The 72,089-nt window shown below is 41.1% G+C and overlaps 2 protein-coding genes across 2 annotated transcripts in view; both read right to left on the reverse strand.

Moving 5' to 3' along the window:
• Positions 1–13,552: 13,552 nt before the first annotated feature.
• On the reverse strand, positions 13,553–52,386 carry LOC117505292 (cytochrome P450 26B1). Its single transcript, XM_034164923.1, has 7 exons — positions 51,355–52,386; positions 31,549–31,773; positions 20,329–20,447; positions 19,940–20,096; positions 18,640–18,795; positions 16,987–17,271; positions 13,553–16,904 (listed from the first exon to the last, which is right to left on the reverse strand). The coding sequence occupies exons 1-7, from the start codon at positions 51,556–51,558 to the stop codon at positions 16,512–16,514; spliced, it is 1,539 nt and encodes a 512-aa protein (XP_034020814.1). The 5' UTR covers positions 51,559–52,386; the 3' UTR covers positions 13,553–16,511.
• A 15,753-nt stretch (positions 52,387–68,139) lies between these two features.
• The window catches only part of LOC117505440 (exocyst complex component 6B-like), a 91,031-nt gene continuing 87,081 nt past the window's right edge, over positions 68,140–72,089 (reverse strand). The window contains exons 17-18 of the mRNA XM_034165083.1: positions 69,059–69,070; positions 68,140–68,446 (exon numbers count right to left, since the gene is read on the reverse strand). Of these exons, the coding sequence (XP_034020974.1) occupies positions 68,299–68,446; positions 69,059–69,070 (160 nt within the window). The 3' untranslated portion in view covers positions 68,140–68,298. The remainder of the gene's footprint in view (positions 68,447–69,058; positions 69,071–72,089) is intronic.

Raw genomic sequence — 72,089 nt, forward strand, 5'->3', positions numbered from 1 at the left:
GGCAAATGGCTCAGGCAAATCCTGTTGATATCCTGTGAAAGCGGAGACATTCAGATTGGACAGGAACACGGCGATACAAGCTGGGGTACAATGGCAAATCTTACAGCCCTCCTTAATCATTTAAAGTCATCTCTGTCTCTCTCTCACACACACACACACACACACACACACATCTTGTAATAATTAGTGTAAATTAGAAACGCACCTCATCAGTGGACATTTGAAGCATAGATTCCAACATGCAAGTCATCCCCTTGTCGATGCTTCATTTTCCCTGTCTGTGTAATTGTTGTCTTCTGGTCTAATCTAGTTTTGTTTCCAGTGTGCTTTTTTGAGATACAATAGCAGTTGAGAACTTTGCTTCCTCTGTCTGCTGTCTGCATTGGACATTGCGACCTATTTGGGGACTCATGTTCATGCTTTTACATGGGCCTACAGACATTCCAGCCTCATCCCAAAGTGAAACTTTTAGAGACTTGCAGCTGTCTGTCTGAGTAGAACAAAAGTACAGCACTTCAGTCATGTACAAAATGGGAAAACAAATAAAAATTCTGCAAAGCTGAAATTGAGTGACTCTACATCAAGTACTCTATTTTCCGGACTACACGCTGCACTTTTTTAAAGTTGTTTGGCTGGCCATGCAACCTGTATTGGAAGCGATTTACGTGTCAGAAAATACTGCCTTATCATCGATGGCCACAAGATGGCACTGTCTGCATGTCTGATCCACACTCCAGAGCAGAAGGTGGTGGTGCTGCACTTTTAATCTGGATATCAATCACCGTAAAACAAACACAAGAAGGTCTAAACAAGGCGTATGTGCTTGTTCTTAGCGAATGAATGAAATGTTTAAAATTCATGCTGTCACACTGAAAGATGACTCTTAGATGCAGAGAGGGAATAACCTTCATATGCTCTTGAATAAAAAGTGAGTGTAACCTTTATACTACTCAGCACCCTACTTGTTTGCGCTTTTTGACACAGTTGGAGGACAATGAAGAGGACTGCAGGACTAAGGTAAGATTATGTATAATGCTTAAAAATGTATAATCAATTAAAACATTTTATTCCATTTAGTGAGGTAAATGTGCAAACATTTGCACTTGCTAGATATTTTTGTCTGTTTAGTGAGGACAAGAACCAGTTTATCTTTGCGTTCTTTGTGTTTTGTGTAATAACAATAATTAGGCCTTTAGCTTCTGCTTGCGAATGTGGTGTTTGGATTATAAATAAAGCACCGATTAAATTACTTCACCTTCTTGGTGCATGAAGCAGTAGCAGCATGCTTCAAAAATTAATGCCTTATAGATCGATGCACCTTATGTTTTTTCCTCTTCTTGACATATTTTTGGACAGATGTAACTATTAGTCCGATTTTATAGAGAGAGAGAGAGAGAGAGAGAGAGAGAGAGAGAGAGAGAGAGAGAGAGAGAGAGAGAGAGAGAGAGAGAGAGAGAGAGAGAGAGAGAGAGAGAGAGAGAGAGAGAGAGAGAGAGAGAGAGAGAGAGAGAGAGAGAGAGAGAGAGAGAGAGAGAGAGAGAGTTGGAACATATGGAACACTAGCACACAGAGAAAATTACAGTTAAAAGTTACAATTAAAGAATGAACATAGACGATTACAATTAGAAGAAACTTTCCTAAACCAAATGGCCATTGTATTATCCCACAACATTTCTAAAAACATTCCAAAAATAAGACTTTGTGGCAAGTGGGTTGCAGACAGAGCAAAACCTCACTATGGAGATAAAAGCCCAACAATGAATGGAAACTTGGAAATAGAATAAAAATTAACAACAAAATTTTTTAACATTTTTACCCAAAGCAATTGTGTATTGCAACGACTTTGCGTCCATCCATCTGTGTGTCTGTCTGTCCTCAGCATAACTCCATTGCTCTTACTGCCAGGGTCTTCAAATTCACAGGGAGCATTCTTGGCACACAGACCTTGGACAAGTTCAAAGATGGCTAATGACTTATTTTAAGTGGTCAAAAGGTCACATTCTTTCTACACACACTTTCATTGATTACATGCTCATACGGCTGAGGGCACTTTAGCATTGCATTCTATATTTTAAATTGCAAACCTTTTTGCTTTAGATTTTTGAAGGGTGGACAGCAAATTAAAAACTTCTATGTTTTCGTTCCACATACTCCTTATTTCATATTTGTTTTTCTGACATACAAAGTACAATATAGCTATACGTATATTAGCTAGCATGCTAACCAGACAGATACCTAAATATTACACATTAGAGGGTATTCACTTAACAATTCAGACTTTATTATGGATCCAGCTGTTTTTGATTTATTAAAATAATTTATTTTCTGAAGTGAGTGCATAAATATCATTTAGTAGCACAAACATCAGGATGGTAGATTCGAACAGTGATGCATGTTGTGTACTTTAAAAAATGCTTTCCTTTTTATTTAGGCTAAAACTGTGTTCATTTCAAGGATTCCAAATGGAAGTGGTTGGAGAAACATAACTTTTTCCAAAGGTAGCGGGGCTCATATTTTTGATCTTTATTGACTTTGATAAAATGATGTGACTGCAGTGGGCAGTGGATAAGAAACCGGAAACACGTTTCCAATAAAATTTTCATTGATTTCTGTGTCTGAACAGACTGTTTTCCTGCTCTGGACCTGTAGGTGCACCAAGGTTATCTTTTTTTAGATAAATGTGTAACTCTGTGTAAATCTGAGTGTCATACGCCACAGTCAAAACTGGAAACAACCAAAACCCCTACCTACAACCCGGCTGTTGTTAACGGCTACTTCTAACGAGAAAAATCAACCCCAGTGTTGACCAGTCACATATTAAACCAATTTAAACAAGTCTTTTATTTTTGCTTCAGATGGTTAGTTTCTTTACTCTGAATGATCTGTGTTCGTGTGAAACTTAATGGTTGCAATTTCAGCTTTTCTCCGTTTCTCTGCCTCTGCTCCTTGTTCTGTCTTTAATTGAATCTTTGATTATTGTGGGAAAACTTTTAGAAGACGTTTACTGGCTCGTCTCAGGGGAAGGGACCGCACTCTTGTTTGTCTCTAGAACGTACATCTCAGGCTGGAACATACATTGTTTTCTAACCAGGCATTCCCCACAAATATCTCACCCTCGGCGCTCGGTGGGAGAGAAAGGAGGAGAAAAAAAAAGCAGAAACCAAAGCTGAGTCTGAATCCCTTTTTAGGCTCATTATCATCTTTTTCTTTTTGGCATTTTCTTTCTTGGTCACCACTGCTCCTTGTTTAAGGCGTCATTTCTTCTTTTTTTTATTTTTAATCTTTTGCTTACTCTCTGTAGACCAGGGTTTGGTTCCAGGTGTGTGCTCCAGGCTACCTGTCTGCATCCTTGGACAAGATGCTTCATCTGCATTGTTTCAGCCCGTCCAGGTGTAAATGGGAACCGGCCTTGGCTTGGGATGAAATCTGCAATGGACTGGTATCCCGTCCAAGGAGAGTCATAGAACCTTATCCGCTTCACACTGTAGTATCCAGGGAAAATCACTTGACAGATGAGACTTACTTACTGTTTCCAGGAGTGCAAGATATGATAAAATTTTAATTTGCATGTAGCCGGTCAGTAATCAGAACAGCTTAAGAATAGAACAACTCAAGACACAGCAAAACAATACAGGCCTCATGATGCAATATACAACTGTGCAGTAGGAGGCCTAGCCATCTATCATGATTGAAAGCTATGATGTGGCATTTCCGGATACTCTTTGAAGATTACCGTTTTTCATTTTAAGATAAATGGTCTATTCATATGGAGTAACCTAATCATACTCATAGAACTACAGTCACTTTAAATTGACTTCCATTTACACATCATTTTTATACCATTCACAAACAAAAGCTCGGGGTAACATGTAGGAACAATCCCGTCAGTCTGTCCATAAGTCTTGTAAGCACAACTCTTGGACTTGCTTATAGTTGACAAGATGTTCAACAATAATTTTCACTCTTCTTCTACCATCAGAAAACTAAATTTTCTCTTGAAGCTAACAAGTCCTCCTGAGACATAAGCATACCAACTTGAGAACCACTTTTTTTCCATTGGGCTGAATAAAACTTCTGCTTTAGATACGCATTGTTTAAAAAAAAAACCTTTGACCTTGAAGAAGCCACTTGTTACCTTTACGTAAGTATTTTTTTGTTGCTGTTCTTCTTCCATTACAGGACAGCGCTGTCCAACTTCTTGTCTCCATTCCTTCCAGTTCTTCTCTACATCTGACTCTATCTCCTTTTCTCTTACTCCCTTCGTCAGCCGTGTTCTCTTTTCCATAATAATTAACTCCCCTCCAGCCCGACTTTAAACCCTGTGGTTGGAAATCTGCATTCCAAGGATGGAGAGAAGCTGAGAGGATGAAGGGGAAAGAAAGGGAGAGTTGGAGAGCAGACAACTGAAAGAAGCCATTGTTCTTTTTTAAAAGCAGATAAGAGCTGGTGGGCAAGTGTAGTCAAAATACTCTGTGTGCGTGACGGCATTGATAAACAAAGTTGTTTTCAACAATTTAGATGCTAATGGCTTGATAAGGCGAGGTTAGCTGCCAGCATGAAAACAGATAAATGCATGCTCTGAATATATTTAATTTTAGCATGTTGTCTGCTGTATCTTTATCGTTGTTGTTGTTGTTCAGTCTTTTTCCCCTTCTGTTCATTCCGTATCTTGTTTTTGATTTTTTTTTTCCTATTTTTGCGGGTTCTTCTGTCTTTTTCAAGTGACTTCTCCTTTCAGCCCTCGATTCAACCGTCCCAACATGTTCTCATTCCAAGACATCAACAAACTGTGTCATAACTTTGCCGCAAGTGCTACATAGTACCCCCTCAACTTGGAAAGCGGGTATTGCAACTGAATTTTGCAGTCTGTATGCAAAATTATAGTGGATGTACATGAGAGAAAGCCAAGTCTTACGTGGAGGATTCCATACTTTATCTCCTCTTTCCCACATTTTCTGCATAATTTTAATGTAATTCAAGTATTATTTTAATTAAAAAAAAAATGTCAACTTATAACCACATTTTTGTATAACAATTAGTCATATACAATGAACAGTGCAGAGCCTTTCTTTACTAATCAATCGGCTGTATTGATTAGGCTGAAATTTGATTCCTCTCTGGTGGTTTCGGGTAGATTAAGATGACAAGATCATTTTTCCTCAGTGGTAAGTCGAGCTAACGCAATCAGCTTTTAGATGGCAGTGTAGGATAACAGATCCCATTATCGTTAATCAATCCTTCCATCAGTTTGTTTTATTTCTCTCTGACAGCTGCCATATAATAAATTGCACAAGGGCACGATACTCTGTTCTATTTTAGAAAATTTGTTTACCAAGGGTTTTTGTTAAGGTACATTTAACAATCCAAAATCCTGACGTGGATGAAAACAAAACTTCCTTGTAGTAGGCTCCGTGTACGTCAGCCAAAGTTCAAATATATATATATATATATATATATATATATATATATATATATATATATATATAAAAAACACAATATTAAATAAGTTCCTTGAGTGAGTTGATGATTCTCAATCATCTGTCCAAGTCTTTAACTGTACGTTGACTAGTCAGAATAATAAGACCATGGCCATGACACTACACGCACTCTGATTGGCTGATTTCCAATCTATATTTTCCTGTATCGAACTGTTACCATGACAATCTGTCTGGATTGCGTATCAGATTCATTACAAACCGGAAAGCTAAAAACATAATTAGAAAAACATGAACATACTCCATAAATATCTAATCAGCATCGGAAAAAACACACAAATTGAAAGCTTACCAGCTAACGACCGGACCATCTGTTAGCAAGTTCTTCATTTTGTTGAAGAAAGCGAACGGGTCTGACTATGAGCCCAACACCTTCACCAGCTTTCATATTTGGGCAATACCGGAGGTTTACATGTTTATATATATATATATATATATATATATATATATATATATATATATATATATATATAAATAGCCATATAATAAACAAATTATTAACCTCGCTAGCTTGGTCTGTATGAGAATATGTGAATCTGTGTTTTCGCTAACACTCGGACTGTACTGTTAACACCTCTGTCTGATATTTTCCTGTACAGACCTCACACTCCATTAATAATCCTTTAATATCTGTAAAAAATGTTTTTGGCTTGTCAGAATAATAATTTAAGGTATCCTTTAAGTAAGTATGTAGCTAGCGTAAGATAATACACTATGCCGCTGGTGAAATACCACTACTCCTATCATGCCGGTATGCTGACGGCATACTAGTAGCAAATAAAATTCATGTGATATCATTGAAGTTTTGAGTGGTCTACAGGTTACATTTAGACTAGTAAAATGTTGTTGCTTCTCACCCTAATCAAAGTCGTTCTGTTTATTGTGTGTAAAGTGACCTTGAGTACCTTGAACGGTACTACACAAGTCTAGGTTAATAATAATAATAATAACGATTGTTTCACATGTTTAAAAGTACTTGAAGTATTATGAGAATAATGTGATTTTGAGTTGTTAGATCAACATATCTAACATCTAATAGCTTGAATTTGAATTTGCAGTCGTCGTGACTTAATAGTGGAGAGTTTGAGAATTCACATTTGTCAAAGCATGATTTTAGAGATCACTAGTTAGATGCTCTATGTCAATCAATGGGCTTTTATTCATAGTCATAATGTGATTAGATGTATCTTAAATGAGAATTTAGTCCTCAATGAATATTGGGTGTCTAAACAAGTGTAGTTTTTTAAAGACTCCTTATATCCACGATCAATAAAAGTGATGTCATAGAAATCCTGATATCATCTTCACTAACATCTTCATCAATAATTCACAAGCAGCCTGTCTGCTTTAAAACTCTGAGCATGTGTTCTTCAGCCCCAGTGTTCCAATTACATCAACTCATGACGTTTTTCTTTCTTCTTGCTTTTCTTTGTGTTTTTGGTGTTATAGTATTATTACTGTTGTTACTAATTTCAGCGTGAGCTAAGAGGGCATTGGTGGCCACTCTGACAAAATAATGGAGTGACTGTGACATTGTAAAGGTCAGTCAATTGTTCTTTTATATCAGGTTGTGGGATTCACATCATATTCCAAACACGTGTTGGACGCACTTCACACGTACTCAGTGCCTTTTAGTGCATTGTTCAAGCTACTGTGCTGCATATGTGTCTTTTGGTTTGGACGTTTATGTCAGTCTGTGTGTGTGTGAATCATTATTGGACTTCTTTGTCTTTTCAGCGTGATGGCATTTTTTAAGGAAATGAATATTGGGGAGTGTAATAAGCAAGACATCTTTATAAAATAGTAATCTTACATCTTTGGAAAGAGGGACACTTGTAATTTAAGACGTTTTTAGAAGGTGCTGACACTTATCTGAAATGCAAACATTTTGGGAAGTGAGGACAATTTTGTCTTCAGAAAGGGAAGACATTTGTGAAAATGATTACCCCCTTCCACCCCTGAAATTAGGGTATTTTAGAGGACAGCTATGAAAGTAAGAACATTTTGGAAAGTGGGCAGTTGTACAGATAATATGTTTTGGGAGAGTCCAAGTACTGAGGACATGTTAGAGCGTGAGAATGCTGAGACACAGAGGACTTTCTGGAGAGTCAAGGACTTTTTTTTTTAAGTAAGTAAGTAAAGTAGAGACAGTTTGGTCGGGCATACTTCCTGGACCTTACTTCTTGAAAGGGTCGATAGAAGGTTAAGGCTCATAAGGTTAAAGTTCAGTTTAGTTCAGAGTCAGGTTTAGGGAATTTAGCGTGTCAGTGAAAGTCCTCACAAGCATAGAAGACAAGAGTAAATATGTGCTTGTTCTTTGAACTCAGTTTGACTCCTGCACCTGCTGAGCTTTAGACGCATCAGGAGTTCACCTGAAGTTCACGACCCCGCACACACCTGTGATAAATCCACATACCTTATCTTTAAGTTTATCTCCTTATCGTTCCCTTTCCTTTGTCACTTCTTTCATTTGTACTTGTCTCGACATGTCATTAGCTTCAGCTGCCATTTGAAGTATCTTTCTGCTCCATGCGTTTTGTTTATTAACTCAGAACTTTTACCTTTGTTTTTTGTTTTTTTATTTCATTCCTGCCTGAGATTGGAAACATGATTTCAGTGGTTGAGCGCAGGCAGGCCTGGAAGCTTGGTTAGTGTATTTATACTATATCTGTCCATCTAGCTGTGTATCCGACCATCTGTCTCTCAGAAATGTATTGCATCACATATGTATGTTCAGGTTTCATCTCTTGCGTGCTGCCGTCAGGCAAGGCCATTTGGAACCCACTTGTGCCTTGAGAGATGTCTGAGCAGGTCAGTGCGGGTATGTTATGGTTCAACCTTGACCTCGGATGATCTTTCACAGTGGTCAAAGGTCAAATTTGGTTAAAGGTCACCTTAAGCTAAACGTACACTGGGACCCGCCTCCTCCCTGGGAGATATCCTCTTGAGCCAGTGAGTGTGTTTACGGTTAACTCTTGACCTTGGTTTACCCCCATGACTGGGATCAGAGGTCAGAGCATCATTTAGTGTCTGTAAAAGTTGGAGAAATATGTTTAAATTTTGACAAAACCAACACCAGAGAGGCAGATAGAAGGTGTGACATCTCATGTGTGATCATTTTAAGAGTCCTTGACAAGGAACACCTCAGAATTTCATGCACAAGCCTGAGAAAGTAAACTCAGAAATACGTTCCAAAGAATCAGAAATGTTTGCGTTGTTAAAACGTGTTTGTTATCTTGGGAAGCCAATGGATCCACAGTGAGATGTACAGATGTGCATTGCCAAACTCTACCTTTCCTGCATTTGGCTCGCAGCTGACACCGGGACCAGTTTAAACGTGTTTGACAGGTCGTCATGTCAAGAAAATCCCCACGTTAATGCAATGAGGAAATCACATACTTCACACTTATTGAAACAACGTCATTTCTCAACCGATGGTTCAGTAAGCCGGGGTGATTAATAAAAGGAACAAATGCAACATTTCTGGGGTATAGTTTCATGAACAAAAAAATAATCTAAATGCACAAAACCAAACCATCTAACTCTCTGACCTACTTCAGAAGTAGACATTGTTCATTGCTGCTTTACGAAAAGCCAACTAGGTTTGTCACATCAGTTACTATCATGACTTATTGTACGATATACAGAAATGACCTTTAATTTTTGCTGAGCTTGATATTACGCTTTGTGTTGACACATGTTTGTTTACATGAGATTATCGCCAACATTTTAGCTACATGATGCCAGCATAAATAGCAGAGTTTTCACCATCATCGTAAGACCTGCCTCTACCAGGGGTCACCAAATCTGCTCCTGGAGATCCTGCAGATACCTACAGCCACCACAGCTGATTAGTAAAGTGTGACATTTCCAAGCTCTTGATTGGCTGAGCACACCTGATTTAGCTAATTACCAGGAAGTGGATTACGGAGAGTTGAAAAACAAGCAGATTTCTTCCACAAGCAGAGTTGATGATCCCCAGTCTAATCTGAACAGAAAAAAGTATGTTGAAACATGTTTTGTTATTTTCTTGTCTGGTCTCTCTCTGTGCCAGAATTTCACCAAGGGTGGGGCTCAGACAGTGTCAAACAGGTCTGCTGCCAACCGCTACCGATTTGCAGATTCACTTTCATTCTTTTGAAGAAGTTACAGTTACTGTTTATCTTACAGGAAACAGATATCAATACATGAGAGCTAACCAGAAAAAAATGGAACTGGACCAAATGCAAAAGCAAATTCTTCTCAGCTGTTCTTTAAGTTCAATGTTTAAAAGGTTTCTCTTCGAAACAGTTAGCAGCAGATAACCTGAATTCATGGTGTAACCTGAATCATGGACTTCATGAAATTATTGTCAGACATTGTAATTCTCCATAAATCTGTTGTAATTGTTGTAATTGCGCTTGCTGCAATTACAACAATTGGGGGGATCACAGTAGGATTTTCTGTTGCTGGATGATGCACACAGTTTTAATGGTCAACCAAGTTTGGCCAATCAACTAAACTGTAACAATTGTTTATTCTGAAGTATCTATGTTCAGCCATTGGAGAGGATGCAGTAGTAGATGAATGTTGCATTTGTGCTGATGGGCTTAAATCCAACTAAGTCGACCAATAAAATTGCATCTCTTACCCAACATCAGATAATGGTTCCCTGTAACAGTCATCACAATCACATCAAGACATCATTCTTAGCACAAACTGTAATAGCCCCAGATCCACAGAGAATTCGTATGCCTGATTTAATGCCATACCCTGTGTACAAATTGCATTATCATCTGCATATGTGTGAATATTTCAGGGCACGTAAACGGTAAATCATTAATACACAATGCAAAGACATGTTGTCCAGTACAGATCCTTGTGGGACCCCTGTAGCGAAGCAGAGGGCAGCTGATTGATGACTATACATCAATAATCTGAGATCAGTTTAACATATAGGGTTCTATGTTTTTAATAGTAGTAGGAATACCCAATGTGCAATGATTTAAGATAACTTATTCTTTAATTAGCAAAATCAAATGTTTTATTTCACTCAAAAAAGACTTGATTCAAGACCCAAGAGCACACACTTCAGCCAATACAAATTGCTCCCCCCTTCAAAAAAAAAATTCTCTCTGCATTTAAGAACATTTTCTCTTCACTGACCTGAACTGAACTGCTCAGAAACACAGGATTTGGATTGCAACATAGTGTGGGATAGCAATTTTGTCATTCTCTCTAAATTCCCTCCTTTCTCTAAATTATCCCGTCCCGAGTTGAACCGTCACACTTGTGCTCCTGCAGCAAAACGATGCTGTTGACTCACTCTGTGCGGAGACTGATTATCATCTGGTCTTAATATGCGTGATGATCCTGCAGATGAGGGTTTGTCTTTGTCTTTGCATTCGACCCACTGGATAATAACCGATGTTTAATCCTTCAAAAGTGAAGAAAGTCACATCCATGACAACGCTTTCATCTTCAGTTCAACTCTTTCATCTTAAGTTTCAACTCAGTCCATTTCTCTAACCCTCCCTAAAATTTGTCATTTTCTTTTTCGCTTTAGAGCTCAAACAAGGGATTTGCTCAAAACCAATTGAGTAGATCTCTGAAGGATCCATTACCTTTGAAATTTTCTGAATTTTTAAATAACTGCAGGTGTGTTCAAACTCACAGCTCACTTGTGAGCTTCAAGTGGATTTGCTGCAATTTTCCACCACATTTGCATAGAATTAAATCACGAAAGTTGATTGCCCTCCTTATGGAGCAGAAAATTTGAGTTGAAGTCTCTTAAACAATCGTGTAGTCGTGCAAGTAATTGCTTTCAGTGACACTGGTTGCTAGAGGCTATGCAATTATGATGCAGTACATTGGAAATTGTTCATCTTTTTGAGGGGTCATTCAAAGGATCTAAGCAGTGATGTGGGTTTTTCTGAGAACCTCTGTCTCCCTGGGTGACAGAGAGAGAGCTTACCAAACTGGTGAATTACTGTGGGACAAATATAAGCCATTAAAAAAAATATTGAATTAATTTGATTTGCCTGGTAACAATAATCAAGACGGCTCTGATGTTGCAAGGGTGCTGAAAGTTTGATTAGCTGTTATTTTCACTACATCGGCCATCTGGTTTCAATTTAAGCATCCTCAAATTAATGCTTAAAGAAGCACACTTTGCTGTATTTTCACAAGTCTATGTCACACCTGTCAGAAAAATGCACTGGGAAGGTTTTGTAAGACAGCGTTTACCGGGCAGCGAGTTTAGCAACAGACAAGAACTCTGTCTAGCACATGTGCACACCACAGCCTGTGCTGTTACTTAATGTAAGGACTTTTAAATTCCAAAAATAAGCCAGATGGATAAGTAAAAGTGAGATCTCCAACATATTGGATGTTATTTGATGTGGTTTGAACAAAAGAAATTGGGCACAGATAATGAGCCCATACTGACAAGGAGAAGTGAAGAATGGATTTATGCAGGAAGCCCTCAGCTTGTAGTGTGTAAAATAAGGATGGTTAAATTCTTAAAAATAAGCAAGATGGACAAATAACATGCGATGGACAATATATTGATGTTATTTGACGCAGTTTGGACACTTGTTCATCATAGACTTTGACTCCATTTACAAATGAATAAAAATAATAAGGCTAAGACGTGTTCATGCTCATCATAACAAGTACAACATGCGCAACACAGCATGCCCTAAAGGTGGATTGTGGTGTTCAGCAGCTTGTTGGCAGCAAACCTTCAAACAGACGCTAAAGTTCCTCTTCATCTTTGAACTATTCACAACATGAACCTTTGTACATCTGTGTGCCATCGAAGATCCTTCCTCCATTTTTTGTTTCTTCCTTGTCACCTCATCTGCCCTTCCTCCTTCATGCCCCCCCCCCCCCCCCCCCATGTCTCTGTCTTCGATCAAGCTGAAGGAACACTCCCAGCGAACATCACAGCCTGTATGTTCTTGATGTTCACAAACCATAGTGGTATTCTGGCTGTGAAATAAAAACAGAAAAAAAAAAAAAAAAAAACGGCACAGTTTCTCTATGTTCTCCACATGTTGAGCCCCACAATGGTAAGAAACATGCTTTGAAGACTTCTTTACCAAACTGGTGAACGTTCCCAACAGAAAACATGATGGGACAAGATGTTTACTCTGATACTTACAGGATCGCTCTTTCACAACCTGATTTTCAGCTGCGTGCCTTGTTTTGGGGTGATGTACACAATATTTTTGTGATGGAGACCAAGCCTTCATGACAAAACAAGCAGGTCTTCTGTCCATGAGTCTTGAAAGTGCAACTTCTCCGAAACGTTGAGGAGAATTTAAGTAAAAGCTTGACACTAAGGTAGCTCATTATGTGCAAGAAGGAACATTTTTCAAGTTTGATATCTTCAAAGTTAGATCAGTGGAATTTTGCGTTTTATTAATTATCATATGATATTGACTTTGTGCAGTTTTTCCGAAGCAGCTTCATAGGTTTCGTTGAAATGTCACATGATGGTACCACACCAGCTGAAGATGTCCAACCTCTTTTGATGGAGATAATTGGACGCTTTTGTTAATACATTTTGACAAGCTCATGCCTTGCATTCCTGTTGTTTCTGCCATCCATCTCCATGCTTATAGTAATGGTCAGATGTTGTTCCCTCCACTGATCAATCAAAAACTAATTTCGTAATGTTAAAAAAGATGAAGAAATGGATGAAATGATTCACCATATTTTGCTAAAACCTCTTCATTGCCTCGTGACCATCCCCACACTGCTTTATCTTGTACTCCATTATCCACTTTTTGAGTTATACCATTAGCAAACCAGGACAACCATATAACCTCCACCTACCTCTGTCAGTTAGCGACAGTAACAGTTGTTTTTCGGTGTATACGGGAACTCTTTCCACTGCCGTAAAATCTTACTGTACTTGACTTCAACATCCCCCAGTTCCACAAAATATAATTCTTAACAACTACTATGATCTTCAGAAATGCCTGATTACTGTATTCAAAGTGTTTTCTTACTACGTCTTCCTTTTTAGCTTCCTACAAGTACAAGTAAAACATTGCACTGATCAGATATCTTTTTCACTGTATAGTTTATTACAGGAATACATTTAACACTCACGGTAACAAAAGATAAGACGTATGGAGCAAGAGATTCATATTTAAACTAAGATACCATACTTTTCTGTGAAAAGAAATAGAAATATTATATACAAAAAAACAGCATAAGACAGATTCAGAAAAACCATGTGATGAAAAACAAGGGAAATGTGTAGTCGCATGGCACTTAAAAATAGATATTAGACCTCACAAGTGCTTTCTGTTTTACATAATTATAATTAATATCAAATAAAATGCTGTGATAATAAGTCCAAATAACAAAACAAATAATTATTACAGTAATCAAATATTAACAATTAAAAAAAACTGTTTACATTATAACTGAAATACATAACATTCTAAATACATCCAACATTTACCAAAGACTTTATTATTCAGGCTAAAACTCTAAATCTGTAATACAATAAAAAATAGTATTTCAAATATCTTATGACAACAATATTAATTGTAAATAGCTGATTTTTCCCCCACAGTTTGCTAAAGATAAGAATATTGTACATATTAATATACATTATAACCTGTTCATGTTCTTTTGCTTTAACAAAATGCAAATATTTTAAATCAGCTACAATTTATAATAAAACTGAAATAAATGGCAAATCTCACTAGATACAATTTGTTGTTGTAATCTATAACTCTCAATCATAAAATGTACACAGAGCAGCAAAAAAACAACAACAAAAAAACAATTAAACCTTTTTTCATATATATATTTTTTTCATATGAAGAAATCAGTGGTGTAGTTGGAATAAAGAGTGAGCAGGCAAAATTGACTTGCCTGATAAAAGTCCTCTGAGCTTGACCACGTCTTCTCAGTAACCTCAATGGTCCATCAGGATTCAGAATAAAACTTGGAATCCTGTACAGGGATTCTGCAATGTCCCAGAGTTCTGCCATTGAGTGAATAAGTCCAAGTCCTGCTGCAGATGCTTTCCATACCTGGGAATATTTAGCTTTCTTTCTCCCAGATTATGGGACACAGAAGGTTTCAAGAGTTCTGATTGTGCAATCATCTCAAACAAAAAATGTCTTGTAGCCAAAAGAAATGCTTATACCATAAACACATTTGTTTTACCCTCTTGGTGTTGATCAGAGGGGCAGCAACACTGATCTCAAAGTGGCTACACCAACGAGAAGGAAAGGGAAATAAACACAGAATGACAAAGCAACATTCAAGCAGCATATATGGATTTCTTCTCCTCACATCTGCAATTCATCCCTCTCTCTTTTCTGCGCCATCTTAGGAAGTTGCGCCAACATGAGCACAAGACCTCCAACTCTTCTTCATCGTAGGACCAAGGCTCTAGCTGACGGTATGTACAACTTCATCACACATTACAAGTGAAGGTTTTTATAACACAGGTTCATTGTTGGACTCTGTTACATTTGTCATTTAATTGCTGTTGGTTGATCCAACTTTTCTCTGTCAAATGGGAATGAAGGGGTAACATTGGCTCAGCTCTGTCGTAACTGTGCAACCGAGAGATTGGTAGAGTAGATTTTATTTGTGTGTTGTTGTGGTGAGCCATAGCTATTGTGTCTTTTTATACAGAATCATCATATTCTAATAGCTAAGAAGGCAGCAGCCTAAACGTTACCCACAGAGGGCATGTTAGAAATGCGATATTAGCTCACAAACATCAAAGGTATACCATGTCATTCTCAAGGCAGCTACATGCAAACCACCAAAGCTAGCTGGCTTTGCAAGCAATTATTGTGACTTGGTCAAACTTGGTAGTTTGCTCACTAACTTGGAATTTTTTTTTCTTTTTCCCCCACCCAGATTTTTTTAAAAACAATTTGAAAACAGCAAAACCAAAAGGCTCCACCAAATACAGGTTTCTGTGTGGTTACACTAACTTTGAATCGCTGCTTAACTCAATATTTTTAAAGGAAGATGTGTTCAGATAGAGTTTTGTTCATGAAAAAAATTGTATGAAAAATTAAAAATACTTTTAGAAGTTGCCAGTTTGCATCTGTTTTAAATTGTGTTCTGCCCCATAAACCCTCCTGACTGTGTAGTTTCCTTATTGTTGCAACATGGCTCAGTTCTAATAGTAAATTTTTACTTTACTGCACAGATTTAGTGTTCGCTTTCATGAAATTTGTTGTTTTAAACTAATCAAAGCATTAACTGCAACACGGTACAGTTTGTGCAATGACATTTAGTAGAGATGGTCTAACACGTTGAGCAACCAGAAGCCTACTGTGACGTGACTAACTTACCTACACCCGTAACGTAGTAAACAGTGTGGACATTTTTGAAACGCATCTCATTTCTGTAATTTTTTCAGGTGTTTTTCGAGAAAAAACAGGGGTGGTGAGGATAAATGCGAGTGGAATATGGGTGACATTTTTGAACATCCCGGCTCGAAATATTCCAGAAGAGCTTAAGTTTTTCTAATCTTTCTTACTTACCCTGCTACATAGAAATTGTACGCTGATTTAAGCACAAGCAAAAATGCCATTATATTGTCTTTCACCCTATATACCCTGATTCATCCATCTTTCCTTTCATCCATCACTCTTTACTTTTTCTTTTTGACACTTTATTTTACCAAAAGAACCGCCATACCTCTCTTTTTCATGTTGTGCACTACTCACTTTCTCTAATTATATTACATAGCATTTTGTGGTACATAAATTTTGTTTGTATGTCCTTTAAAAAATACACAGAATAGAGCGTTATTAAGAACTTTTTGGCAGCTTGTTCCTTTGTCTGACAGAAGTCCTGATCGTCACCATTGTAGCAAGAGATGAAGAGTTCAGCTTTTCATTTAGTCTGAAAAAGGAACCTCAAACTCAGCAGAACAAAGGAGGAAACGAAAAGTAGCTGAAAGTCTTCTGTCTTTCCTTCAGTCTTCGCCATTGGGACTTGTTTGATCAGTTGCCACCCCAACTCTTCAACTCTTCGCCTTCAAACTGTTGCTCCCAGCAGCTCGTCTGACTTGGTCATGATTTCGTTCTGATTGGAGTCCAAACCATAGAACTTGACCTTCAGCCCATCGACCGGGTGGACAACGGGGACCATGACGACACGTGGGAATTGCCGGGTGGCCAGCTCGAAGCGGCTGTTGCTGGCCAGCTCGATAGCCAAGATGCGTAAGAAGAGGGTGGCGAGTTGCTTTCCCAGGCAGGATCGGACACCGCCGCCAAAAGGTAAGTAGTGAAAGCGTCCCTCTTTATCTTCACTCCGTTCCTGGCTGAAGCGGTCAGGGTCGAAGGCCTCTACATCCTTGAAGACAGCTGAGGTGTCATGGGTGTCCCGAATGCTGTACATCACGCTCCAACCCTTTGGAATCTGGACTCCCTGGAGACATAAAAGTACAGCTCAAAATATAGGAATCACAGCAAGCAAATGAGAAAGGTGTGCACTGTATGTAGCTACTCACGTCAAGTTCAAAGGTCTGCATGGCGGTCCGGTAGCCCCCGGAGACAGGTGTGAAGAGTCTGAGCACCTCTTTTATAACACAGTCCAGGTACTTGAGGCTGACGATGATGTCTAATCTCATCTCACCTTCAGGGCAGAGGCAGCCATTGTGGAGGAGGCCTCTGGCTCTCAGCTCTTCCCTGAGTCTCTCTAAGACTTTTGGGTGGCGCAGGAGCTGCATGATGAGGGAGGTACTGGCACTGGCTGTGGTAGCGAAGGAGGCAAAGATCAGCTCAATGGTCGACTCCTGTTGGGTTACAGAGAGGCATCAAGAGACGTATTCATTCGCAGTTGTATACTTAAGACGAGTAATAACATTTTTAATCCTGTCTTATTGGAAATTTTAATTTTTGTGAGACCATTCTCCACAAAGACCTGAGAAAGCAAGGAGCCACTCACTATTTGACAACAACTTGGAAAATAAAGCAACCAAAATGGAAAGTAAAGCAGGAGTACATTATGAGAACAAGCAAACCATGAGTGCAGGATTGTACCGAGGGCGTACGAGTTGATTTGTCTTTACTTTGTGGGAACGCCAACTGGATTCTCTCTTAGCTTCTGATGGGCTAATTGCTTGTCACTTGTTTAAAAGGTTCACAAAGTGGAAATCTAAATGTTAAAATTCATAAGATGAAAGTTACGGTCAGGGTTATTTGCCAAATACCAAACTATAGTTAGAAATGGCTATTTTTAAGTTGGTGGATTTTGTTACTATGCATGCCAGATATTTTTAGATGGCATCATCACTTTTTAATTTTTTAATTTTTTTTTTTATTATTTTTTAATGGAGAATACATAACAAATGTGAAGCTTATTTTTTGCCTAAAGCTAATCTGAGATCCTTCTGGCACTAGTCCATAGCCCCAGACGCCATGCTTTCTGTTTGTTTTGTAATAGTGCCCCCTCACCCCCCAAAAAAACAAGTGTTTTTTGCAAATACTCAATCCATATTTTTAAATGCTTTGTTTTTAATTCTTAAAAAGTAGTGTGTTTGGAGTATGAAATTTGTATCCAATAATAACATTTAGCTTGTCTTGTTGTGCCCATTATGAAGGTAGTGGAAGAAATAACAGGGAATAAGCCACTAAGGTCTGAGCAGCACAACTCCAATAAACTTCTCATCTGCCATCATCTGAGTCGAACCCCGTCTCTGCTTGACCCTTCACTTATGAATGTGCATGTGTACACTATACGGGCGCGTCATAAAACTGAGAACGCCTCAACTGGGGCCTCTGTGACAGCGGCTCTCCAGTTGATGTTGTGTGTATTTATATATAACGTGTATGTGTGTACAGGAGGCCTCTTTCAGACCCCTAGCAGGGGACTGTTGACTTATTTTTGGCCCTGGTCGTAACCCAGAAACCACAGAGGGGGACAAAAACACAGGAGCAGAGAGAGTTTCCACAGAATTCCTGTGAATGACTTTAATGGGGTAAATGGAGGGCGTGCCTCTCGTTACTGTATCTGCGGGAGCTTTTATCCGCCATGTTGTGGGTTCAAAAATATCTTCATAGTTTGGTGGCAATTAATTGATCTCCAAAGGTGTTAATGTTCAGGGTTAGGACTTTTATCATCGGTCTTGTCGTCGTTTCTTATTGGTCTTTAGCTGTAATACCTTCAGTTCCTGCATGGTTAGCTCGGTCCTGTTCTCTTTGGCGCTCTCCATCAGGACGTCCAGTGCGTCACTGTAATCTTTCCCCTGAGAGCACAGAGGCTTCTCCCTGATGGCCTTCTCTATGCCTTTCTGTAGGGTGTCCCGTGCCCGGATACCCTGAAAACATACACAAAACAAAAGTTAATCATTGATATTTTGCACCAAAAAAAGTTAGTTTTGATAAATCAACAAGATTATTTAATGAATTGTCACTTGCATGTTTCTGCAAACCAACAACGTTGTCTGATAACGTTGTCTGCAGTTAATAAAGGCTCAAAGGCACAAAACAGCTACTGCTTACGGAATTTATCGAACTTATTGTTGCATTCGCTTGATTAGTGACACCTATGGGATGTTTCTGTCCACGAGACTCTGTGGAATCATTTGTTCAAGATTACTGTGTGTACTTTGGTAGATAGTGGTGGGTGTTTTCCTCATTTTAAAATTCTAGGCATATTGGCTCGATCATTTGGTAGTTAAAACACTGTAAACAGCTTTATCTTATCTGAGTCCAATTAAAACAAAATAAATTTATAAGTCTGCAATCTGGGACCTTCTTCGGCTTGATTTTACCTTGGAAAGGAAAGAACTTACTTATCACTGCAAAAACTGCTCCTCTCAAAATAAGCCAAATAATCCTAAATCTAGCCAAATTGCTTTGTATTAAGCAAAAACATCTGCCAATAGGCTAAGAAAAAATTGCTTGGTTAGAATTCTCAAAACTAGCAAACATTTTCCCAAAATAGGACATTTTTTTCTTATGTAGAAAATGCTCGACCAGATTATTTTTCTATTTTAACAAAAAATAAGTCAAATTTTCTTTAAACAAGTCTTTTTTTACTTTCTTAGATATAAATTTTGCAGTGATCAAGAAAGTGACCTTGCACAAAATGTTCAAACCAGCCAGAGATGTGCTGTCATATCGGAGGCCAATATGTCGTACGTGGCCTGTTGCTAATGATAATGAATTTGTGAATATTTTCTGGAATGTGGTCCAGACTTCAATGAGCCTGATTTTTGAAGAAGGCTAAGTCAGAGTGACCAAACTGAAGTCGTTCGTAGGCAGTTCACCTAAGATAGTAGCCCGTATGTTGGGCGTGAGCTAAGCTGTTAAAGGTAGTGAATTCTTTAAGATCTTAGTCCAGCACCAAATCCAACTGATCTTTGAAGGAGACGAAGCTACAGTGTCACCCTTATCAGTGGACATCATTAAGCCTTTGTGACAGGTGAAATACAGTATGTATGAAGTGAAGCGACAAACCTTCCTGTAGCCGCTAAAAGGCAAGTCTATTGGCAGACTGAAGACGTTGTCAACAAAGTCCTGGAAGGTCGAGAACAGATGCCTCATCTCTTCATCTGACACTCTGAAGCCCAGCAGTACCCTCACCGCCATGGTGAAGGACAACCTCTGGGTCTCCCTGGCGAAAGAAAACCAATCAGGACCTTACATGGAGTCCACCCGTAACAGCCATGTTGCATAAATTGTCTAGCCCATGATTTTATAGCGTGACCCTCAACTATGTGCCAAGTTTTACAGCTGTGATTCCTGATTTCAATGCAGTGTTCTCGCATTGTTTCTACTGTCAGAAGGACTTTCCTTCTCACAGTGTAACTTCTGCATGTAATACCTGCATGATGACTATACTGTACCTGTAGACATTGATGGGTTCAGGGTTCGAGCTCCAGAGTCGGAGGTTCTCCTGAATAACCTGCTGGATTTTAGGGAGGTACGACTCCAGGGCCTCATGGCTGAACACCTTAGCAAACACCTGTAGAGACACAGGGAGAGGAAAAAGTCATTTAAAATGTAGAAAAGAATAGATCTGTAGCTAAAGATCAGCTATGATTTCCATTACGTCCCTCGACTTGGCACAAAGCTTAGATGCCTTCATTTGAAGAGTGCAAGGGGACACTTGTGCACAAATATGCTCCAATTTCCTGTTTCTTCTTGGGAAGTACAAGCACACAAAAGCATTACATAGTCCTGAGGAAGACTGTGTGTGGCAAGTCCTTATGTGACAGGTTTATTTGAAGAAGACATTGACATTTATTACCTCTGCCATGTATTCAGTCCCCTGTGTCTGATACTTAGTGGGATGACACAAAAACTCTTGAACAGATGTCAGTGAAATTTGGTGGAATAATCAGTCAAGCCAGGCTGAAAAAGAAACAGGATTGTTTTTTGGTGCAGATACCGCCACCCCATGGTCAACTTGGCGGTGAGTCACAGCAGCAAGATGGACCAAGTCCAATATACTTAGTATTATTCTTGTTGTAAATTATATCCAGTCTTGTCAAGAAGTAATTAATTGGATGTAAGTGGAATTCTTCTTTTTATAGACCTTTCCTGGCTGAATTTTATGTAATATTTGCTGTGAATCAACCAAAAACACATACAGGCAAGACTAGAAATATGTTTCCAAGTCATCCACGTGGTGGTGTAGGTACACATCTGTCCTGAAGGATCAGCAGCCTGCAGATGTTTTTTTTTGTTTGTTTGTTTTTTCAACAATCGAACAAATGTGGTCCGTTGGTATAAAATCATGCTAACTTGACTTGTTCACATGCTTAACTGCATTTGCACTACATGTGACCACTTTTGGAGAGGTTGTCTATGGTGGGGCCACACACAATTTTGGCGTAGCTAGCGGCGATACAGATACATAAATATAACGGGAACTCCTTTGATTCTTAAAAATATTCCAATATTTCAGTTCCAATCCTGTTTAGACGCCATGTATCAACTCCCAGAGATGCTGTAACCTTTATTGGGATGTCACGTCCGTTTACAGCTGCACATGTCCCGAAAATACTTGAAGGTTTTTACAGTTAACTCTCAGCGTGTTTCTCAGATGGTGTAACTTGATGCAGATCGAGATTAAACATGTCTGCTTTTATGAAAGTGATTTGAGGACGTGAGTAGTTGTTTTGTTTTGGACACGCCGTCATTTCTATTATTCGTCAGAAAGCGTCGCTGCTCTCTTTCACCAACACCTCTCGTATTTTGCCAGTATGTCTCTCTGCGTTATTAGAGGGGTAGAATTGTGCGTAGGCAGGACATTTCCATCATGAGTCCACTCCTGTTTTTGCGTGATGCTCATTCCTTATTCTTTCTCAAAATCCTCAGCCACTTTCTGTCTTTACTTTTAAACAGCAGACTTATACATTGTACAGGTTTTTCCCTGTAGTCAGCAGAACTGGAATGACGGGCCAAAAGAAGTGAGAGGCAGGAAGGGGAGGGTTAAATCTTTCCTGGCTGCTCATAGTATTTCTTGGTGTGAATCAGTCATCAGTCGTCAGTGTTCTTTGGACAAATAACATTCCCTCTGATTTAACCTCCTGAAATGTACTTTATAACAGTCTTGGAAATTATTTAGAATATTGGAGAATTGAGATGAAAACGGAGCAGACGAGAGCTTTTATATAACAGTTGATATCACAAAGATTTTATTACTTTATAATCTAGATTGCAGGAGTCTGCATCACATATTCTGCATCTGTTTGGTACATCAGTTTTGCACGTCCTCAGACATGAACGCAACGCATCTGCACGCTGCATTATACACATCAACTCGATCAGCGGCAAATTTTTAAGAGACATTATGTGACCAAGTCAAAAGTACCAATCAAAAAGCTTAGACCGACTTTCCCAAATGAGACAGTGGGTCCAAATGTACATTGGTGTGTCCTCTGGTGGAATCCTTCAGTAATGCACATAATCCATAAACAAGTCTGTTTAGAATTACGTTCATGAGGCAGCTGGTTGTCCACGTGAATGTGTGGTTAAAAAGCAGGAATATTTCCGCCTGGGTTGCCTGTTTTTGCACTCTGGGATAGTGTGAGAGGCTTGAATATCTGGGAGGGATTCAGAGTAGAGCCACTGCTGTTTCGCATAGAAATGAGCCAGCTGAGGAGTTTAAGGTTTCTGGTGAAAATTCCTCCTGGTCATCTCTCTAATGAAGCCTGATGCCTGGGGCTTGGGAACACTTCATGATCCCCCCCAGGAAGTGTTAGAGAACTTGGCCGAGGACAGCGAAATGTTGGATGAGCTGCTTGGTCTGCTACCACCATGACCTGGACCCGAATAAGTGTCATAAAATGAATGAATGAATATTTCCACCCTAAAGTGACCAGAGAACGAGTAAGTCCGTCAATATGGGTCAGCCCAGAAACGGACTGGCAAATGGTACACAGTGTGCCGCCTTCCATCCCATGACTCCCGGGATAGGCTCCAGTCCCCTGTGACCCTTTGTTGGAATGACAGGATTGGAAAATAAAGGGATGAATGTTAGAAAGTTACCTTGAGTGTGCTTCTCCGAACGGGTTGACAAGAACAAAAATGCTGTAAATTGCCATCTGACATTCCCAGTCATCAGTTAGTTAACACTCTGTACCGCCGCCATCAAAACACTAAGTATATCCTTAGGACAGGTTGTTTCCACCCATCTATTAGGGTTACAAAACTTGTAAATTACGTGTCAAGGAGCAGTGAAACTGTTCTGGCAGCGTGCAGCGTGTTGGTTTTTCCTTCTGTATTTTCCATAGGTTAACATAACTTAAGCTATACAGCCTCAGAGAGGAGGCTTCCTGAGTCTCTGTTTTCGGCCTGAATGGAGGCTTAAAGTAACAAGTTTCTTGTGGGATTTGAGCTCAGACCAGTAAGGGTACATGTGGTTCCTGAGGTTGACGTTTCAGCCACCAAACCATCAGTTGGGCACTTTTGGTCTTATTTTGTTCCGTACCTCATTTTCCTTTTCTTTCTTCTCTCTTCTTGTTGCTCAGAGCTCTGCTTCCCTCCCTCCATCGCCCTCCGAATGAATGAACAATAGTCCCCTAAGCTGGCGCTCCATGTGTGTGTGTGTGTGTGTGTGCTTTCCACACACTGTATAGGTACATATGTACTGTGTGTGTGTATTCTAGGGAGTGCTTCGTGCAGATCACAGAACACTTAAGACGTTAGCTGTACTACATTTCCGTTACGCCCTGAGGCTGCTGGTCACAGATCTAGGTAAGTTGCTGGTCACAGATCAGCTTATGTGACCTGCTCCCTAACCTCATCACACTGGATAAGGCACATTATCTGATCTCAGAGCAGCCTGAAGTGACAGCACACTGCTGTAATTACTGTACTGGGACTGTCTTTTGGGTAGCTTGGAGCCTTTTTAGCTTTAGAGATGAGAAGCTGAACGATTTATCAGTGACGAATGGACGCGGGTGAAACTCACTGACGCATCTGCTCAACGTCTTCCTGTTAAACGAACATTCGTGACATTTTTTTGTGGTTATGCCACCTGCAAGTACAACACTATAGTACTCCATCTACCCAGAGGTCCTGGTACTCACATTCTCCTAGTATTTGTGAGCGTTTGTAACGCCAACAGAATTATGTTTGTGCTACAATCCAAGCACCAGAGGATGGCAGTGTTGCCGTTTAAATTGATCGCTGAACGCTCTTGATTCCGGCAACGTTTTGTTGGTGGTTCCACAAACCTTTACCTTTCCACAGGGTCCTGTTGGAGACCAAAGTGCCTCTTTTTAGTAACTACTAACTTACCCAGAGGCTCCCAGAGAACCCTTTGATGTCCAACCTTAAATCGAGGTGCACCTTATGGTCGAAATTCTCATGTTGTAGCTACTAACCCCGGTGTTGGTGTCGCTGTACGCGGCTTGGATGTTGCTCCTACTGTCAAAGTCTCCAGTGTTTGACCCATGGTAGCTTACTTTATGAAATCTAAAAGAATCGAATGATTCAGGAGACTAGTTCTTCCATTTGCGATCGCCACCGTTAGCCTTCCAACTGAGCTCCAGCTCTGTCAGATTTAGTATTAATGTCTGCAGGAACATCTTTTGAGCTACAATGTGTAGGATTTAGTGCCATCTAATGGTGAGGTTGCAGATTGCATTATGATGGCGCCACTCACCATTTTCTTTTCGTTCACATTTTTACTTCTTTGGCAACAGTGGTTCATGTTAATTACCTTCTCTTGGGAAGCAACTTTCTCTCTGGGAGCAACCACTGATTCCTCTTCTGTTTTTTTTCTTGGGTCTTGCGACCGCAATGCTAGTTTGGAAAAGATGGAGGGCTGCTGTTTCAACACGACGGTCCACCATGACGGCCTGCTCCCATGTAGATATGAAGTCCTTTGTCTAAGCTCATGAAAGCACATTGCTTCTTTATTGCAGGTTACACACTCATGGACAGATGGTGATGAGTACGATATTACATTTTTATTAATAAAACCCCCTAAATCCTACATACTGTAGCTTTATTTATTTTTTTTATTTTTTTTTTGCAGAGGTCAAGTTTTGTAGGGCGCCATTTCACATGTTCCAGAGGTTTTAGATGCAGTCTGCACCCGTCTGTTGGAAACTTTGTAATAAAGGTATTTGAACAGTTGCGTCCAGCTTGTTAGGCCACTTTGGCAAAGTTACTGAGCAACTGAGTCGACCCATGAAGACGTCTGTGCAAAAAAAAAAGAAAAAAGAAAGACCCTGAAGAGGGAGCGTAAAGTGATTCAGCTAAAATATTGGTCGGGCCAGTGAGGTTGTGTAACGCTGTGAATTTATGCATTTAACTCGTCTGTGCTGGATTATGCTTAATTGGTCAATTTGGGTGAGTAGTCTGCCTATGCTTACTACTGTAGGGCCAGTCAGCCCGTCAGCCAGCGTCTGTGTGTGCAGACGCACGGGATGCCAAGACTGCGAAAGGTAACTACAGGTCATGCAAACACTGTATCTCCCTACATAGTCTGGCTGCCAATCAAATGCAGTTGTTTTTGTTGTTTGTTTTTTTTTTAATGCAGTGTCACCGGGACGTTCTAAGTTCCACACAGGATGGCGGTGGGATTGTTCAGCGCTGTAGTCATTTTGTTGCACCACAAAAACGTGACTGTCTTCTGAAGTCCTCGGTGCAAAGACGCAGGCTTCAACACACTGTCGCACACGTACTCTGTTACAGACACACAGACACTGTCGTCCTAATAACGTCCATATGTCTTAAATTATGAGAAAGTGCTGCGAGCTGCTGGTTCCACAGACATGTAAAGACTCCTTTATTCTTCTCTGCCCTCCTCTCTCCTTCTCTCTGCTCCTGCCCTCTTCCCCTCTCTCTCTCTGCTGCGTCACCCATCCTCTTTCAAATTTCTTTTTCTCCTACTCAAACAAGCACGCCATACGTCTTTCCTCACTGCTACCATCGCCTCACATCAGAAAAGTATTGGTTTGTCGGTGAGTGTCGGAGCAGCCAGGTGAAGAAACAAAAAAAAGGAAGATAAATCACATTATTTATAATAAAATAAAAGGAGCCTTGGTGGGGGTTTATATCAGACTCAAGAACTACTGCCTGATCTGAGCTGACAGAAGAGGATCAGAGTTTATATTTCTTTAAAAAAAAATGTCTGCTTTGAAAATCACCATCAAAATAAATTTTCTATTCGTTCTAACGTTAAACTTTGACACGGATCAAACTGATAAGAGACAAAAAGCAGGATTTCTGCTCAGGTAGATTTGATAGTGCCCTCTACTGGTGATGAGCAGAATCACAGATATGCAAAGAGAACAAGGTTGTTTGATTGAGTCCAATATAACTTTATGGAACTTGAACAGTTTGTGCTGCGTTATTTAAATTAATTACATCCTCTTTGAAAGGTGCAAAATGAATAGTTTTTAAGGCGTCTACTTTTCCTGTATCAATAAAGAAAGACCAGAAAGAGAGAGAGCACAGAAAGGTTTGAAAGAAATCATTTAACGTGGGCCGGGGGTGGGGGTGGGGGTTACAAAAATCCACAGCTTGAGGATGTCACGGTTGGGAATGACAGCAAAATTGAGGCAGGTCAAACTAAATGTCTCTCCAAGTCTTATTTCTTTCCAATTTGCTCTTTTTCCTCTAAAAATTGGGAATGGAGGGATGTTCCTACTAAAAAAACAAAGACGGGGGTGGGGGGGGGTGGGGGGGGACTTGTGTTATGCTTACAGTGGAGAAAAAGCAAAAGAGGAAATTTATCCACATCACAAAATGTCCTTATTTCTTTTGTGGTGATGTTTACCATCCTGAAGGCGGGAATGTCGATTTTTCATCAGTTTAAATGTACATAGGGTCAAGTCAAGTCTACATCCACCTACGACACGGAACTGCCCCAGCTCCTGATGGCAACCACCCAGGCAGACTAATGGTCCATCCCCACCTCTTGAAAGTAACCATGTATCTCCTGCAGCCAGGTGAAATATAGGGGTGTTCTTCTCCGCCCACTGAGGCACCTACATGCTGGATCCTTCCCAGAGAAACACGCCAGATAGCATTCATACACGATGTCACATAAGTTTAAGCAATTTGTAGATGCTAAAAGCTTTCTTTAACATGTTAAATGATGGGCTTCTTAAAAACATTTGTAATATTTAACTACCTATTCTTATGTTTTACCACTTACGTGGTGTCTGGTTGTGCTGGTAGCAGGTTAATTGAGGTTGTGCAGATGTTCCTGTCCTAACCACAAGTGCATTCCCAGCCCAGATGGGATATGTAAAACCCAGGGTCTGATCAGGATGCCTCCCATTGGAGGCTGTCCAGGAACATCCAACTGGGATAAGACCCTGGAGTAGATCCAGAACATGTTAGAGTACTGGTGGTCAGACGTTTGCTCTGAGGGTCCAAGGCGGTGCAGGTTCTCCTACCGATCACTTCAACACGTGATTTCATATATCATCAGGACTTTGTTGAGTAAAGTGTAGAACAGGTAGATCAGTGGGGTAAAGAGGTGAGCTACCATCATGTACATCTGTGTTCAATTCCCAGCAGCTCTGCTCGTTATTGTGCCAGTTCATCCAGCTCCAAATGGGTACCAGCCTAAACTCTCATTTACTGAAGATAAGCACCAGGACTGATGGATCTATACAGGATAGACAAATTGGGATCTGACTGTGATGCAGTGACGCTGCCCCAATCCACTTATTGAGCTCATGTTTGAATTTACCATCAGGCATGAACAAGATATCAAGATAACATTTGTGCCCAGATGTTTACATCCACCCCTCATGGACGTGAATGTCATGGCAAAGTTTTTATTTCAATGACTTCTTTGACCTGTTGGTGAACAGGTCTCTTGTTGAGTTGGAAACTCAGGTGGGCGGTGTTTATCCCGCCTCACGTGTCATTTTATTGGTATTTTCCTGCTGTTTTTCATGAAACAAGAAAAATATCTTAGCGGCTGGATGGAAGCTGGCAGGCGTGTTTAATTGACTGTTGTTGCAGCACGGCTTTCTGATTTCAGGCAAAGTGTGCCACCAGTCCCAAATACCGGGGAAACAAATACCAGTCGGCCCTGTAGTGGAAACAAGGCTGCTGTGCTCTTTGGTTTTTTTGAGTTTTGTAGCTTAAAAAAGGGGGGGTTCTGTGGAAACTGACTGGCTCTGTTGATCCACCAAAGGCTAATGTGCTGTGTGATGATTGTTTTTCCGTATGAAAAGTACATGGAGCGTAGACACACAGAACAGTCGGTCAGACAGGGAGCCAGTCGCTTATTTTTTTCGTCTCACTTGATGCTGTTTCGCTTCTGTGTGTTGACTCGGTTTTATTGTCCAGAAAACATGAGGGAGCGCCGCCAACAACCCCACATGGAAACCTCGGCGCTGCCCAGCTGACCCCTTTGCTCTCCTCTTATTGCCAGTTTCTGTCACGTGTGGGGTTTGATTCCCACAGTAGCCAGAAGGTCAGCCCCTTTTGAGATACCCTTGAGCAGTGATCACCACTGCCAACCACGGATTGCAGGCAGAATCTCGAATCCTTGTGACATGGTTGGATGGAAACGTCTTGTTGATTCAATTCACCACCAGCATTTGCTCAAGTCTTCTTCTTTTTTTTGACCATCTGACTGCCAACTTGTAATCCATGAACCGCGTTTTCAGTTCTTGTGTCCAAAAAATAAACAGACAAGTGATCACGTCATGTCTGTCCATGTCTGTCGATTGGCAGAGGTACTGTAATACAGTGTGGTCGCTACTTCTGACTGATGTGTTGCCATACATGCGCGTTACCGCGTATAAGATAAGGAGACATTTCAGAGCAGATTTCTTTGCTTTTCTCGCAGTCAGCAGATGAATGGTGCACGTTTAACCCCTTAACGCCTATTGTCGCATATATGCAACAATATGTGACTCAAATATGCAACATACCAAATTGACCAGTATGCCTGTTGTTGCAAATTTGCAACATACCATTATTATTATTATAACATTATAACATAAATTATTACCAAAATACCAAAATTACTATTTTTTTTGTGCAAAAGTGAAATTAATAATCTCAACATTATTTACCATCTACTTAAAGGCAAAAACACACACAAAACATTTTTTTATATACAGCTATATATACTCAGGCGTTAAGGGATTAATAGCAGTTTATCTTCTGATTAATCCAGTTTGTATTTTCACCAATAGTGGAACCCACCATAATTAATTTGGGAAAGAACCAGTCCGTGTTTGGACTGTTGGTCCAAAAATCATATTTTTTTACATATCCGGATTGATTCTTGCAAGTCTGAATTTGCAAACCACATGAAATCTGATTTTTGTAAACCTGATTCAAACCACAACTGGAGGCGGGTTTGAAATGTGATTCCAATTAGATTTTTCCAGATGTATCTCAATCTGGACTCTGTTCACGCCACAAATCAAACATTGGGAATGAATTTATGTGACGTGCACATGCTATACAAACCCCCCCCCCCCCTTTTTTTTTTTTTCTTTTTCTTAAAAATTCTCTCTTTGGCCACTCAGGAGCTCCGTGGGTGTGGACTCCTTGGCAGTTGGGTCCTTTCAAGGCATGTAGCTTTTATTCAACAAAGGAAACATGCATTTCCATTTCAAACACATTCTTTAAGTGTGATGGAATTTGGGTATGATTTTATCTGTATTGCATGCAAATGTGTTTGTGCAATAACATGTATGTAACAACGCGCAGTACACGTTTTGAATGTGCGTGAACTTCTGAGGCAGGATCTCTTCTCAGCAACCACCGGCTGTGCTGCCTAACGTGGCCGTGTCATTACTTATGTCTGTGCCATTACCGCGCCAACCCTTGTGCCAGTCAACCACTTGGACACACTTTCCCATTCAATTAACTGTTGTGTACCAAGTTGACTTCACATATCTACCAAACTTGACAAAACTGCTCAACGTAAACAAACTGACTAGAACTAACAGCACTGTTTTATTGATAATCCAGCCTCCCTTTGACAAACCTGTTAGGAAGATCAACCACGTGCACAGATAGTTGCGCGACTATTGGTTATATTTTGAGTCAAATGTGATGGTCACCCGTCCCATCTGCAAGGAGGAATTTGGTTCCTTCTGAAGCAGCTTTGGAAAATAATTCTTACTCAGATGGCCTGTGTTGTGTGAGAAGAACTTGGTCAGATATTTGGCGTTAGAGACTCCTAAATTAAAGGTTCATGTTTTCTTGTGGCACTCAAACAATTATCCCTGTTCCAGTTGTTGTTGTCTTTGTACATCAAAAGACTTTTGGCACCATTGAACATCTAGATTCCTTCATTTTATATTTAAATATGAACATTTATGCTAATGCCTGACCTCCCTTCCATATTGAGGTCAAAATGACTTGCTTCTAGGTGTTTCAGCAGGGTTTTCCTTCCTAGTGCAGTGTTTGTGGACTTCGTTCAAGTATCTGGTTGTCTGGTTTTGTGTGTGTGCTGCGCCTCCACAAAAAAAAGCCTCTCTTTGTGCCATGTCAGAGGCAGCCTTCTTAATCAGGCGTCATTACACAAGGTTAGTGCCGGGGTCTCCTGGGAGAGCAGAGGGAATCAGAGCTGAGATTAGACCCGGCCGACCCCTCACCGTCTCCGGGCACCGTGGCGAGGAAAGCTGACCCGCGCCTTCCTTCCTCCCTCGCCTGCCGTCCCACCCAGAACCCAGAAAAAGAGAACGAAAGACTGATTTTGCAGGAAAATGCGGGCGATTTGTGCGTGAGTTTGCAAATGTCTTCAAGCGTACGCATGAATGGCAAATGTGTGCAAGAGAAGAGGAAGGTATGTGGCCCCGGGGATATAATAATAGGAGGGAGAGGTAAGTGGCTGATTACCTAAAATGGTCCTGCCACACAAAAAAAAGACAGAAAGAAATGTGGAAACGAGTCTACGAGAGAGAGAGAGAGAGAGATAATCGTCAGCATAGAGGAGAAATTAAGCAGAGGGGATTAAGTAATTGAGGGTGGAATATATCTCCCTCTCTCCATGTGGATGAGCAGAGGAGGAGATGGGAATCATTCTCACTCTTCAGTAGCCAGAACACAGCTGATAAGGCTGAGAGGAGAGGATAGCTTTTCACTGCTGCTGTCACTGACTCCTTTTTCACGACTGTAAATGTCTGCATTGCTAATGAAGGGACTGCCTTTATTTGCACCATGCTAATTGTTAAAGCACTCTCTTTTTTCCCCCCAACGTTTCACCTCCATATGCAATATATCGGGCCAGTCAAATTGTATTCTGCTTTTAATGTCGCATATAAAATCAAAATCATACTTTATTTTAACTGTACATACATGTAATACTGCCCGTGTAGCACCAGAGCCACGCCGTAGCTCTACCCTAAAACTAGCATAAAGGATTGTGGATAGACTCGCGAAACGGCCAGTTTCACAAGATACGGTTGAACCAACTTTAGCATTGCCATGGATATGTGATGTCAAAGTTGAGAGCTCTGTAATTGGACTGGACCAATCCAGTTAATATTCGTGCGTAACGCAACAAAAACACCTGCAGTACATACGGTAAAAAATGCATTTTAATGCTTCAGTGCGCCAACAAAAACAGACTAGCTACATAAAAATATCCGTGCAGAATGGTTTCTACTCCTCACCTTTCTCCTCTTGCGGTGGATGTCTCCGATGCTGTTTGCCAGCGAGTTTGGCCCCAGCAGTGTTGCAGTACTCTGAGGCCAGTCTACCGTCACCAGTGTGTGCTCGCCCATTAGCACCTTACGAACATTTTCGGCACCCGTCACTCGTATCAGAGGCCGGCCCAGTAGGTGGGTCTTGAAAACGTTGCCATACTTCTGTCTCCGCGATGCATGAAAGCCAGAACCCTGGACAGGACAACGGAGAACAAGACATGTACCGATGAGTATTTGTATAAAAATACAGTACTTAAAAAAAAAACATCCTAATGGACATCAGAGAAATACAGCTGGAGGTAGTTTCAGGTACTCGGTCCAAGACATTGAAAAACATTGATTTGGAATACAGAGTAGAATGAGTACAAGGGTCACGATCTGAATACAAGCAGGGAAACATTGTAATTAAGATAAAGATCTAATATAAACTTTTTAAGCCACTTTGGAACCAGTGGATTGAAGAAACCAGTTGATGACCCGATGGCGGTATCCTGCCTCTCAGTGTGTACTGGGATTGGCGCCACACACCGGAGTGTAGATAATGGATGAATGGATGAAGAAACCAGACTTCTGACCAAATCCTCCCCAAATTCAGATAGTGCTTACAACTGATTTTTACAGTTGCTGTTAATTTAAAAACCGCCTTTAGGATCTGACCTTCAGTCCAGCTTTGATCTTCACCTCTAAAGACTCTGAGTAAGTATTTTCTCTCTGTGGTTTGAGACCCAAACGGACCGTTTCTGGGGATTCCACACATGCTAGACGTTACTGATGTGTGTTTCCATCAGCAAAAGTAAACTTTTACACTGAAGATGGCAGACTACACGTGTACATCAGGTTAATTCAATGAAAATGGGCTTAAGTTGCCTTCGGGGTGAGATCAGAGTTCAGCTTTTACATCCATCACTGAAAAGTTGAGGTTAAAGGTTCTCCAAATATTTTCGCTGAGCTTCTAAATACAGTAAATCTCTCATTTCAAAATGATAGAAGTAGAACCTAAGTGAGGATTCTGTAAAATACCTCTGGCTCAGTTCATTTTTTTAGGGTTGCTTTTTAAAACATTGCAGTATGCAACAAAGGACAGCTTCATTTGAAAGTCTGGTGAGACAATAGTGTCACACTAATTTAAATTCTAATTCATGTAAATAAAAAAAAAACACTTCCAGGGTTTAGAATTTTTAAAGTGCCACTCGCTCAAAACAGCATCTGTTTCAAAACCCGCAGTCCACATCTGGACCCACACAGCTGTCAGGAAACCCCAAGAGGATCGGAGCTCGAGTCAGTTAGTGAGCTGACCTGGGTTCAGCTTTGACTTTGACCTCTAAACGGTTCAGGTCACAACAGAGAGAGGGGTAGCTGACCCCAGAACTGTAAATGGGCTGTTTGAGTGAAAAGAATATATATGAGCCGGAGGGCAGCTTACTGTGTTACATGTATGACGTGCACAATCAGTACTGAGAACACGTGCACCAAATCTCTCAAACACGTCCTTCGCCAGCACATTCAGAAAACACGCTGTCCTTCACGTACGCTAAATTCCTAACAGTAACACCAAGAAAAGTTTCGCCAACGGTTTGACCCGAGTGGCCTCCTCGGGAAAGAAATGGAGCTTATATATAAATATGCACCATTAAAAAAAATATATTATGAAATATGTTGTAAAACATTTTAGTCCAAGATTACTCCTGTAATATTATTAGTATTATTACTAATGTATATTTTTTGTATTTTAACTTTTATTGAACTAGGTTAGTCCCATTATATTTAGTATATTTATAGACTATATATAGTCCCAATATTATTATCAACTATAATTTTATCAAGTCTGTACTTCACCCGAACAGTGTTTCCAGATCTGCTTTTTAAAAGAAACATTGGATGTGTTTTTTTTATAAGGGTAATTCTAAACTTTGGAAGTTGTGGACTTATTTTGATCATTCAGGCATATTCCCAACATCATATAAATTATCAGTATAAAGATTACCTTATATAAAGTTGTAATATTGCAGTTGTACTACCTGAAATAGTTTCTTGTCAGATAAAACTCCTATTTTTTACAATTTGATTCTCCTGATTTGGTCAGTTGTAGGTGTTTTTGATGCTGAATACAACTTGTATTGTTATAACAGTGACGTAGCCGTTAGTTACATCAGGCAGTGACTGAATCGACTTACTTTTTATTTTTGGCAAAACCGACCTGTTGTCTGTTCCTGTTTTTCTTTGTGGTTAGTCATAGCTCATCTCTGGCTTCTTTATGTTTTCACCCTCAGATTTTTTTTTTCTTTGTGCGGAACAAAATTGAGCACAGATGCTTCGGCCTTGTTGCTGCCAGGGTAGCTGTTTCATGTTTCTTTGAAAACCCTGATTGCCAGACTACTTTAATAAATGGAAAATGCTGCTAATTAGCATCCAACCTAATGTGCCCCACCTTTGTAACACTGTCTGTAATTGTCCCCAAAAGTGCTTCAGATGTTAAGACCTTTTCATGAGGTGATGATATTAATTTACCCAAGAAGGCAGGTTGGAGGTGGTTTAGTCCTGACCGCCCAGTCTGACTCGGATTAATACCAGATCCCTGGAAAAGTTTGATTGGTTATGTTGTTGACAGGAAATGTTCGCTGAATCTACTAGAAAATTTAGATGATTTTCACAATGACTTGAACTAAAACTGCAGTCATGTAGGTTTATATTTGGTCATCTCCTTTGCCTGTCACTCAACAATGTGAATTGCCTTTTGTTGTCATAATTGGTTTGTTGTGTTTTTGTTTGTTTGTGAAGTCGCTGTGATTGCTCAAAAGTAAAAACATAGGACATAGACCCAAAAGCATATGGTAACTTGGTTCCTTCGACAAGACACTTCATCTGCATCGTCTCAGTCCACCCAGCTAGAAATGTGCACTGGTCTTGGCTCGTGAAGTAACCTGTGATGGACTGGCAGGACTTTCACAGAGCATAACAGTGGCCTGTCCGCCTCATGCTGACATATCTGCAGATAGGTACCGGCCCAATGAACCTCAAGGCTTATCTAAAGCTTACACCTTTTTATCCCCCGGTATGATATACGGGGGATATAGTGTGTCCGTCTGTCTGTCTGTTCATCCGTCTGCTTTCACTTGTTAACAGGATATCGCAAGAACCAATAGGGCAGTCTCGTTTGAACCCTGCTTGATATCGCTTGATTTGACCACTTATGGGGACCTCCGCTCCATTGTGCAATATATACACAGCAAAAGTTCACATGGAAAGATGGTGTACTGTTTTGTTTTCAGCTGCAATCACCGAAGCAGTCACGAAAAGTTTTTTTTCCTGGTTTCCAGTGGAGCAGAGAAGACGAGGCAAATGCGAGACGTTGTGTGTCGGTAAGTGTTAGCCCGCACAGCTAACCAGAGTAGCATCGTTCTCTTCCCCCTAGAAGTAGAGAAATTACGTTGTATGTGTCGTATTTTACCCCTTTAGCGCCCACCCTCAAACGAGACTGCGGTGCCCTATTGGCCAGTTTCATTCATATTTAGCATAGGGTGTACATGGGGGATCCCCCGACACTAGTTGAGTACAGATTTGTGGGGACTGGGGGGATATGTCATCTCCTGATGACTCTAGTTTTTTTTCTTCGGGAGGTTGGGGCGGTTGGGGGGTTCCCTCAAATGCTCACAAATGGGGAAATAAACACTGGAGGTGTTTTTGGTGCACTCTCTATAAAACCTTCAAACCCACTTCCTCTTTATCTCTTCATTTACTACGTCGTTGATCGTAGCACATTTGCACCTCTTTGACAAATGTTTGAGTTCTTTCACAGAAGTACTCTTACCTACGCAAACCTGACACTGCAGCCACGACGCTTCTTTAAAGCGTGCATATTTTCAAGTAACGCTTGCACTTTTACTTCTCAGTCCATTACAGCTCTTTCTGCAAATCAGTTTTGGGTAGAAAAATACTTTTCTTTCTTTGCGTCTCTGTTGACCTGACTGGGTACAAACTGTTGACCTGGGCTGTTTTCACAGCTCCTGTACACTTCCTCTTTTTACTGCGGCATGCGCACACACAAACACCAGGTCGCTGGCTGGCCCCTGGAGCCCTGAGGGCGTGTGTGCGTTAAGAGCCGGCTTGTTTTCCAAGCTGCATTTTGCTGCCACATGGATGTCGAATGGTTTAGTATGTCTGCCTGGCAGGCCTGCACATGCACGCACGTGTGCACATACATGGCTGGTTTAACTGTCTTTGTGAGGACCATGCGTTCTCCAGCCCTCAACCCAACCTTGCTCTTTGGGAACCCCAACAGTTCACATTTTACAGTACTCTCTGGCTCTACACTGCTGTTTAGCCAAGTTTAACTTTCCACAACTCTGAAGAGTCTGAGATCATTAGCTTTGAGTAGAGCGGGGAAAAACTGAAACTGTGTTGTGCAGGGGTTCTTGGGACATGGTTTATTTCTGTTTTTAAGTGATATACATGTTTACATACACCAGCAGTCGTCACTCGTTGCCCTGTTTGTCTCACTCAATGTGATATACATGTTGAAGGAGGAAAATAAAATCTATAAATGTGTTAATAGTCATCAAACACCATTTAATACAGATTTACAGAGATAAGAGCTGGACATGACTTAGATGAGTCTTGGAGCAGTTGTTCATAGAACCATTGGACAGCAGAACCTCAGAAAGTCAAAGTGGCACTTGAATGTTGAGTATATGAAGCTGGTGTATCATTGACTGTAAGAAACACTGTCTTGACATGAACCATCACAGTGATATGCCTAATCCCCATCCTGACCCTAGTCTTTAAGGGGGTGATGTACATCATCTGATAGCATGCTGGGATTGTCAAAAAAGATTGACTTAATGAGTGATGTCATATTCATCTTTCTACCAACTGCAGCTTGAGAGCTATACCAATATCCTGATTATCTTAGGAGTCTGCTGGGCACATTTTTTTTTTCGTTTTCATGCCTACCTTAAAATTCATGATATATACAAGACCTCAGCAATGAAGAATGGATCGCAGTGTTGAAAAAAATTGGACACATGGTTAGAGGTTACTTGAACAAGCTAGTTCAGATGACATGTTCCACCAGTTTTACATCAACCCTAATGCCAGGTCTTTACGCCAACTATGAAACCAAGTCTTTACACCAACCCTAAAGCCAAGTCTTTGCGCCAATCCTAAAGCCAAGTCTTTATGCCAATCCTAAGATCACGTCCTGATGCCAACCCAAAATCCAAGACTTTACACCAATCCAAAAGCCAAGTCTTTATGCCAACCCAAAGCTTTGTTTACGCCAACCCTAAAACCAAGACTTTACACCAACCCTAAAGCTAACTGTTTACCCCAACTCTAAAGCTATATGTGTACACCAACCCTAACGCCAAGACTTTACGCCAACCTTAAAGCTAAGTGTTTACACTAACCCTAAAGCCAAGACTTTACACCAACCCTAAAGCTAAGTGTTTACGCCAACCCTAAAGCTAAGTGTTTATGCCAACCCTAAAGCCAAGACTTTACACAACCCTAAAGACAAGACTTTACACAACCCTAAAGCCAAGACTTTACACAACCCTAAAGACAAGACTTTACACAACCCTAAAGCCAAGACTTTACGCCAAATCTAAAGTCAAGTCTTTGCTCCAACCCTAAAACCAAGTCTTAATTGTCAAACTGTCCTCTGACGTCATTTGCAAAAGTGAACGCCATCCAGAATGTCCTCACTTTCCAACAGTGTCCTCACTTGTGGGCTATAAACTTTATCCTGGTCCTCACATAGGTAGATAAAGTCCACACACACATCCACACAAATTGAAGGGAGTTCCTCAAGCATCCAAACAAGGCTCCCTTTCACACACTGTAACTGAGATACAGCCTCAATCGGCCTTTGAGCTGATTGTGTATGTTTGTGCATCACCTACATACACTTTCCGTTTCTGTTTTCATTTTGCAGGAGAAAGTGTTCATCTGTCTGATTCCTCTACAGATGAAAACGTCTCAAACAGGACATTAGGCTGAAATAAAGTGTGTCTGTGCATGCGTGCGAGGGGTGTGGTCTGGATGACATTTAGGTGAGAAACATACACGACGCTCTCCATCTTTCCCCCAGATTTTGGGGTACAGGCACGCACGCACAAACACACATGCATACAGACACACGAGCATGGAAAACCCGTGATGTCATGATGCATTGTTTCTCATGCAGGAGTGCACATGCATAACCGCATACGTGCACAGACATCGCAGCAGCAGCGCAGGCGTCTCAGCTTCACACTGATTGCCCAGGCTGAAACAGACTTTCCCTCCAAGGATCACTGGAGCGAGGTCACTGTAAACACCCACCAGTTCAGTAAGAACCCCAAAACCAAAATTGCTACCGCAACATAATGCCCGATTTTACCGCCGAGGTCGCAGGCAACAAGCTCTAATGTGAGCTGAGAACCATGACGCGGTTTCTCTTGATGCCTGGCTGACATAAAGTTTTCGAGTGCTTATTGTGGATGCGTTGCTGTAGCAACTAAGGGATGTACAAGCTGGCAGTGGTGGCACGAAACATGACGTAGGTAAAGCAGAAAACACTGAGCACAATGCAGGCAGGCGAATAGCAGCAGCTCCAAATGAATGATTGCAGGGTAGAAAATAATCATTACTGTTATTATTATGAACGTGTTCTATTTAAAAACTTTTTTTAAATGACTTGACTTTTTCTTGTAAAATCCAGTTTTTCCACCAGACTTCCAGCCTTCCAGATTTGAATGACTCCGACCTTAATGTAAATTTACAGACACTGATTACGTGAGTCTGCAGGTTAAATAACCATTTTAATCATCACTTATACTGTGTTTCAGTGCAGCCAGATGATTCATACATTTTGACCTCATCCACAAGATAACTCAAATAGTAACGGACATATGCTCATGAAATTTTGTACAGATGTTGTTCTTGGGTCGAGGAAGAGTTGGTTAAATTTTGGCTGTGATCTTGCGCTATCTCACAGATTTTTCCTTTTGTCTTGTTACTATTAAAAGGTCAAACCTTCGACTGCCCTCTGTTGGTTGATAGAGTAATCCAGTATGCACTCTGATTGCTTTTCTAGTTATGTCCACTGGAACTTTTGGAGGATGATCAGTCTATAAAAAGGAATGAGGCGTTAATGTTTGATTTTGTTTAGAATATCATATTAAAGTCAAGTCAAGTCTGAGAGCATGCCTTGGTGCATCCACATCACCATGGAACCAGCCTTGGGTCCTAGATGGCAACCACCCAGGGGGACAACCGCTCCAACCCCACATCTCTAAAGTAACCATCTATTTGCTACAACCAGGTAAAGTGTGGGCGTCCCCCAAAAATAAACTATTAAATGTAGTAAAGCGGTGTGTCTAAATCACACACTGATTAAAACCTCTGTTTCATGCGGTACAGTATAACAAGATAATTTCCTCTTTATTGCACAAAACTGTTTTTGCAAGGTTTTACTTACAACCTGGACTCTGAACAGTTATAAAAATACAACATTAGAATGAGAATTGAGATTAACTTAGGAGAAGGTTCAAATAAAGATTATGGAAGGGTTAAAGGTCATGCATGCTCTTAAACTGTTACAAATTAAAGTTCGGAATGAAACAGGAGCTAATGTCCTAAAAGTGTTGTGCTTCCAAATGTTTGAGCCCGAACCTCTCCAGTCAGGACAGCGGCTTCTAAATGGTCCCTTTAATGTCTTTTTTTAAAACACAGATTTACTGAAAATAATACAAGAACCTCAATAAATGAGGGAGGCAGGGGTGAGAGCGGGTGAGGACTTTCCTTCTATGTCATCCAAACAGACAAAACTAGAAGGTCTCACTCGGACATATCCAGACATTTCATACAAACGCCACCACGATAACATAAATTGCCAAAAATCTTGTCAAAAGTCTTTCCTCTCTCTTTCCCTTCTAAAAAACACTCGCTCACACTGTTCGAGCAGCGGTAGCTAGCGCCGGCAGTGCTAAAAATACCCCCATCTGTTGTGTTGGGGTTGGCCTGGGGGCAAACCTGGACCCGGCTTATAAATGTCGTCTTTGTAGTGCAGTGGAAATGTCCAACAAATGACTCTTTTATTAGTGCAAGACAAAAAAACAGAGGCTAATTATGTTTATTCAGATCAACTCCACGGCTCACTCGACACACAGGGAGGGGAGCAGAGGGGGAACTCTGAGAGCCCAAATATTAGGGTGACACTAATACAGAACAGGGTGAGTGTTTCAATGCCGAGAGAAAACATTATGAAAGAGAATAATGTACTGGTTCAGGTGAACGTGTTGCTTTAAATGGAAAGAGAAGCAAAAGGAGATCCAGAAGAAAAAAATAGCCTGTGAAGACATGGAGGTTAGACTGCACAGTGAGGGAATTTGGATTTAAAATGCGATTTTGCAGCCAAACTCTGGACAAACACGCTGCAGGAAAACTCACGCAAGTTTTGCATGTGCAGAATTTATTCTGTGTCTGTCCACTGTATGGTCTACACACACACACATACACACACACACACACACACACACACACACACACACACACACACACACCAATCCACAGTGGTGCATAACAATCAAAAAGTGCATACGTACACCAGGCTGATATTTTTCCAACCATTATTTACTTTGTGCACATCCAGTCACATGCTGTTCATGCTTTTATTTTTTTTAATTCAATTTAGTTTCCATTTATTTAATTTATATAGTGTCAGAGCACAACAAAGCTGCCTCAAGGTGCTTCACACAAGTAAAATCTAACCTTACCAACCCCTAGAGCAAGCACACAGGCGACAGTGGTAAGAAAAAACTTCCTCTGATGATACTGAGGAAGAAACCTTGAGCAGACCAGACTCAGAGGGGTGACCCACTGCTTAGACCATTCTACCAAAAAAGTTTACAAAACAGAACACAACACAACAATTGACGAGAGTCCATGCAGTGAATGCAGACTTTGTTACCAGCTTTGTAACTAACAAGTGGATGATAACAAATACAGCTATATTTCATGGTTTCCTTGTCTACGACTAAACGCAACAGAGTTTGCTCGAAAATGAGTTTCTTGTGGAGTAATTAATGTATTCTGGTGATATGCATTCACTGTTTAACCACAGGGTGCTAAAAAGTGACTTTTATGGGGAAAAAACTATTCTGTTCATTTTACTTTGCTAATCCAAAGAGTGTCTGGAGGCTTAAACCGTTAGCCAGTTTTCTTGGGGTGACACTGCACAGAATTGAATTAAATTTAATGCTGGCTTGTTGAAAATTGGTTTTCCAGAAGTCTGGAAAGGTTGGTTAAACATGTTGGAATGTCTGCCATTTTTGGGAGTTTGGTCTTCCTCTTGGCTGTCTAGACTTGGCTGAGGTTGGTTTCGGCATGGTGCAACTTGACATCGAAAGACTTACCAAGTTCATGATGTTGTGTACACTGGAGTTTACCCAGAGTTAAGCTGAGTTCCACCGTGGTTTTCCTGGTTGAAGTGGGGCTCCGTTGCTTGTCACAAGTAGGGAAAGGCTTGTTAAACTTTTGCTAGTTTTGAACATATCCCAGATTTTCAGGAGCTTGGTCATACTCCTGGCTGCCTTGAGTTATGCTCAGGTTGGTGTTGGTGCAGCATGGAAAGATCTACCCCACACCATCCGGAGTTCCTTAAAGTATGAACACCAGAGTTTACCCAGAGTTGACCGAGGTCACTCCAGGCCTCCCCTGGGCTGTCCTGATCTGAGCGCAAGTCAACTCAGTTATCTGAGAGTAACACTAGGCTCCAGGAAAAAAAAAAAACTACTTTGACCAACTTTTGCCGAGTGGTGTGCCAGTTCAGGAGAGCTCAAAAGCAAACACAGCCAGCGGAGAGCTGCTTGGGAAAACCGGCCGATGTGTGTCAAGTTGTAAGTCGGCCAGTTGTGCCACCAAATCTAGCCAAGAGCTGCTTAGATATCAGTGGGATGATGGCAATAAGTGTAGGTGAAGAAACACCTTCAGAAACACTTGATTGATGGATGAGAAGAGCAGAAGGCTCACGGCAGTCAGTGCAGAGTGTCAAAGCTGAAGACGATATCAGAACCTGACAAAAGGGAGTTTTATTGTTTTTAAACGAGGGTAATCGGCAGAGAGAGTGAGCAGCCGGGAAGAACGAGAGACGAAAAGAGGTCAAAGGCTGTGAGGGAATTCCTTCTTTCTTTTATGTTGTCAGTCATGTGGCTGCGATACCAGTGAACCAGTTTATTCTGTGTGAATGCTGTGATAGGTCCTTGACTTGACAATGCACCCGTCCATTTGCTGTCACGCCGCCGCATCAGAGAGAGACGGAACGAGCGAGGCAGGGAAGGAATAAGAGACAAGGAATGGAGAGAAGGGGTGACACAGAGAGCGAAGGAAGAGAAGGGAACACGGGAAAAAAAAGTGCGAGAGAGCAAGGCGCCAAAAATGAAAAGAGAGAAAGGAGCGGCAAGCGTGGCAGAGGAGCTGGAGAGTTGGGAAGGGCGCTCGGCTCAAAGGGACGGATTAAGGAAAGGGGCTACGGATAGTTCAGCCAAAAAACGTGAAAGAGAGGGAGAGAGAGTGTTGGCCCCTGACCCGGGGACATTATAGAAAGGGAGATTATGGTTGTTCAGAACTCTCTAAGCGGTCACCCCGGGACCCCGGCTAATACCCCGACACACACGCACACACACACACACACACACACGGACTTCAGCACTCGTCCTCGCTTACATACATGTAGCTAAAGCAGCACGCTTGCTTTTAAGCATGTGCACCTGGACATGGACCACTCTGCCTGTCGCACGCGCACACACACACACATACACATACACACATTAAGGAGGGAGCGAGCGATCTTAACTTTGCCTTCTACACTCAGCCAGGACGAGAGTGCTGTTCAACAGGGGAGGGGGCGGTGTGTTCCCGGGGTGAAAGAGGGGGCAAGGGTGAACACTGCCAGCACCTCCTGCTAATCTCTACAGGAGGAAGAGGAGGAGGATGAAGAAGGCAGGAGCGGATGGAGAAAGAAAAAGCAGTTTTTATTTCACGTCTTGTAGTAGCTGATTTTATTTAAGGCTGCGATTACTGATTAGCGTCAGTTAGCTAATTAAGTTACACCTGTGAATGTTGAGGATAATTCTGGAGACCTGACAGAGACATTATTATTCAAATTGCTCAATTTGACTGAGCAACCGTCCAAAATCCGGATATATTTTCATCTCGTTTAAGCCAGTTTGTCTCTGTTTTACTTGCTCTTTCTGAATCGATCCACAAGCGCGATCTGGTTTGAAACCTGTTTATCGTGAAGTGAAAGCGCCTTAAAATCGGTTTATCCACGTGTTAAAATGTTTAAACCTAAAAATATTAGATTTTCTGTAATTTATCCTGATTAAAACGCTTTACAGCCAGTAAACAACAGGATCCGTCGCTTAAATTGTTGGCTTGGCTAGAAACAAACGGGAATGGAATCAAAGATGACAAACAGATTGATTTTGGGTCAAATGAATTGGACGGTAGGCATCCAAAGGAGCGTCTTGCTTATTCAGCAACAACAAAATTAACAAGATTATCAAATGGGACAAAACAGAAGAGATGAGCAGAAGACACGGAGTTCGAAGCACGAAGAGTCCTCGGAGGTCCAAGGGTCCTGCTTTGAATGTTAACCGTGTTTCCCAGCACGCATACACACAAAAGACGGACCCTTATGCCCGCTCAATGAACTATGTATCGCTCCCCCGGCACAAACTCCGCCCGCTACCCAGCCGCCAGTCTCGCAGCATCAAACGGCACAAAAGAGCAAAATTAGCTCGGTAATTTGATCTGAGCGCTGCATGTTAACTATACCTCGGTGCACTGTACATGTGAGACCGCTTCATGTTGGATGACTCTGTGCACGTATGTGCACATGTTTCCATTTGCGCCGTGTCTAAGTGTGCGCAGGCTTCCACTCAGTGCTGCGTAACCACAGCTATGCAGCACACGGCGGGCTGGACCGCAGTAATGGAACCAACTATAGATGAGCGGACTGCGGCCCATCAGACCGCACAGTTCCCGCTCTGTCTGAGCTGTTAAAAGGCACAATCCTCCAAAAACAACAAAGACCCCACGTCTTAGAAAGAAGAAGAAGAAGGCTCCATAAAGGTGTTCAGATGTCCTCAAGTGCTCAGGTTTTAGCCAAAGTTTGGACGTGAAAAGTGACTTTTCTTTTCTGTTTGGAGGGTGAAAACAAAAACCCCAACGGCTTTGAATTAGGAATATTTCAGTGACTTTTTGCAACTTTGTGCTAAAGGTCCAGTGAGAAGAAGTCACTTGCATTGTGAGGGAATGTCGGCTACCACATTTTGTCCATGTGGCACATTTCCACATGCAGCCGCCTCAGCGTTGAAGACCCCAGTGGAAAGAACACACTCATGGCTGTGACAAATGGATGGTTACTTTTGAGAGGCAGAGATGCGCTGCTTCTCGACCCGCGTGGTTGCTATCCAGGACCGAAGGTAGCACCACGAACAATAAAGACATGACCCAGAGAAAAACTACAGGGTGGAGATATAACATGAGCAGTTCAAAGCAACAATGTAGAGTTATGAGTAGAAGATTGTACCTTCACCATCCTGTAATGTAAAGGTAAAAAATATTTGCTTTTTTAAAAGGTTCGCCCTAATATGTCTTTTTGTTTTTCTTTTCCCCACATAATTTCGAGCTCCACCCCCTTACATGGATCACAGTCGATATGTTGTAGTCCATATTTTCATTTTTGTTATTTTTTAAAACTGCCAATCTTACAATATTATGGCTCCGACAGCTAAAACAGGGCAGATTCAACCTTTACACCACATTGTGAAATTTGTATTTATTAATTTTCAAGTGATCGTGTGAACAATCAAAGAAGCCACCAAAAGAAAACACATTTATTTATTTATTTATTTTTTTATAAATAAAAATTTGAACCAAGGAGGACTCATACTGGTGAGTCGTTTCAATGCAAAGATGATTTTGAGTGTCCTGGATATTTTCTTAGTTTATTAAACTCAACAATGCAAGAAAAAAGGAGGAAAAAAAACGCAAAGCAAGGCAGCAAAATTAAAGTCACAAACTTTAAAGCTTCTCTGACAGACAACACAGTATGAATGTCATCTGTCCAGAATTTAATGTGCTCACTAAACCAGAAGCATGTGCTAGCTTACGACCTTTGCACAAAATGACATTATTTAACATTTCGTCTGATATCTGATGGCGTTTGTTTGCTCTTACCAAACGTTGTTGTTGTTGCAAGAGACAAAGTGAAAATGCAGGAGACCGTAGAACAGGTGTCAGAAAAGAAGTCAAAAGCGAGACAGAAAGTGAGGAGTCCAGTCCTGAATCAGAAGTTGAGATGATGTGGAAAATGAAAAAAAAAGTGATTCTTGGATTTACTTTCATTTCTGTTCCATTGCAGACATTATGAAGTCGATACCTCATGTTTTGTGTGCTCAGCTTAATTGCTTTTGCTAATATACGTCCATTCCTGCATTTAAGGCCTGCAACACATTCCAAAAAAAGTTGAGGTTCCGTCTCACAACACTTAACACACATTTTGGTGTTGAGGATGTCAAACGATAAAACGTTTCAGGTATTCTTTTGTCCCGTTCTTCCTGCAAACATCTCTTAAGGTGTGCAACAGTACGGGGTTGGCATTGTTGCATTTTTTTTTTTTTTTTTCAGAATTCTTCACTGTTGGGGCCCAGAGATCTAGAAACCATTTCTAGTTAAGGTTAACATGAGGCTTCTTTTTTGCACAGTAAAGTTGTAAGTGGCATTTGTGAACATAACTCTGTATTGTAGTGCTGTTTGATGGATCTCTTCCAGAATAATCCCCCTTGTCCATGTGGTTATATCAGCTATTGATGAATAATGAATTTTGATGCTGTGTCATTTGAGGGATTGAAGATTACCGGTGTTCAGTTTAGGCTTGTTCTTCAGGCACTGAAATTCCGTCAGACTCCTTGAATCATGTAATGATATGAATGTACTCTAGAGGGAGAAATAGGCAAATTCCTTCCAGTAATTCTTTTTTGGAACATTGCTTTTAAACATTTCAATTTTGTCACGCAGTTGTGAACAAACTAAAGATCATCTACCCATCTTTGCTCCTCAAACACTTAGGCTTTCAAGGATACTGCTTTTATACCAAATCATGATTACAGTCACCTGTTCACATCACATATCATATCATTTAAATTTTATTTTTGTAACCTCATTACTAGCCTTAAATTGCCCCTCGTCTGAGCTTTTTTTTAATGTGTTGCAGGCCTGAGATACAGGAATGGATGAGGTTGACCAGAAGAAACATGAAATATGTTGGGTTCACACTGTGCGCAATGAAATAGTAGTTAAAGTAAATATAGGAGTCCCTACAGGGGTTATTTGCATTTTTACCGCTGCCAGGGAGGTTACATTTATTAGTTTTAACAAGTTTTAAACAGACACAATGAGGAAGTTTGTGTAAAATCGGATGAAAAATCATTAATTCCCCCCCAAACTGTAAGCTAATGTATTAATAAGCCAATTTTCGTAAAATGTAATAGTTCCTCTTCCAGGTAAGACCTAATGTTTTCACAACAGGCTGTAAAATGGATTCATTAATTCAACCTCCTGTCTGTCAGTGTTAAAAAAAAATCATTTCTAAATGACCCGTGACTGCGGTTGAATTTGACCCACGGCCACTTTTAGATGATCTGCATTATATTCACAGTCATTGTGCTGCCTCCTTCAGACAGGGACGGTCACAGTCTGGGTGTAGTCGTAAGTGGGCGGAGTCACCCAGACAGACGTCTGTCAGTCAGCAGAGGCAAAGCAGCCACATTTGGGCCAAACTGCTTAAAAACTCATTTCTAGTTGAGCCAAGTTGAGTTGAGTTCTGGTGTTGCCGTCGTTGCATTGTGCCAAAAGACTGGACTGCAGTTCTGCACCACAACATATGGATGTTAGAGCTAACCTGCTCAGTTAGCGCCAAATCACAAGGGTGTGTGCTGTTGTTCTGCAACATCCCGCCGTTATTAGAAATGGTTAAAATTAGAATGTTTGCAAATGTGTTTTTGTGCATAAACGGTGGTTTGGTGCACACACACACACACACACACACACACACACACCTGTATGAGACGTGTATAGGCTGCTGTGTCTGCATGTGTGGTTGCATAACTAATGTGTTTTTACTTTGGAGTATAAATGACCGCGGGCCGTGTCGGCCTCTGTGTGTATGTGTCTGCTCGGTAGCGCTCCCTCTTGGCACCGTCCCCTCAGAAAGCTGCAGGTCCTAATGAGAGCAGACAGGACTTTGGCAGTGCCACCATAAAACTGTTTCTAACTGCAGCGCCTTTTAAAAGGGACCCATGAAGAAGAAGAAAAAAAAAAACCATGCCGCTGCTGCCCGAGCGTAAAGGTTAAATTTTACTCTCCGTACATATACTTTTACAGAGAAATGTTTGTGTAGGAAAGCTGCAGGAAATTTTAAAGGAGGAGAAAATAGGTTTTGCAAAAGTTTCTTGCCAAGCTGTTGCAATCCAGAGAAACGTGATGCATTTGCTGCCACCTCAGGACATCATTTAAATCTCTTATTGCAGCCCAGAAAACAAGCTGGAGTCCAGATTGTTACCCTGGAAAACGGGCTCAATTAGTCGCAAACAGTCTCCCGTCCAGATCCACCTCAGAGGTTAACGGTTTTCTAGGTCAGACTCGAGCCGATCATTAAGATCCAAGGTTCATTAGCTTTTTTTGACATTGGTTTTGGTGTGTTTTGTGGAGATTTGTTCCAATTCTTCAACATTTCCCAGCGGAGGCCAAATTTTAGATGGTCTTCCGCGATGATATTTTGTTTTGAACATCCAATCCACAAACTCACACAGCGGCTCTGTCACAAGTTGTCATCATAATGTTGCAAGTATCAGAGTTTTAGATTTTATAGATTATTCCGTATAAGTACGTTCCCTCATTGTCCACGTCGTGACTGCGCTAGCTGCAAAACTTGTTAACTTGGCCTGTTTAAGCTAGCATGTAGCTAGCGTGAAAATGATCTTATTTGCTGAAATTGTGAGCAAAAAAGTAATTTTGCTAATGTGTGTATTGAGAAACTTTAAAGTGCTGAACAGTTGATCAGTTTAACTTTGCCTTTCAGCCGGGAACTTTAGATATTTTTGCAGAATTCATTCGGCGGGAAATAATGATGCAACTGTGTTTGAAGTGTTTTGCACCGTGTTATATTGAAACAAGAATCTCTGATTGTGAGAATCGACATTTGCGAGACAAAACCAGGTCCGTCTCTGACCGTTGTTGAAAAGAATTGAGCATCTACTTTGTCCTTGCAGCTGCAAAAATCAGAACAAGCTGATTTTTTTTTTTTTAAAGGCAGCTCTCGCACGTGGAAACGCTTTGTGCCATTTTGCGCTACTTCATGCCGACTTACAACTCGGTGCACCTCGGCTGTAACAACAACGCCGAGTCCTCCCGAGCAGACTCACCGCTTAGCAAAAGTCGGGGAAAGTGTTTTTTTTTCTGGAGTTTGGTGGACTCCCGGCCACCTCGGCCTGACCCGTACCTGATCTGTCTCCAGACAAACTGGGTGTACACTCTGTACTCAATAAATCAGGTTATCTTGTGAAAATCTGATGCTGAGTTACACTGAGACTCCACTGGATCGCCCGGACCTGAGCACATGGTAGCCGAGCTGGTCAGGAGCCCTGCCAACCTTCTGAAAATTTTATATGTGTTCAGAATCAATAAAAGTATAACCAATCTGTCCTGACTTGTGCTGATCTGTGTCAAGCAAACTGACCTCTCCATAGGAAAACATGGCGTTGAACTTCAAAACTGCTCAACTTTCACTGATGCTGCTGCGACATGAAAACGGTAAACTATGCGATTTACTGTGTGCGGCATGCTGTCAACATGTGAATGCAGCTTTAATGTTAAATACAGTGATGTGAGCAGTATTAATGTGCCCAGTGGAACACCTTTTACCAGAAAATAAGATAAAAACATTGGTTTCAAAACAGAAAAATGCAGCACCTCTGAGAATCTGAGGGGCTTTTTGTTCACTTTTCCTGTGAGGAAGTGTCACTCAGAGTTTGAAGGTTTATGGTACGGCTGTGGCTCGTTCGTTGTATGGCAGTGATTTTGTAGGTTTGATCCAATTTTGTATCACAAAGTGTTTATGTCTGAAAGTCTGATTGTTCAGTACTCCATCTTCTGGTGGGCAAGTGGAACTACAACATGTGTTGCTGGAACAAATGCTGCATAAAAGTGGTAAAAATGTCTTTGTAGGCCAAAATATTGAAGGTAACACCAAGAAGATTTATATCTAAGACTGTGCACTTTGTGAATCATTTTCTTTGTTGTAAATGTGCCTGTGTTATTTTCACTCGTGCAGCGATGCTGTTCATCACAGTCATGTTTTGTCCTGAAACCAAACATCTGTCGCTGAAGTTGTTTTGGTTTTCAAAACAAAATCAAGCATGAGGGCGGGAAGAATCGGCTTCGATCCCCATCTATTCCTTTCCTAAAGCAGATGGTCACTTGGCTCCCATCTCTGGGATCTACACTTTCCTCTAATCCTGGCGTTCCCTGTGGTCAGTCCCAGGTTTGCTGTTGGACTCATTTGGTCCTGCTACGTGTGCACACACACAGCCTTTTAGTCCTCCGTCTGACTGACATGCTCTCCCTCACCATAAACTTGGCTTTGGTCCTCAGTTGCATTCCAGGAACGCGTCTCGCGCGGTGTCAGATGTAACGGAGAGGAGCACCATGAGTTCAAGCTCCGCACGAGGCCAACTTGCCTTTGCTCGTCAAGCCCCTGCTTTTTTTTTGTTTGTTTTTTGTTTTTCCCCTTCTCGCTTCACTTTTTTTTTGGGGGGGGGGGTTCCCTCTTTCTTTACCCCCGCCTCCTCTTCACTTTCTTTATTTTTTGCTCCCCCCCCCACCTCTTTCCATCGGCAGGCTCCTGGGAGCCATCAGTTCGCACTGACAGCTGCTGGTTAGTAGCAGTATTCACGTGCATCCAGGCACGGTCATGGAAAACTAATGGCTGATAATTCCTTTCCCCTCATTTTTAGTCCACATTCCTTTTTGGTCTGCGTCTCGTTCTTCAAACAGTCCCTCAGCACAGATTGTGGCATTTTCAGAGTAGAAGACTGACTTTCATCGAATATATTTGTTGAAAATGAAAATTTTTTCTCAAGTCCAGACAGTTGGGTCGCAAACATTGATGCACCGATACTGATAGCCGATATTGACTGTTTTTTTTTTTTCTTTCTGTAATTTTATCCTTATTTGCCATAAATGTGCCTAAACAGTCCAAGTTGGTTCAAGTTTTGATTACAGTTGAATGACATCAACTTAAACTGATGTTTCACATCTTCTTTTGTTGTTAGCATTAAAAAAATTGTGATTGTTGGTCACTTCACACCAGTGGTGTCACACTCCTGATTTGAGGGCGTGATCCAATTTGTGAGATAGTTACGCAAGACTAACATTTTTTTTTAATTCTGGAGAAACTATACAACTGAGGGTCAGAATAGATTTTTAATTTTGCATTTGGCTCATTTGGAGCAGCAGAATTCTGAATGGTTGACTGGTTTCAGACAGTTTGACTTTTAAAAAAAATCTTTTTATTATTAATATTTATTGTGACTGATATGTCTTTCTCAAGTAAGGATTTTTATTTTAACCCTTTGAATATTCAAGAGGTGACAGATAAACCTGCGGTTCACCTCACACCATCTGAGTTTGAGATCACTGTCTTGGATCATACATAAAAAAAATTAATGCATTTTATTTTTCTCTTTCTGGTAGAAAGAGCTTTTCCACACACAACTTTTTTAGAGCAGTTTTATATCCACTGGCTCATGTGCTTAGCATCAGACAATAACAGTCTTTTGGTATCGAGAGAAAAACTGAATCGGAACAATTCCAGAGGAGGAGTGAAGCATTTCTGCCAAATGATCTGAATGTCCTCCCTCATGCCCAGAGAGGCTTTAAAACTTTTTTTTTCCAAACCTCAGTCAAGTTGCAGAACAAAATCACCTGTTTTTTTTGTTTTTTTCTTTTTTTTTCCAGGATTTGGGTCATGCAGCATGCAGGGATCTCTTTGGACTCTCTTCCACCCTGGATGAGTCTGGTGTCACTTTTTCCCCCCATTCATCGTTTTCTTTTAACTTTTCTTTCTCCTGTCACTTTCAGAATCTCTTTCAGTGTGTGCAGCCTGTGTGGCTGTTGCGCGCAGACACACACATACACACACTATCAGATCTGACCGATAGCCCGTCAGCTTGACTTTTGCTCGACCCCCCCGCGCTGTCAGACCCGGACCGGGACGCGCCTGGCTGAGCGCCTGGTCTGATCGTCAGACTGCCGCTGCTCCTCCGGCTCATCAAAACTGAAGCGCGCGCGGAGTGCCCGTGCCAGGCGCGCACATGGCACGAATAACCCACATATTCAGAGATGGTTTGTAAAACTTAATTTGATCTCTGCGGCACCACCGAGCGGGGAGCCATAAATAATTTAAAGTTGAACGCACAATTCGACAGTTTCCACTTGAGTTTTTTGCACCGACAGCAGCTGATTGGCGCGTTAATACCAATCTTAACACAAGTGACGCAATCTCTCCAAATAACTGTAGACGGTGCGTGCTGTGCAGCACGAACGCGAGACACTGAATGAAGTCAGACAGGCAGAGTGGAAAATGTGTTTAAAAAAAAGAAAAAAAGTAAGAGAAGCAGCTCCCGGAGCGCGGCGCCGCTCCCCTCCCCGCCCGGAGCGCGCGCTTACCTGCAGGAGCCAGTGGCACGTCTCGCCGATGAAGGGGAATCCCATGGATCCTTTGGGCATGGGCAGCTTACAGTTCTTATCCCGGGTCGCCGTCCATCTGAGCTGCCACAGCTGCTGGGAGACGACGAGCAGCAGAACCATGGACACCAGGCAGGCGGCCAGCGTGGCCAAAGCCGAGACCAGGTCGAAGGTGTCGAACAGCATGATGATGGAGAGCCGGCGGGTCTCTCGGAGCTCTGCGCGACTTTTTCCCCCTCTGTCTCTCTCCCTCTCTGATAAAGAGGCGCAGAAGTATACTTGACTGCAATAAATCTGGACCGTCTGGATGTTTTTAATGTTAAAAAAAGAGTTGTTTCGTTTTTGCGTAAAAGCGCAGCTTTCTTTTACGCACGCGGCTAAAGCGCCCCGGAGGAGAGGCGGTGTGTGTGTGTGCGTGTGTGGATTTTTTTTTTTCTTTTCACAGAATGAATGAAGTGTTTGGAACGCACAGGTAGACTTCTTAAAACGCGCAAAAAGTGGCGCTTCTGTGCATTTACAAAAAAGAAAAAAGAAAAAAGTGCAACAGGTGAGCTGCGTCCGCTCAGTTTGTGAAATAGCAAAAAGTGACGAAAACGCTCTTAAATTGACGGATTTAAGCGCTGTGGACCAGAATCACACCTGAGTGGGGACTGCGCTGTTTGGAATCTCATTTTTGGAATTTTTTCTTCTCTTTTTTTTGGGTGTTACTGAGTTAAAATTAAATATAGAAATAAAAAATGTCTTAAATCTGGGGGAATAAAAGGCAAAAACGAACCAAATTCTTCCAGGAATCGCGCCAATTCCAAAACCGGTAAAATAATAATAATAATAATAATTTATAGCAAAATTTCAAACAAAAATGTCACTTTGAAGTTCCGCGGAGATGCTGAGGAGCAGCCGCCGTCCTCCTTCTACACCTCTGTCGCTGTGTCCTCCACTCTTTTCTCTCTCTCTCTCTCTCTCCGTCTGTGCGTGTGTGGATGCGTGCGTAAACAGTGTGTGCGCGCGAAGCCAGGAGCGCCACTCAGTGTTTATATAGTGCGGAGGCAACTGGAAGGCGAATAGGCGGCCAAGGGCTCCCGTCGCCCTCCCTCCCCGCCCCTCTGGGAGTCGGGGACTCCCCCCCCCCTCTCCTCCTCCTCCTCCCTTTCGCCCTCCCCCCTCGGAGTGAGGGGAGGTGTAAACTGAGCAGCGAGCGGCGCAAGAGGAGCGCAGGTTTGGAGCGTGCTGCAGCTGGCGCCGCGCCAAACCGAGAGGGCGGGCGGGGGGGAGTTCTGTCTCCGTGCACGGAGCGTGCACAGACAGCCGCTCTTATTTTTATCCATGTATTTATTCAGAGTTGAGTTTTTGAGTGTGTCACTGTATGAGAGAGGTTCGCAGCTCTCTGCGCGTCATCAGTGTGCCCGTCTGACCGGACTTGCCCCGCCCACCTCAGCCACACGTGGCTCAGTCACCTTTGATGCGTCTGTGGTGCAGCTACATGTGGTTTGCTCAAAGGCACTTCTTGTCTGTGTGCCGTCCTTCCGCCGGGAAAGTTTGGTTTCAGTTTGACAAACAGTGACTTCAAAGAAGAATTTAAATTCTTTAAATTGCAGCTTTTGTTTAAGGATGAGGTTGATTTTAAGGACGTGTTCATTCATTAAAAGTAGAAATAATCAGCATCTTAAAAGTGAAAATATCCTGCAGCCTCCTCCTGTTGTGCTTCCTAAACTTTCTATCTTGTCTCCTTGTTCATAATTGTATCCTTGCAGATACACGTCTTCGTTCAGTTCTTAATTTTTCTCTCCTTTCCTATTCTTCATTTGACTTTCTTCCTCCTTTTTTCTATTCTTTCCTTCCTTTCTTTTTTCCCTTCCTTTCTTTCTGTCTTTCCTTCCACTTACCTTTCCCATCTTTGGCAGTCTTTCCATTTCTTTCTCTTTCTGTCTTTCTTTTTTCTTTCCTTCTTTGCTCACCTTTCGCAGACACTTTTTATCGGATGAAAAATAATAAATATCACCCCCTTGCCCCCCCAGGAGTGTAAGCTAACATATTAATAAGCCACACGTTTTATGTTTGATTGTATTTGTTTTGTCCAGAAAAGCTCATTTGCGCAGATGTGTTGTTTCCATGGAGACGAGCATCTGGATTCAGATCCTGCTCATGATGCTCACACGTCCTCTTGTCTCTGTTCTTTAGTGGAAGTTACTTTTTTTTTTTTGTATTTGAGTGGAAATTAGACCTGGTGTGAAGACATGGTTGACTCAGATGTGAGTGTCTGACAACAAAGAGGTCACAGGTTCGATTCCAGCCAGACATCCTGTTGGTCTTCTCGTGTTTCTTCCAATTCTGTGAGAAAACTGGCAGCTTAATGGATCAGTCAGACGCAGACGGCGGGTGAAGTCAGACGGCTGCATCCTCTCTCTTCCAAAAATGATGACTGACTTCAGTTCGCTGCTCGCGGTCGGTTGTTGCGTAACAGAGTCAGACGGGAGACGTCCAGCCAACTGCTGCACGGATAATATACATCAAATTACCCAACTTTACCTCTTTTTCCTCTTTCTCTTATTTCTGCTGTAATATTTACTCTTTGCTGCATTTTTTTCACTTTTATTCAGTTTTTCTCTCCCTTCATCTTTCTTTCCTTTTTTCACATGTCTGTCCATTCGCAGCCGGACAAATAAACGAGTCAAAGACATTTATCTGACGAACACCAGCCTCCCCATCTCTCTCTCTCTCTCTGTCTCTCACTCACTCACTTCAGTCTCACTCTTTTCACTCTGAAAGCGGCTCAATGCTGCCGCCTAGTGGAGGACAGTCACATGGAATCCAGCCAGAAAGAGGAGGAAAGAAGAAAGAGAGTGATGAAGGGGGAATGGAAAGAAAGCAGATGTTTGGAATTCGTTTTTAGCTTTAACTTGTGTCTTTGGCCTGATTGATGTCTCGGATGCTGACACGAATCTTTAAATGTCTCAGAGGATAAAAGGACGCAATCGTCTCTTTATGGATTTGTAAAGTGTGACTTTCTTCTCCGTGCACTCCAAAGTGGGCGGAGCTGGAACCTTGGTGACATCTTGATGTGGATGTTTCTTGTGGATGCTGTCAGTGTCTTCATATGTGATGACATCAAGACAGCAGTGTTAAATCATTTAGTACCAGCTCATCGGCGGCAGAAGCAAATTTCACCAGGGGGGGGTTTGAATGAGGTGGTCTGAAGCGCCGCTACATGTCAGCGGCATGTGTTAGTTCTTTCTGTTAAGTGGTAAAGCTCCTTATCCCACTGAGCAGGTAGATCAGGGGGATACCTAGTTTGGCTACCAGAATGTAGACGGGTTCAATTCCCATTCATCCAAACATAAGCACTAGCACCAACCGACTTACATCTTCTGGGTTTTTTTTTTTTATTTTATTATTTTTGCTTAGTATAATGTTACAGTACTTATAATTATGTCATTTGACCTGTTGATGATGTTATTCTTTTTAAGCTACCTGTCATAGTGAGCTATCATAGCGCCTGAACAAGGGTATTGTGATTAAAAAGTCTGCAAAGTTTCACTTTTTGCTTTTCACAGTGTCATAAATGGACCATTTTCTTCATAGTTTTTGATTGTTTTTCATTTCTGTCTGTGCTACTTTCTATTTGATGTAGCTAACCTAATTAATATCTGCTTTCTTGTATTGTGGGTGGGGCTAGAAACGTTTATTATTTGTTGGATTTTTGTGGCTGTTTTCATTGAATCATTCATCATAACGATGTAACATCACAGCAAAATTAAATGATTTAAAGTCACAGTATCAGTAAACAGAGAAAGAAGTGATCCATGAATGCATTATTTAGTTTTTAGCTTCACCACATGCTAGATTAGATTAAACTTTATTAATCCCTTAGGAAGACTCTGTCAGGGAAATTGAGGTTCCAGCAGGATTGTAGAGCAGCATACAGGGTAAGAAGCACACAGAGTAGCAAAAGTGAAAGTACAAAAAAAAAAAAAACAGTTTGCAAATGTAAATATAAATACCAGACATACTGATCGTTACCGGTTTACTGGCTACTACTGTTCCTCTCATTCCTGTCCTCTGTCTTCCTGTTGCTCCTCCTCCCCATGAGTGAGGAGTTGTACAGTCTGATGGTCTGAGGGACAAAGGTAGCTAGCTAGCTAGCTCGCATTGTTAGCGGTTTTTTAAAACTACCATATTTTCCAGGGTTTAAGTGGCACAAGAGTATCAGTCGAACCTGTCAAAAAATGTCTCCCGAAGATGAAAAAAAACATATCTAACTGGCACCAAAGGCAGCCTTTTCTGACTGATATAAACACTTATTACAATTTTGTATTATTAATAACAAACCATGTGGGTTTTTTTTTGGCGTTTCAGTCACAGTGGAGTATAACTTGCAACACCTCTCAAACTAGTGTAAATAAATAAATAAAGTCTGTTGTTTTTGTCCTTGTCCAGCTGTACAGGACATTTTTGTCCCGTTTTTGTGATGGAAACTAAAAAATCGAAATAAGCTTTGAATCACTGCATCTCATCTTTGCAGTCATAAAAATAATAATAATATACTGCCAAGAATGATGCGTTTAGATGATGCTGTAAAACTGTAAGTGCGAGTGAGGCAGCAGGTGAATCTGAGAGTTCGTAGAAGGACAAAATCCCATCAGGAGACACGGTGATGATTTAGAAGAAAGAGGCTGTGATTCATTTTGGTGCACAGATTATGGTGAGCTCGTCATGACTTCTTTGCCCCCAAAGTTCAGCTCGGGTTCAAAGCAGCTCTGATTTGCTGAGTTCCTGCGTGTTCATAAACGCGTCACGGCTGCCCCGCTGACAGTCGTCTACTAGAGCTTTAGCTGACCTCATTCCCTCCATTACAAGGTCGTGACCTCTTGTATAGCGTGTCCGTCCAGGTCCGGGAATTCAGCGGAGATTTGGCAGCAGTTTAGCTCGTTAGCACCGCGATGTGTGGAAGTGGGATAATTACGCCTGTGTGCGTGTTGTTTTGTGTAAGCGGCCGTCTTATCTTCACATTCCTTAGCGATGTCCGTTTAAGCTTTTAACACTTCACCTGCTTCTCTCGTTCAGTGCACCCAGAGACAGAGCGAGCGTATTTTCAATTTCCTGTGACCCCGGAATGACCTTTCACAGCCGAGGTGTTTGACTTCGGCTTTAGAGGGTTTACGGGCCGCAGCCAACGACCCCAGTGAGCGGCGGCGAGTCGAGGGTAAAAGACTCAATGCTGAAAGACAAGAGAGAAATAAATGAGTCGTTTGCCGCGTCTGTAAAAAGTTCTTGTCCTTTGAAGGCGTTACTTTTTATGACATCGGATTCATGGCAAAATCTTTAAAAATCTGCAACACAACCTAAATTAAATTAAATATATAAAATACAAAATAAGATCATTTCCATTCAGCCCAAAGCGGCGCACAATGCAAGTGTCTTTGCTAGCTTCCATCTGACTCAGTTGACATTTTGACACCTAGCGCCCACAACCCTGAAATCGTGATACAACTTGCACACATGTGGTCAAGTGGACAGTTTGTGCATTGATGTTGTCTGTCACCAGAATGCATTTGCAGCTGGACCAGGGTTCGATCCCCACTAAAAGTTGACAAGTGAGCTACACGCTAACAAAGTTTCAGCTAATTAGCACACCTTCGCAACTTTGAATGCCTGTATCGCAGAAGAGCTAAGGCCTAGAGAGCTGGTGTTTGTGTCATTTCAAAGTTCTTTTCAAGCTCCACAGATCTCCCTCAATATTATTTTCGCAACATCAAAGAGAAGAAAGTTACAGTAAATTGAAATATTTCAATTAGCACTTTGACTTTCCATTTGGAAAGGTTTATGTAAACGTTAATAACGACAGAAGTCAATGAGCAAGTGCTAGCAAAGTAGCGTAAATACACCAGAATCTGGATATTCAGATGGATGATCAAAGACAGTCTTCTGTGAGTTTTTTTTTAAGATGAGGAGAAAGTCATCATGACGCCCAACGTTAGTGTTTTTATAAATCCACGTAAACAGCGTCTTCTCTCTCATGGATTGCGCGGATTACAGTGTGACAAAGCGTCTGACCGCAGACTGGCAGCACACGGCTCGTTATCCCGCCGCCTGCTAACGGATGTGTTTGTTTTCACCTCCCGCTGTCCTTCAGGCCGTTCTGAGCCAAGACCACAAGGCGAATAACCCAAAACCATTAGCTTGCACCTCCAACAAGCCATTTCCCACAAACACCCTCTCTCCACCGCCATGTGATGCACACACGCCCGTTAATGCAGCATTGATAGATAACACATGGAGCATCCGTTTCCCATGATGCAGTGCACTTTGTTCAGTTAGCATGTGTTGAAACTTGTAGCGTCAAATGTAAAAATGCAAATGAAAGCAGAACGTGATGATTTGTTCTTCATTTAAACCAAATATTTAATAATAACAAAGATGAAACACCAGATGTTGGAACTCAGAAACTGCATTTTTTTTTTTTTTTTTTTTTTGGAAAATGTGCTCTTTTTTAATGCCAGCAGCACTTTTGAAAAACATTAGCAGAGATGTGTTTTTACAGTTAAAATAAAAAGGTGAGCAGATGGACACGTGCACATTTTTTTAACATCTCCCTTCCAGTTCTATATATTTCATTAAGATAATACTCAACTGTGCATAAACGAAAAATGCACAGTTTACGCTTGAATGAGCGTGCACGTTCACAGAAGCAGCACTGTCCAGAAGCTCCACGCACTTCTCTGGGCTCAGTCTAGTGTGAGATGGAGCACAGCCAAATTGCATTTTGTGGTTTAATAAGTCAACATTTCAAATAGTTTCCAGGAAAAAAACAAAGAAACAACCAGACAAAAAAAGAAAAAGGCGGAAAAGCAGTGTTGATTCGTTGATTGGCATCAAATCCAAAAGCCAGCATCTGAGGTGGAAAGGGGCGGAGTCAGTGTCCATGTCACAGGTAACGTAGCCAAAGATGAGGGTTTACACACTCACAACGCTGGTTTCTCTGTGCACGATCCAGCATGTCTGTGTCTCAGTTTTGAGGACTCCAGTGGCTGGAAGAAGACAGGTTTGTCCCTGGGGTTGGACTGGTGGTCTGCTGGGGTGGTTGCCATCCAGGATCCAAGTTGGTTGCTGCGGCAATTCTTCCCACCAGCACAGACCTGCTAGTTAACTAAGTCTGACACGTGTCTGCAGTTCTGGTGCGTCTCCGATGGAGAGTGTGCGGCGCATTACGGCTGAAGACCCGCATGAAGGATGAAGGTCTGAGCATAATAACGCTCAGTCACGCTGAGTGCTTGTAAGAGACACGATGACGGCAGTGAGAAGGTGACGGTGCCAACTTCTCTGGAGCACATTTCTGGCATCATAGTTGGAACAAGTTCAGCCAGACAGCAGAATGATCGGGTTCACATCTGGACCGCATCATGTTCGCTGTCTGACTTTCAACATTTGATATTTTGTCTTTTTACTATTATCTGATAAATATAGGGTTTAAATGATCAGCAAATAATCCTGTCTGATTTTATTTATATTTAACACAACGTCACATTTGTTTGTGAGGCACATGCCTTTTTTTTTTTTAATTTGTAGTCTTTCTTTTTTCTTGTTTTATTAAGGTTTTACTGTTTGTGCGTCCCTGATAGTTATATTAGTTATCAGTTATTGATGGTTTTGTAAATTGATCATTTGTTCTACAAAATGAAAAATAATGAAAACAAATTGCAGTCCAGGATTCAGTTTACAGATGTTTGATTTTAACTGAAGTGCCAAAAATTTAAAGATTTAACTATTAAATTGTTGGTGCCCTGGCAAAAAAAAAAAAAAAGAAAGAAAGAAAACAGGAGAAAGTTAAAGTCACACACAGGGTTTGTGTTTCTATAACCTTTGACCTCTGACCCATCAATAACATGAGGCAAGGAGAAGTGTGGACGCTGTCTCATCAGTCTTCATTAGACACACACACACACACATGCATACAAACACACACATACACACACACACACAGGTAGAAGTACAAAAACCATTGAAGAGGAAAACACATTTAAACAGAATGTAACGTTTCCTTGTTTAATTTCTGATTGGACAGAATCTAAAAGGTGTTTCAGGCATGTTGAGTGTGAGGTCACTGTTGTGTTTGATGCACTTTGTTTTTATTGCTTTTAAGTCACAAACTGAAATGCATTTTTGAAGGAGAAACAAGTCTTGCATTTGTATGTACGTGTTTGTATGTATGCTTGCATGTATTTGTACATATTGTGTTTGTATGTATGTGTGCATGTATGTTTGTGTGTGTATGCTTGAACCCTCGTGGGCATGCGAGAGTTTGATGAATGAGTGGACACCATTCGATAAATTCAGCTGGTTTTCTGTAAAAATTTTAACGGCTGATGAACGATTTTGGTCTGGTAGTGTCACCATAAGGACGGCCCACGGTGCCTGACGGCGATCTGCGCTTCGAGGCGGCAGCGTCTCGCCGTTTCAAGTTGAAAACTTCCACATTTCAGGCTCTGTTGACCCAGTAAGTCGTCAGAGAACAGAGAACTTTCAGAAGAAGTCGGCATGAGGAGTTTATTCGGACATTCCATTGTTAACGGAAATTTTGTAATGAAAGAACGTGCGGGCAGAGTCGCATGTCGGGCCGGACCCGACCGCGGGGGGTCGCGACAGGAAAAACACCTCCGTATTGGAAACCTTAACGTGCAAGTTGGAACATGCCCAAGCTGTTAAACAATTTCTCAGTTACTCACTTGTTGAAAGCCATCAAAAGCTGCCTGAATTTTACAAATGGTTTTCAATACGGAGGTGTTTTTCCTGTTGCGGCGCACACAGATTTTGCGCGCACGTCTTTCATTACAAAATGTCCTTAAACAGTGCAATGTCCGCATAAAGTCCTCATGCCGGCCTCTTCTGAATCTTCTCTGTTCTCTCACGACGTCCTGGGTGAATTAAGCCTTAAATTAGGATGTTTTCAGGTCGAAACAGGCCGACGATGGCGCCTGGAAGCGCTGCAGGACGTCCCGGTCCGTGGGAAGTCCTTACAGCGACAGAAACACCCCATAATCTCTCATCAGCCGTTAAACTTTTCACCGAAAACCAGCTTAATTTCTCGAATAGTGTCCACTCGGATATTCCTCACAGGTCCAGAAAAAATTTTGATAAAGCAATGCGCGCCGTCTCGAGCAGCATGTAAAACAAAGGAATTCAGCCGAGAGGGCGGGACCACATCTCACTCAAGGCCTGCCCACAGGGAAATGACGTCACCGACACGCGTGAAAAAACTCACGCATGCGCACGAGGGTTCAAGCATGATTGGTGTAATTGCATGTCATTCAAATCCATATCGTTAAAAAAAAATAAAATAAAAGGGTCGGTTTATTATCTAATAGACCTTGTGTATGTTTGTGTATGCATGTCTTTGTGTGTGTGTGTGTGTGTGTGTGTATATGTGTGTGTACATTCAACAAAAATATAAACGCAACACTTTTGGTTTTGCTCCCATTTTGTATGAGATGAGCTCAAAGATCTAAAACTTTTTCCACATACACAATATCACCATTTCCCTCAAATATTGTTCACAAACCAGTCTAAATCTGTGATAGTGAGCACTTCTCCTTTGTTAAGATAATCCATCCCACCTCACAGGTGTGCCATACCAAGATGCTGATTAGACACCATGATTAGTGCACAGGTGTGCCTTAGACTGCCCACAATAAAAGGCCACTCTGAAAGGTGCAGTTTTATCACACAGCACAATGCCACAGATGTTGCAAGATTTGAGGGAGCGTGCAATTGGCATGCTGACAGCAGGAATGTCAACCAGAGCTGTTGCTCGTGTATTGAATGTTCATTTCTCTACCATAAGCCGTCTCCAAAGGCGTTTCAGAGAATTTGGCAGTACATCCAACCAGCCTCACAACCGCAGACCACGTGTAACCACACCAGCCCAGGACCTCCACATCCAGCATGTTCACCTCCAAGATCGTCTGAGACCAGCCACTTGGACAACTGCTGAAACAATCGGTTTGCATAACCAAAGAATTTCTGCACAAACTGTCAGAAACCGTCTCAGGGAAGCTCATCTGCATGCTTGTCGTCCTCATCGGGGTCTCGACCTGACTCCAGTTCGTCGTCGTAACCGACTTGAGTGGGCAAATGCTCACATTCGCTGGCGTTTGGCACGTTGGAGAGGTGTTCTCTACACGGATGAATCCCGGTTCACACTGTCCAGGGCAGATGGCAGAGAGCGTGTGTGGCGTCGTGTGGGTGAGCGGTTTTCTGATGTGAATGTTGTGGATCGAGTGGCCCATGGTGGCGGTGGGGTTATGGTATGGGCAGGCGTCTGTTATGGACGAAGAACACAGGTGCATTTTATTGATGGCATTTTGAATGCACAGAGATACCGTGACGAGATCCTGAGGCTCATTGTTGTGCCATACATCCAAGAACATCACCTCATGTTGCAGCAGGATAATGCACGGCCCCATGTTGCAAGGATCTGTACACAATTCTTGGAAGCTGAAAATGTCCCAGTTCTTGCATGGCCGGCATACTCACCGGACATGTCACCCATTGAGCATGTTTGGGATGCTCTGGACCGGCGTATACGACAGCGTGTACCAGTTCCTGCCAATATCCAGCAACTTCGCACAGCCATTGAAGAGGAGTGGACCAACATTCCACAGGCCACAATTGACAACCTGATCAACTCTATGCAAAGGAGATGTGTTGCACTGCATGAGGCAAATGGTGGTCACACCAGATACTGACTGGTATCGCCCCCCAATAAAACAAAACTGCACCTTTCAGAGTGGCCTTTTATTGTGGGCAGTCTAAGGCACACCTGTGCACTAATCATGGTGTCTAATCAGCATCTTGATATGGCACACCTGTGAGGTGGGATGGATTATCTCAGCAAAGGAGAAGTGCTCACTATCACAGATTTAGACTGGTTTGTGAACAATATTTGAGGGAAATGGTGATATTGTGTATGTGGAAAAAGTTTTAGATCTTTAAGTTAATCTCATACAAAATGGGAGCAAAACCAAAAGTGTTGCGTTTATATTTTTGTTGAGTGTATGTATGTGATTGTATTCATGTTTGTATGTATGTATGTATGTGTGTATGCACGTGTTTTTTTTTTTTATGTATGTTTGTATATGTGTATGTATGTATGGCTTTATGTAGGCATGTTTTTTATGTGTGTGTATGTATGTGTGTAGGCATGTGTTTTTTATGTACATCCCCAGTTCCAGTGAAGTTGGGATGTTGTGTAAATAAAAACAGAATTCAGTGATTTTCAAATCCTCTTCAACTTATATTTAATTGAATACACCACAAAGACGAGATATTTAATGTTCAAACTGATAAACTTTTATTTGTGCAAATATTTGCTCATTTTGAAATGGATGCCTGCAACATGTTTCAAAAAAAGCTGGGACAGTGGTATGTTTACCACTGTGTTACATCACCTTTCCTTCTAACAACAAGCTTTGTATGCATGTGTTTTTAAGTATGTGTGTATGTATGTAGGTATCTGTGTGTATGTTTGTTGGACTTGTGTATGCATGTATGTATGCATGTTTATATATGTGTATGCAATGTGTTTGTTCGTATGTATGTATGTATGTATCTGTGTATGTATATATGTGTTTGTGTATCTATGCCTTTGTGTGTATATATGTGTGCGTGCATGCATGCATGTTATTGTATGTATGTATTTATGTATGTATGTGTGTAGGCATGTGTTTTTATGAAGGTATGTGTGTATATATGTTTGTATGTGTCTGTGTCTATGTGCATGTGTGTTTGTATGTGTATAGGCATGTTTTTATGTATGTATGTGTGTCCGTGTTTGTATGTGTGTGTATGCACGTGATCGTATGTATGTATTGATTCATACACGTATACATGTATTTGTACATACGTACGTATGTATGGATGTGTGCCTGCATGTGTGTGTGTGTATGTATATATATGCATGTGCTTGTAAGTATGTATGTATGTATATGTGTATGTATGCATGTGTATGTGTTTGCATGTCGTATGTATGTATGTTTGTAAGTATGTATGTACATATGTGTATGTATGCATGTGTATGTGTTTGCATGTCGTATGTATGTATGTTTGTAAGTATGTATGTACATATGTGTATGTATGCATGTGTGTAGGCATGTGTTTTTTGTGTATGTGTATGTATGTCTTTGTATGTATGTATGTATGCATGTCTGTATGCATGTTTATATGTATGTATGTGTGTAGCCATATTTTTTATGTATGTCTGTATGCATGTGTGTATGCATATTTGTATGCATGTATTTGTGTGTATGTCTGTATGCATGTACTTGTACGTCTATTTGTGCATGCATGTGTATGAAATTGTGTATATGTACGTGTGCATGCTTGCATTTGTATGTATGTACGCATGTATTTGTGTGTGTATGTATGCATGCATGTTTATGTGTATGCATGTTTTTAAGTATGTATGTACATATATATGTTTGTGTATGTATGCCTTTGTGTGTATGCATGTATGTATGTCTGAATGCATGTTTATATGTGTATGTATGTGTTTTTAAGTGTGTGTAGGCATGGTTTTTTATGTATGCATGTGTGCATATTTTGTTTGTAGGTTTGTATGTGTGTCCGTGTTTGTACGTGATCGTTATGTATGGATTCATGCACATATTTGTATGTATGTATGCCTTTGTGTGTATGTATGCGATTGTATGTATGTTTGTGTTTGTATGTTTACATGTATTTATGTGTATGCATGTTTGTATGTGTGTATGTATGTGTTTATGCATGTGTGTACAAAGAATGGAGACGTCTGTAAGAATCTAAAACAAAATCCAGAAAATCACATTGTATGATTTTTAAATAATTAATTTGCATTTTATTACATTAAATATATATTTGATACAATAGAAAAACAGAATTTAATATTTGGTACAGAAACCTTTGTTTGCTATTCCATATGTCAAACTAATCCTGTAGTTCTTGAAAAAGTTAGGACACACTGCAACAGGGATTTTGGTTCACTTCTCCATGCAGATCTCCAGATCTTTCAGTTTTTGGGGTTGTCGCTGAGCAACACTGAGTTTCATCTGCGTCCAAAGATTTTCTGTTGGGTGGTGTGGAGACTGGCCAGACTGCTGCAGGACCAACCTGTGCATACAATCATATATACATTCGAACTTCCGTACAAACACATGCATAAACAATTGCATACATACATACATACAAACACATACATAAACATGTAAGTATGTATTTATGTATCCCAGAATCTCAGAATTCCACATTGTGTGAATGAAAAGTTTTGCTTCTGTGCGCCGTCAGAAAGGAGCTGGATGACGAGATGAAATATTTGCTCCGCCCACTGAGGCCTGTAAATCTGTGTGGAAGAAAAGTATCATTAAAGCTGCTGTGACGTTTTGCTTTGACTTCAGGAGCCGTGACAAAAGCGACACTTAGAAACAGAGCTGCCGTTAACGCCGTTTCCTGAAAGCTCTTCACAATAAGACTCTTGTGACATCAAAGCAGTGACACGTCTGTCAGTAAGCTAACAGTTAACGGTTTGTTGTCAGAAAGTCATTTCAACATAATGCACCTCTGAAATGGAAAAAATAAAAATAAAACTGCCAAATATTGAATATAAACATGCAATTCAATGCTAAACTGAGTGCTTTTAATCCGATTTTAAATGCATGACCCATCAGAACAAGTTTTTATTCAACTGTTAAAATGAGACTTTTGAATACGACAGATATTCTAAATGTGAGTCGATAAACAAGGGTATTTCTTTCATTCTTTTTTTCCCTCCCTTAAAACTCATTTAAACAACACATTAATATTTGGACAGAATATTTGTGGCCGACTGTAAACAAACCCTGCAGCATAGAACTGATCTCCTCAAGTGTCGCGTTTAAACGGCGCCACAGGACACGTTTACATTCAGGTCAGTTCCGTTGCATAACCTGCAGACAAACAGCCGCTCGCCGGCACAGGGAGCCCCACTGAACTCTGGGTAACACCAAACACGCACACAGCTGGAGAGAGAAACCATATGTGAGAGAGGGTTAGGGAAGGGAGATGAACGAGTGTCATCAGACAAACAGAAAGTAGTGGAAAAAGGAATGATGGTGAACGTGGAAAAGATAACATATTGGCTTGTGCTCTTTTAATAGTTGTTGAGGAATCAATCATCTGATGGCAGATTGTCCTTCTGAGTCCGATGGATGGAGTCTGAGTGTCTGGATTTGAGGTTCTCCTGGATTAAGACAAAATTCCAGATTTTCCTTGACTTCCTGTTCATACAGTATCTGTACATGGTTAAGACGTTGTTGACCCGTTCATGTATCTGCATCCTCGGTTTTTGAGACAGACACCTGGGAAGAGTTGTCAGGTTGTTTGGTGATGCCAGCATGATTGTTGGGAAGATCCAGGTGTTTAGGTAATATCAGCTATGACATTTAGGCCATGTGGACCATATCTTCCAGTGGAAGCCGAGGAGATCCCCATCTTTCATTTGGGTTGGGGTGGTTGCCAAGGGCGGTTCTGTGGTGGCCTGTCATGGCTGGGTTTTGGTTATCCCTCTTGTGTTGTTGTCTCAGCTCTTGGTTTCATACTGATTTGTCTGATGTTGGTGTCTTTATTAATATCTTTTTTTTTTTTTTCTGTCTCAGAGCTCCAGTCTGGAGAAGCTGCTGAGGAGGCGCCGGGATGAAAGAGCCAGTGTCTCGCTCGGGATGAAGGGGCTGGATCCCACATTGTACCTAACTTGAAGGTAGGACATACTTTGTCTTCATAGGTTTCTGTGCGTTGGTTTTATCTGCAAGCAGTGTTTATGCCCCGGTCACATGGCGACACCTGGACGAAGGATAAAACGCCAAAAAGTCAAAAATTGTTGCAAAAATGTGGATGCAAGATCCTGCACTTTTCCCATCACTGAAACAAAACCGAAACTAGCGACAGAAAAACAAAGCGAATGCCTTAAAAGAAATCAAAATGAAACATTCACGATGACGTGACCGAGAGTGGGTGCACAACTGAGCGCAGGCAGCCTTGTCCTCATTTTTTCAGTACTTGTTTGTCTTCACATTGTGACTTCTCCATCAGCCAACGGAGAACTGTCCATGTCAGACGAAAGCACACACACGCAGGCCAGCTACAAACCAATTAGAATGTTTGTAAAAGTAAAAGTAGTTGACAAAATGTTAACGCTTTCTGTATGAAAAGTTGCTTTTTTTGTCCCAAACATAAACATTTCATTAATGATACAATGTTTTGTTCAGCTCATCAAAGCTTGATTCATTCAGATATTGTGTTCACTCAATATGTTGATTTGAGAGGTTGAACGGAAGTCAAACGAAATGCTATGTTAAGAAAAATAAACTAACAATAAGAAACTGTCCAGATCAAAAGCAAAACGAAATATGGATGATTTGAGGTTGTCAGCAGTATTCATACAAATTTTTCAACAGTTTGAAAATTCTAACGGAGGACTGGCTGCAGGAACGAAGCTGAACGAAAGTTAAATGATGCCTTCGAAAGTCGACGCAAGTCCAGATATCTTGTTTCGTTTGGGATTCGTCGGTGCTGTGTGACCGGGGCTTTATTTGGTAACGTTGTTTGACTTGCTTAGTTTGGTTCAGTGAGACCTTTCAAAAAGTCAACTAATAATTTAAAGATTGTCAGTAACACATCATCATGAATATTAGCAGCACACTTACCCACTGTAGATAAGGAAAAAAATAAATAAATAAAAATGGTCAAATAGTTGCTTTTTTTATTTAACAGACTGACATTTTTCAAGCAATCCAAAAAAAAAAGTAGATGTGGACGTCCAACCTGGTTGTTTATCTAATGACACGGACAATAATTAATTTCACTGAAAGATACAGGGGGCGCACTCTGCACTGCTGGATAAAAGTACTTAAAAAAAAAAACATTTCCAGGCTGGCAGCTCTGTATTCTAAACTCCTTCAGGTTTTTATTTAGTTGTCTGTACGTGTTTGCTCCATCTCAAGCTAACACCAAGTATCGAAACAAACAGCCGATACAAAAATATTCAAAAGCGTTTTGTTTATTACATTTTTGACTCCGTTGGCATTAGTTATACATTTTATTAGTATTATACTTTCATTCATTAGTGGTTTAATACAGGTTTGTGCAGTGCTCCCGTCTCACTTGGACAAATTAAAAATCCCAGCAGCTGCTGTGGCAGCGGGACTCTGGATGCTAAGCGTCAGTTGATTTGGGGTCCAAGAAATGTTGAATAAGTTTTAAATGATTTCAAGTGTTAGTGTCCTTGAAGAGGTAAAAGAACTCGTGTCCAAAGTCCAGATACCACCGTGACGCTGATTTATTGGCAAAAAAAACCCCCAAAAACAAAACACAGCAAAGGCACATTCATTAACGATGGCCCGGTTCCCTTAAAAACACCCAACAACAAAAACATGTGACCTCACATACACGGCAACTGATAAGATTTTAGAGCATAAATGGAAGACTTTGAATCCGTTTATGATGGATTGAAGGTCACAGTAGAGCTTTGATAGATCCATGTGCACTGAAGTCCATTTTCTACAAGGTACAGCAGTGGATTTTTTTTTTAGCAATGGACAGTCAGAAAATATTTATCGTTATTATGTTACCAAAGTAATCAGATAAGAGTTTGAGGTTTTCAAAGTGATGTGAAGAATCACACATTTATGGAAGACAGTTTGTTACATTAAGACAAAAGTTTCCACTTTAATTATTAGGTTGAATAAATCATGCTAAACATCATTGTTAGTTGCCATGTTGTAAAGACACACCCCCCATTCCTTTCTTTAACCAGTTTGTCCCTTTGAGGCTGCAGTACATTCAACACAGCAGGTTATGTGTCAGGAAGTAACTAATCACATGGCCAGCTGTCTGTGGCTGAAGTCCAGTAATGTTAAGGTGCATAGATCAGCAAGTTAAATGCGCTTTACTGGCGTGATGCTGAGCGATGAGGTTCCGTAGCTGTTTGAGAACGGTGTCGATAAGTTTCTGGCGATCTCTGTCCTGCTTCCTGAACGGGGCGAAGACGTTGTTCTTCCTCCCCATCTCTCTCATCCTGAAGACAGAGAAGAACAAAAAAAAATTAGAGAAGCCAATTTGTGCCCCGGGCAGATTTGTCGCACACAACAAACCGCCCTTGCACGACATGCAAACACAGTTTTAGAAAAGTCAAAGCCGTGCAGTGATGATTGTTTGGGTTTGTGTGTTGCAGGATGGTGGACTGTCGTGGACCAGAGGTACGTTCAGGAGCCCAGCAGGACCACACCTCAAAACAAAATCCACCTCCTCTCTGAAAACGTTCCTCAGACACCTGTACATCATTACTGGTAGCGAGTATACACACAACAAATGGCCATCTCGCAAACACGCCCAAGTCCCGCTTTGTTGCATCCACTGAAGAATTTGAATAAGGTGGTTCTGAGGTTCCTGAAGACATTAGTGGATTCCTTTGCGGGTTAAACCAGTGGGACCATCTGCAGTATACAGCAGAACTCCAGTCTCCACAGTAACGTACAGGCTGCTGAGCAATGTTAGTCATGTTATGAAGTAACCTAGAGGATTCTCATGTGATTAGTTTCTTTTACAATGTTACAAAAAGTCCATAGGTTTTAGGGCACGCAGAAATATTTTTCATGCCATCTGCACACACACCGATAAAAATACTCACTGCTCACATAACCTGTAGGAGGGAAAGAGCATAGCATCATTCACTGAAGACAAACCTTCAAATGTGAGTATTCACTGCAGCTGCATAACATACATGTATGGATGCATACATGTCTGTTGCCTTATTGCTTACTGACAATCAGAAATGTGACTGCTTTGATGTTAAAATAGTTTTATTGTGAAGAGTTAACAGCAGTTCTATTTCAAACATTTTCATGTACATCACAAAGACAAGCATAAACAGTGTCTAAGTTTCTGGCAAGTTCTGTCCTGTACATACATGCATGAATGTATCCAACTTGTGTTTGTGGTGTTAATGTTTGAAACATAACTACTGTTCACAATAAAACCATTTTAACATCACAGCATCAGTAAACTAAAAGGCAACCGGTTGTATGTACATACATACAACCGGTTGCCTTTTAGTTTGCTATCAGAAACGTGACTGCTTTGATGTTATATTGTGAAGAGTTAACAGCCGTTCCAAACATTTTCCATTACATCATAAACTTAAGTTCTGTACATACGTATCCAACTTGTGTTTGTGGTGATAATGTTTGAAACAGAGTTCTTGTCAATAAAACCAATTTAACATCAAAGCAGTCATGTTTCTGATAGTCAAGACAACAGGTTGTATGCATACATGCCTGTACGAGGTCTGTCCATAAAGTAACTGTCCTTTTTATTTTTTTCAAATACTATATGGATTTCATTCATATGTTTTTACATCAGACATGCTTGAACCCTCGTGCGCATGCCTGAGTTTTTCCACGCCTTGTGGAAGGAGTGGTCCCGCCCCCTCATCGGATTTTCATTGTCTGGAAATGGCGGAATGAAAAGGACTTTTTTCCATCAGAAGCTGTTAGAGACTGGCACCTGGAAACCATTCGAAAAATTTATCTGGCTTTCAGTGAAAATTTTACGGGCTTCACAGAGAATAAGGACCCCTTTAAAGACGGTCGGTGTGCCGCGCTGCGAGCTGCGACGTCGCAGCACAAACCACTGGATCATTTCTAAGCCGATGGCTCTATGGATACGAGACCGTCGTGTGCTCTTTCTCTGGTTATCACAAGACCTGGACATCAGCCATGAAGCGCGAAGCCTCCGCGCGGCTTTCCATGACAAAATCTCTTGTTAAAAGTGAAATCTGCCGGAAAATGGCTGATAACCAGAGAAAGAGCACACAACGGTCTCGTATCCACAGAGCCATCAGCTTAGAAATGATCCAGTGGTTTGTGCCGCGACGTTGCAGTGCGGCGCACCGACCGTCTTTAAAGGGGTCCTTAAACCTGTAGTTAAAGTCCTTATTCTCTGTGACGCCCGTAAAATTTTCACTGAAAGCCAGATAAATTTTTCGAATGGTTTCCAGGTGCCAGTCTCTAACAGCTTCTGAAAAAATTCTGATGGAAAAAAAAAGTCATTCTCATTCCGCCATTTACAGACAATGAAAATCCGACGAGGGGGCGGGACCACTCCTTCCACAAGGCGTGCTCACAGGCGAATGACGTCACCGACAGGCGTGCGCACGAGGGTTCAAGCATGTCTGACGTAAAAACATATGAATCCATATAGTTTTTGAAAAAAATAAAAAGGACCGTTACTTTATGGACAGACCTCGTATGTCTCCAACTTGTTTGTCGTGTAAATGTTTGAAAGATAACTGCTGTTAACTCTTCACAATAAAACCATTTTAACATCAAAGCAGTCATGTTTCTGATTGTCAAGACAACAGGTTGTATGCACACGTCTGTTTGAAACATAACTATTAACCTTTCACAATAAAACCATTTTAACATCAAAGCAGTCACTTTTCTTATCATCAGTAAGCTAAAAGGCAACGGGGTTGTATATGTATACAACCCGTTGCCTTTTAGCTTACTGACAATGTATGTCATTCAGCTATGTATAGAACTTGTATTTGTAGTGTAAATGTTTGAAACAGAACTGCTGCTAACCCTTCACAATAAAACCATTTTAACATCAAAACAGTCGCTTTTCTGATCATCATCAGTAAGGTAAAAGACAACAGGTTGTATACATGTATGTACACATACATGACTATGAGAAACGTGACTGACATTAAAATGGTTTTATTGCACCATAAGAACGATGACATACATATGTATGTGGTGTACATGTATGTGTGTCAACATGTTAGTACAATAAATACTGTATGTTGTATTTTCATGCAGCAAAATGAGTAAAATATGAACTTGTGTTTGTGGTGAGAATGTCAACACTTTGAAACAGAACTGCTGTTTACTCTTGAACAAAGCTACTTTTAACATCAAAGCAGTGACGTGTCTGATTGTCAGTGAGCTAAAAGTTCACAGGTTGTGTCACAAAGACACTTTACAATACATGTCTGAAACAGAAATGGAGTGAAATCTGGGTACCTTCAAATTATGTGCAAAAGTTTTAGGCACAATTAATATTTAAAAAAAAAATCAATGCAAATGTATTTATGCGACTATGTATTCTTTTTATCAACAATAAATAATCCAAAACAGAATTTAAGAAAATTCAGGATTTTGTTTACATCTAGATCAGTGAGTTTTAGGTCGACTTCATCAATATCGATGAAATAAAGTCAACAAAATTCCTCACTCAGATTTACTGCATGAGTTAAAGCTGTGAACTAATGAATGTTTAGTTTAGATCATAATTAAATGTTTTCAATCATTTCATTTATACACCTCCAGAAATACAATCAGGTAGATAGAACTGAATTATCAAAAAACCTGCTTCATTTTGGGGTGCTGTGAACCCCCCCAGACACCGGTATAAAAAGTCTGGGAGGACACACGATGTGAGCAGTTTGCCGAGATTTTTAAGAAAAAAAAATTCATTATGAAGCACTGTTGTTGTACTAATACCAGGCAAATGCAACAGCAAACAAAATTAATCCGATCAATCAATCAATCCCTATTGCTTTTTTAAACGAGATGTGACTCACCTCCATGGTGCTAAAATGCAGCAATGTAGTGTTACTTTTGTCACCTGTTTTGTTTTTTTTTAGGCAAAAGACAACT

Source organism: Thalassophryne amazonica, chromosome 23 (assembly GCF_902500255.1).
Source record: "Thalassophryne amazonica chromosome 23, fThaAma1.1, whole genome shotgun sequence".
In the NCBI taxonomy this organism is placed as follows: Eukaryota; Metazoa; Chordata; class Actinopteri; order Batrachoidiformes; family Batrachoididae; genus Thalassophryne; species Thalassophryne amazonica.

Excerpts from the sequence above, each read along its gene's own strand:
- LOC117505292 (XM_034164923.1), bottom strand. The coding sequence starts at position 51,558 with ATGCTGTTCGACACCTTCGACCTGGTCTCGGCTTTGGCCACGCTGGCC. Across the intron at positions 31,774-51,354 it reads CGTGCCACTGGCTCCTGCAG|GGTTCTGGCTTTCATGCATC; the intron begins GTAAGCGCGCGC and ends TGTCCTGTCCAG. Across the intron at positions 18,796-19,939 it reads CTTTTAGCGGCTACAGGAAG|GGTATCCGGGCACGGGACAC; the intron begins GTTTGTCGCTTC and ends GTATGTTTTCAG.